The sequence below is a fragment of the Myxocyprinus asiaticus genome, chromosome 39 (assembly GCF_019703515.2).
Source record: "Myxocyprinus asiaticus isolate MX2 ecotype Aquarium Trade chromosome 39, UBuf_Myxa_2, whole genome shotgun sequence".
NCBI classification, from domain to species: domain Eukaryota; kingdom Metazoa; phylum Chordata; class Actinopteri; order Cypriniformes; family Catostomidae; genus Myxocyprinus; species Myxocyprinus asiaticus.
This window is the reverse complement of record NC_059382.1, coordinates 27,375,068-27,442,500: the sequence shown is the minus strand read 5'-3', so window position 1 is coordinate 27,442,500 and position 67,433 is coordinate 27,375,068. Positions and strand designations below refer to the sequence as shown.

Genomic DNA, 67,433 nt, shown 5'->3' with positions numbered 1-67,433 from the left:
CGAGGATTTAGAGCACATTGGGAATTGGGCATACCAAATTAGGGGAGAAAAAGGGGAGAAAAAAAATAGCACTGAATAAGCTACAAATTGGAAAAGCACCGGGACCAAATGAGTTTCCAGTTGAATTTAATAAAGTATTTTTTTGTGTGTGACCCATATTATAATATGTTACTTGAATCCTTACAAGAAGGGAAATTACCCCAAACATTAGAAATAGAAACAATACATTTATTTTTGAAACCTTTGAAAGATAGAGTAAACTGTGGCTCGTATAGACCCCTTTCACTTCTTAACATGGATTTTTTAAAAATCTTTTCAAAATTAATTACAATGAGACTGGAAACCGCAGTGCCAACTTTAGTCTGTGAAGACCAGACAGGAATTATACTTTCAAGACAAGGTTCGGACAATATTAGAAAGCTTTTACATGTTATTTATTCACCCAAGAATGTAGAAACATCAAATTATATTATATCTATGGATGCTGAAAAAGCCATTGAAATGATTGAGTGGGACATCTTATTAGAAACATTACATCAGATTAATTTTAGACAAGTTTTTTAAAATATATTACAATTTTGTATAAATCACCTAAAGCTCAAATACATACAAATACAAATCTTTCAAAGATATTTACACTAGGGAGTGGAACGAGACAGGGATGTCCTCTCTCAGCCCTGTTATTTGCACTGGCTATTGAACCACTGGCAGTAGCTGTAAGAGTTAACCCAAACATTAAGGGCATACAATTGAATAAAACAGATTGTAAAATATCCTTATATGCAGATGATCTGTTGATATACACACTGTATACAAGTAAACAAATAAATCAGCACTAGCACTTTTTGAAATACTGGGACAGTTTAGTGCTGTCACAGGGTACAAGATTATCTTTGATAAAAGTGAGATAATGCCTTTGAGTAAGAATAGCTGGTAACACTTTACAATAAGGTTCCATTTGTTAACATTAGCTTATGCATTAGGTATTATGAATAAACAATTAACAATACATTTTTTTACATCATTTATTCATCTTTGTTAATGTTAGTTAATAAAAATACAATTGTACATTGTTATTTAATGTTAGTTAATTGTGCATTAACTAATGTTAACTAATACAACTTTGGATTTTAAAAATGTATTACTATATGTTGAACTTAACATTAACTAAGATTAATAAATGGTTAATAAGTATTGTTTATTGTTAATTAATGTTAACTAATGTTGTTAACTAATGTTAACAAATGGAAACTTATTGTAAAGTGTTACCGAATAGTTTTTATGATCATGAAATATTATCAAAATTTAAATGAAATTTGGAAGGGTTCAAGTACCTGGGTTTTAACATAAGTAGTAAATTAGAACATTTTTATAATCTTAATAACAATCCATTAATGGAAAAAACAGAGGCAGATTTATCGCGATGGATACATCTTCCTATATTTATAATAGGCAGAGTTAATATTGTCAAAATGACAGTATTACCTAAATTGATGTATTTATTCCAATCGCTTCCAATGAACTGTGATAGAAAAAGAGATGGATACCAGAAGTACTGTTAAAGGATTTACTTCCCAGATGTATAAAGTTTTGAATGCTGAACTAGGGAATGATTATCTACACAGAAAAACAATTTGGGAAAATATGATGCAATGTGAATATTCAGTGAAAGAATGGGGGAAAATATTAATGAATCCTCAGAAATTACTAGTTAGTACAAAGCATAAGCTATTATAATTTAACTTAATACACTGCTCATATTACACTTCCTACAAAATGTCATTGTTTACATCAAATATATCTTTGGAATGTCCATGATGCAGTCTCCTGAATGCAGAGATAATGCATATGTTTTGGGAGTGTAAAAAACTAAAAATATTCTGGAATGGTATATTTTCATTAATGTCAACAACTTTAAATTTTTCAGTAGTAATGGATCCACGACTTGCTTTATTGGGTGATTTAAGTGTATTAGGTGCAGCTGATGTGGAAATTAAGAAAACTGTTTTGAAGTTTACTACTGCTGCTAAGATGTGTATATTACGAAATTGGAAATCAGTAAAGGCACCAACAATAACACAATGGTGGAATTAACTATTATCATATAATCACCCATAAAAAATTAAAATAATAATAATAATAATATTTCTTTTAAATATATATATATATATATATATATATATATATATATATATATATATATATATATATATATATATATATATAATGTAAAGAGACAATCAGATAAATTTGATAAAATATGGAATAAAATTTTAAGTATTTGGAATCTAATTGTGTAAATCTGAAAATGGATATGGATGGTTTAACTGAGTACTGAGTAACAACTTCAACAAGTTGAAATTATTGGTAAAGTATTTTACTATTATTTATAAACCTTTTTTTTTTTCTTCTTTTTGTCACTCATGTTTACTCTGTATAATGTATCTGTAATGGTAATGGAAGGGGTTTGTATTGTTTTATTATAGTGTTGTAATAAAATAAAACAAGTTTACTGTGGAAAAAGTTCAGTGAAGTGTATGAATGAAATAAGAAATTGGCCAATAGAGACATGAATAAACAAACAACGACAAAAAAAAAAAAAAAAAAAAAGTTTACATACAGTATTGCTATCCGTCAAATGCTCCATATGAGTTTTCTCTAGTGTGTATGTGCCCTTATGTCAGTAAAATAGAATGTGCTTATTACTTTTGGGTGAATTGAAATTCTGATTACATAATCTACACACCTCCACGAATGCATAGGCTTATTATTTGAATGAGCTACCACTTAATTGTACAGCGTTTTTTTATTGTGGTATCATTTATTTCCTATTTACCCATTTCTAAGTCATGTGAAAACAAAGTGAACTTTGGTTGGTGGGTTTACATGTCAGTCGTGTCAGTTCTTAGGCAGTTCTTGGCCAGACAAAAAGCTGTAAAGTGGACCAGACGTTATGCCAATAAAAAGTCTGGCTCTGTGAGACAAAGCATTTTGAAACAGGCTATCCCATGGATTATTTGATTATTTGTGTCTCATCTCCCAAGCATTCCAACAATTGGATTGAGCACTAGATCAGGCTGTAGTGCAGCTGGTAAAATGAAAACTGAGTACATGGGGAAGTGGTCCAGGGCCTTATGGTTTGAGTTTTATAGACTATGGGACTTTGCTAGTCAATAGTCTTGGTCATTGAAGGCAAATATGGGACCTCTGGTTTAATTGTACTTGTCCACCTGTTCAACATCCTCTGTCAAAATGTTAAGGCCCTTAAATAGATTGTCTAAACAAAGTGTCCAGCAAAGTAATTGCATGTTGGTAGTTGAAAATATGATCACAATGGAAATCATCATTTTACTTCAGAAAGTTAATGTACCCAAATTACTGACAAGATCCATCCCCATCAGACATTTTTATATCAGTTCTGCTGTAAATACATTTAGCTGTTGTGCTGCTGATAGCGCATTGCATGAAGAGTTGCCAACACTCGGTTCTGGTCTCTTGGAAACCAGGAAGTAATTGTGTTCATATAAACGATGGTGGGAGCAGTTTTGAAGGTTGTATTTTTACTCTAAAATTACATTTTTACACCACTGACGGTGGAGGTTGAGATCTGGGATGGGGGTAGAGTTAATAACATATTAACAAATTCCTGCTGACTGCATTTCATGCTTTACAACTAAAAATACACCTCACTTTTGGCACCAATCTGTGGATATTTCACTTGGAAACTGGAGCTCATGTGCCCATATATTTAACAACACATCCATCTTCGCTCAATGGGGGCAGTGATTCAGATTTCAGGAAGCACAGACCCATTTCACCAGACTTACAGTTTGATTAGTCTGTAATTGATGCATAACATATTCATGAACTTTTTTAAATAAACCAAGATTTTAGAGTAAAATTTATACAATTTGTTTGTTTTTTTTCAGATGAAAAAAAAAATAGTTTAATGTTTCAGTCAGTTACAGTAAGACACATACACCCCCCCCCCCCCCCCATTAGAAAAAAAAAAACTGCTTGTTTCATCATTTACTTTCAAACTTCATGCATAATAATTATAAAAGAATGAGCCAAATATTATTTAAATAGTTTGAGCATGCAAACAGGGTACAGATGGAGGATATTTTGAGAACAAATTGTTATGCAAATGCATCAGAATAATGTCCTTGTAGCCGTTTTTTTTTATCTGGAGAAGAGAAATCAGCAGATAGGATCTAGTTGAGACAATCTTCTTTGTAACTATTGACTGTGATGGAGTGGGTCTTTAAGTTGCCAATGAACAGAGACCAAAGAGAGACAGCAGTTGCTTGACAGACATATGATCTAAACAGAGACATTTACACACACGCTCACACACAGCTCTGAGTGACAAAATGTCTCCTGTGTGGGCCATTGTGATTTATAGGATAGCACTCGATATCAACCCCCTATGATCACACACACACACATGTACACACATGTATACACACACACACACACACACACACACAAACTCAGGACAATATGACCTTGGGATACCAAATCACAGCATATGGTGTGTGTGTGTGTGTGTGTGTGTGTGTGTGTGAGGGTGGGGTGTGGAAGAGAGCATTTCCCATATTGCAATCTATATAGAAACATGAGGGGGAGAGAGAGAGAGAGAGAGAGAGAGAGAGAGAGAGAGAGAGAGAGAGAGAGAAAGAGAGAGATGGGTCAACCGAGACCCACACACAGTGGGACAATAGGGAAAGAAGAGGGAAGTGTAACAAGACAGAGATTGGTGAGACAGTGTTGTGGAAGAAACACAATTGATGGCTTTTATGGAGTCAATTTGACGACTGTCAAGCAAAAGAACCAGAACAAAAGGACAAGAGAAGACCAGTGCAGCCTAAGGAACATTGTGCTTTCAGAGAGAGGTCTAATTTCATGGTTGTGCCCTTGATATGATCAGATTTCACCTGGTATTCATATTTGGGGCACCAGACAGTGAATTGTCCTTTTGCTGAACAAATGTCTCAGAGGATGTTTGGTGCTGGAATGGTCATCTCACAGCTGTGACAATGAAAAACACAGTGATGGCAAGGATGCTCGACTCCCCTGGACTGCGCCAGCGAGGGGAGCATGATGTTGCAAAACTTAGCCAGAGGGAAAAGGGTACCGTGAGAGGTAAGGGAGGGGTGGAGGGGAATAGATGGAGGAGGAGATGTGTGTAGGACAGAAGAAGGAGGGAGACACAGTGAGCTAGAGAGAGTGAGAAGCTTAACAGTGACCTGAGAATCTCTCTCTTGCTCTCAAAGTACAATGCTGCAGGTCTTAAGACCTTTAGCATCCCGGGAACAACTACTAGGGTGCATTAGAGAAGGATGCAGCCCTTCCTGCCTCTTGAAATTTCTCTCTTTCGCTCTCCCTCTCCATATCTTTTTCATCAACTTTCTGGTACGTGAACAGCACACAGTGACTCTGAGGCCTGAGAGAGGAAGAAAGAACTTGTGGGAAGGACAGGGTCATCGGTCTCCACAAAATTCCTCTAAAAACGTTCAGTGTTATTCCATTTCAGCAGTTCATTTGAATTTAAGAGTAAAGACTTTTTGTGAGCTGGTTGAGATGGGGGTAAGTAAACCAAGCATCTTATTTTACCTTACTGTCTTTGAATATATGCATTTGTTTTTTTTAACTTAACACACTGGTACATGTTTGTGAACTGTTATTACAGTTGCAATTTAATTTATTATTTATTTTTGCTTTTTAAAATGTTAAAATGTGCAGTTTTTACTTTAAGGAGCTATTTCTACTTATCTGCTTAGCTATTTCTAATAAAAATAAAAATAAATTGTTGGTGTGAACTAATGTAGTCAGGTTGATTCTCTCAAATTAAGCCAGTTGAATTTGATGTTGCATATATACAGTATGAAGCATATTTGTTTAGGGTATGTGACTTTTTCCCCCAGTGGTTATTGTTGTCATTCTTGAAAGGTTACACACTTAAGGGGGAATGTGGTAGTTTCTTTATAATTGCAAAGAGTTTCAAATGTATTATTAGCCTCAGAACTTTTAACTCTTACAGAATGCCAACTTTAAACGTATTCCTTTACTAAAGAATATACTCTGATTTGATGAGAGTATTAATAACATAAATATGCCCTTGGACATTGAAATGTAACATTGTCAAAGACTGTTTGCCAGCAAGATCGATGTAAAAATATATCATTATAAAAGAAAGAAACTTTTCCTGGAGATTCTATTATCTTGAAGGTTAAGTTACAGTATGATGTGACAATGGAGCTGGTCGTGCAAGATATCAATGTCCAATGGTACTTTTACTGTTATCAATACGCTCATCAAATATGCGTAAATTCTTTAGTTTCAAGGGATGCGTTTGGAGTTCTGAGGTTCATACATTTCTAAGATAAATTTTCTGTCTACATATGGTATATACAGTAATACCATCTGTAGGATTATATATTTTATTCTTTGAAAGTCTTTGACTTGTTAGGTCAAAATGTAATAGGATTCAAAGCTTTTTAAAATTTTGATTGTTATTTTAAATGATTAACTGACTATACTTTTGATAGACTGTGAAGAGCAGCTTGTAAAAACTCTCCTTTTGCAAGTGTTTGCACAATGATTCTTTTAAATTAGTTTCATAATGTTATTTGGTATTATAATTTGTTGTAATTTGTTTGAATATCAAAAGCATATGTGACCAGCTCCATCATTTTGAGTCACTTTGACCCAGAAGCACATTTTAAGTTTTATGCACTATAATAGAATTCTAATGATATAATTATTTTGTTTCTACTCCAAACCATTGTCAAGATATTATAATGTAAACTTTGGCTGAAATGTAAGGGATAATGTACAGTCAGCCGGTTGTTATCGCAAAATAAAATCCGACAGGGTGATCGGGACCCTGACACGAAGTAGACGGGTCTTGTATCACCCTGAAGGGGTTAATTTTGCAATAACAACCATCTGACTAAACATTATCCCACTTATTACATGGCTACTGACCTAATTAATAAATGCATGGACATACAATATTGATTTGCTTTGAAATTATGTGATTGTGTAAAATGAAATACAGTAAACCGCTGAACAGATTAAATCAACCTCCGTTTGCATCGCCGTTCAGTTGGTGTTTATTCTGTGAAAGTGACAGTCTGAGTCTTCATTATCCAGCCTATTACAAGACTACTTGCCATATTAATTAATAAATGGACATGGAACATTGATTTGCATTGAAATTATGTAATTATGTGAGAAGAAAGAAAACACAAGCTAAATTCCACCTCCGGTTTGCGTCAGAGTTCTATTGGTGATTATTGTGTAAATAATGACCATCTGACCACTCATTTCTAAGTAATTACAAGACTACTAACCAATAAATAATAAATGCACATGAAATATTGATTTGAGTTGAAATTATTCTACGAGCTTACTTGTTGAGATTGCACAGTTGTCCGAGAAATAGGAAAGATTACTTGCAAATTCGCAAATCCCGGATGAGCGGTCTGACATATGGATGTGCAGTTGTTACTCGGAGATATCAGAACTCTATAGATGGTGTGAATGACCAGTCAGAATCAAGTATTCCAGAGAGCTGTGTGATAAAATCATTTAAATGCTTTCCTTGTTACTTTAGTGCATTAAACTCAAAATTCAAAACGTGTCTCTGGGATCAAGTGACTCAAAATGATGGAGCAGGTGATATAAAAATGATCTATGCAAAGAAATAATAAGAAACGGCTTAAACCAGACAATGTGTTCCAATGTGTGTTTTATTTTTTTATTTTTTTTTTTTTTAAATATTCAGCTGTTCTATAACAGTCAAGTTTATTTCTGCATATAAAAAGCACAGTATAAAAAATTGCATAAATGTAACTTAATTTCTTAGAATAGTCAGAAAGAAAACAAACATTTTAAGGACACTGCACAGATCCAAGCACTGTTAATCCACTCTACTAAGTCCACTTTGCTTTAACTACTGTAGATATGTTAACAAGAAGAAGGAAGCTAGAAAAAAAAAAAAACTCCTGAAACACCACTGAAAAACATCTTATCCTAAAAAAAAGTGCTATATTAACTGGTTTTATTTTATGTCAAAAATGTTATTAATGTGTAAATTAATCGGACTACATTAGGATACACAAACAAAACTAATTTTAAGATTTAAAACAAATAGAAATGGCTCCTTAAGGTAACAATTGTAGGTCATCTCCTTTTAGAGTGTAGAAACAGTAGATTTGGGTGATTGGGGAGAAAAGATGTTGAAAAACACAAATTATAAGACATAAATATTCTATTTTCAAAACTTCGACACTCAAAATGCCTACCCTTTTCCATACATACATATCTGAATCAGAATAGGTTTTTATACATCAAGTAGGATTTCTCTTACAAGAACTTCGACTTACTAAAAATGTGGGTATTAAGATTCAGGTTTGAAAATTGCCTTTTGACATCCGTGTCACTGAGTATTGGAATTGAGTTTATCGAATTTAGGATTTGACACAAACAAAGGTGTACAAAACCTGTCATAATTACTAGGAAGATGTTGCTCAAATATCTAATGCAATATCTTGTGATAATATATGCAATATGAGAGATTTCTAAAAAATGTAAAAAAAAAAAAAAATAATAAAAAAATTAAAAAAAAATCTTTATAAACAATCTCAGTGGGCCGGTCATTTTCGACCAGGAACAAGATGTATTAGCACAAAACTAAAACAACACAAGAGTTAAAGGATGACTCCACTTTAAGGGTAAGTTATATCAACATGATTTTTTTGTCAAGTTAACTCAAAATTTGAAGTCAGCAGGGTAACATTTTTTTTTTTTTTTTTTTTTAAGTTGACTCAGCAAAGTGTTTTTTTACAGTGCTGGGATGTACATTAGTGTATATATCTGACTAAATTGGACTTTGCACTAAGCATTTTCTGTTCTACAGTCATCTAACATAGTAGCATTTTTCAACTGCACCTTTTTTTTTTTTTTTTTTTTTTTACAGCAGATGTTTAAAGTAGCATCTATCTTGCTGACTCACTGTGGTGGCGACACACTATCACCCCCCCCCCGAATTAACAGATGCACAACATGACTAAAAGTTATAATTTGATAGCAGCTTAAACTGGTTTGTTTGCATTATTTCAAGAATTGATCATTGAGTCATCAGGATGCTGTGATATGGCTAGGTTTGCCACTTTGATTAATTTCTGTGCTGTATATTTGCATGCATGAGTCACCTTCACTTTTGCCTGTGCAGCGATTTTCACACTGCAGAGACGCTGCCCCCTCAACCCTCGCTGTCAGTTCTTCTCTATGTAACCTATTTAAAACACCTGGCCTGACTACCTGTTCTAAATTTCAATTGTTACCGACACACTTAAACACTAACATTCACTGTTTTTGACAACATAGCAGGAAGCCCATTCTCACTTGATATGCATCGTCCCTGCCTTCCAAATTGCATGAATGATGCCTTCGGAGGGCACCTTGAAGGGAGCAGAATCATGATAGCCATGCTGTAGGGATGTTCCATACAGAATTTCCAATTCTATATTGGAAATATTTTTAAGCCCCACATTTTCAGTCATCCAAAGCTCTCACAGTGGATTTGAAGAGAATAGGGCTTAGGAATGATGACTTCGGAATGGAATACCCCATATGTGAAAATTGAAAGATTTTGGACTGATTTATAATTTTTTTAAAACTGATTAAAAAAAATCAGTATTTGCCCAATTGGCTCATTTGAACTAATTCATAATGGCAATGAATACTTGTTAAGAAATTATACATTTTAATATTTGAGAATGCTATTAATGGTAATAAGAACAGAGACAAAATTCTTTGTTTCTTTATCTTTATTGGAAAAAAAAAAACAATCAGTGATACAGCTCATAGTTATGGTGCAGTGCAAGCAAATGTGATGTTATAAAGTAGGCCAGGGTCAAACCTTCAGAGACACACTGAAACAGAGGCATGCATTATGAAGAACGGGCAAAAAATGGTCCCCAAACCATCTCATTCAGCCTTGCTGCCACTACTGAAACGTGTGTATGATCTTGATGTAACATAAATAGGCATATGTATCAAAGAAAACATCAAGTCATTACAATCAACAGTCTAATTTTCATGGTTACATCATATTTGTGTAATCAGTGACACTTTTTCAATACTATAGCTGGTGTCTAGCAGTGCAAAATTGATTTTATGACCTACAGTATGACCCAATATCATGCCTATTATTACATATGTATACATGTAGCCAAGTAACAAGGACATCATTGTCTAATTCTAATAGATGATATTCAGAGATAGAGAGCTGTGTTGCCTGGCAATGAACGCAAAATGAATCAACTTCTGAACGGCAACCATTAAAGCGCCAAACATGAAAGTCATTGTGCCACAGTCTGAATTTCACAAGCTAGCTTAATATTAACTACTACACAGCAAATCAAATTATGAGCTAAATGGGTTTGTTATATTCTTTAGGAGTGAATACACTTCATATTTTGTGAGTGCACTTTCAGTCACACTATGCCAATATCTACACAAAAATGCACAGTCCAACATGATACTAACTCTCGATGCTTACTTGTGTCACAAAGTAACTGAATGTCATTTTAAATTAAATTATACTTGGATACATAGTCATATTATTTGTCCTGATGGTTTTGCTCATACCAATGATTTGATCTGTCAGATAAAATTCATCAACTGTTAAAAGATGTTACTCAATAAGTATTATAGTCCATAAATAAACAACACATTTAAACAGTTTGAATAACAATAATAACAAATATTAATAATAATAAACAAAAAATACTTTGCATTTACAATAAATAAATAAATAAAATACTACAATGGTACCATGGTGCAGTGATGGTATCAGGTGGTAACTATGGTACTGAATGATTACTATATTCATGTACCATGGTATTTACATAGTACTCCAGGGCACTTCAAATAATGCAATGGTATTTGTACTTTCTGGTAGATGTTTGTTAGAGTTAGAACAAGCTGACAACATAAAACAACAAGATACAGTAAAATACAATATGAGAAGGAATAAAGAGTAGCCTATGTATGCCACAGGCTTGGGTCATATCCTGCATATATGTAGAGTTATAACAGATGACCGTACATGATGAAGTAAAACAAGATCTAGAAAAGTTGATAAAATTAAGGATGACACAAACTATGTCATAGCTTGCTGCCAAGACATACTGTACTGTATATATATATATATATATATATATATATACAGTATAAAAGAAATGTATTTGTATTTATAACTACATTAGTTTACATGAACTAACAATAAACAATACAAATATCATGGCTGGGTTTCCCGAAGCACTAAGTAGAACGTTAGAAGCACTTAAGTAGTACTTAATCTCTAAGGCGCGTTTCCCAAAAGCATCGTTATCTAAGTAGTTTGGAAAAATGTTTGTAAATTAATGAGAGCTTTGAACCTATCTTAAGTCCATTAAGTGCAAATTAAATGTATCTTTCTGGCATCTTTCACAGTGGGACATTTAATCAATTGTATTAATATATTTTGATCATTGGCAAGCCATTGTAAACTATTTCAGAGGATAAAAAAGTGTTGAAAAAATCACTATGATATCAATAGGCAGTCCCCGTAGTCTGTGCATGCGATGTGATAGGTCTAAATTTACAAGACGTAATACAGTATAACGTTATATTAGCCTTTTTTGATAAGCATAATTGTAATGGCAATAGAAAGACAATATGTTTTTATTAAACAGATTATTTAAGAAGACACGAGTAATGTGACCATGCAGTTTAAAACTTAAATAAATAAGCCTAATAAATAATACAAATTTGGTTAGAGGAGATTAGAGTAAAAGTGTGCAATGAGAGATTCCCTCTCTCTCTTCCTCCTTCCTCAAATGGATGTTTCAAATCGGCTCGCCTATAGTCTTTTTACAAGGCAGTAACAAATTGCACGATGCATAATGGCAGTAAGGCTACAAGTACACGGTGCCTTGAACTTTATCCAGACGTTCTATTAATATTTAGATACTGTCCTGTAGGTCTATGAGTAGTTCAACACTGATGCCCGTCATTTTAATCCTGTTCTTTTTGCATTTGTTCAGTTTCCAGCCAAAAAACTTTAGGCTACGTGAGAGTCGCTTATGATTCACATCACGTACATTCATGTTACATGCATTTATTGCGTCACTTTCATTAATCTCTATTACTGAGCATCAGTACATCTGAAACTCTGTCTTGCTAAAGCCATCATTATTTCCATAATTCAATTCTGTAATAGTTCATAAACTTTGTTATTCGGTTACAAACAACTTCCATGTTTGTCAGTATTTCCACATTATTTTCATGTTGAGAAGACAAACTCTGGACATATTTGCCAAAGTGATCAGCACCTTTAGACCAGACAGCTCTCATACAAAGCACTTAAGTTCTTCTTTATAACAAGCGATCTACGTGCTGGTTTGGGAAACAGACGTTACTCCATCATAAAATAAAGGGTGACGTTCATTAAGATGATCGTAAAATCTTAAATTGCAATGTTATCAGGAAACCCAGCCCTTGGTTAGTGTAAATTACATAAATTTACAAAAAAATAAAATAAAATAAAAAACAGTTCCTTGTTAGTTCATGTTACTTAATGCATTTACTAATGTTAATAAATAGAACCTTACTGTAAAGTGTGACCACGAGATTTAATGCCAGCGCATGAAAACTGTTATGGGACACATTTAAAATGCAACAACCCCTGACACACGAAAACTTTAGTTTGTAACAAATCTGAGTTTATAATCTTTGTTCATTCACAAACAGATTATTATCAAATTCAAAATGAAAACAGCAGATTTTTAAGATCTGGAGCAATTTCCCTCAACATTTTTAGACTGAGTATTGACGTGTTCATACAAGTTTCCATGACTTGTGCTTTCTTTTTTATTTAAAAGAAATTATCTTCTATATTTTTTATATCTTTTAATCAGCGGTTTAACATATACTTAACGTATACCTTTTTAAACATTTGCTTAATCTTTGCAATATCTGTTATTTGCACAAGCCTATTATTGAATTTTTTTTTTTTTTTTTTTTTGCCTCTTTCAGAAAGGATTATAAGATTAGCTTTTAGATTTTATTATCAAATTAAATATGAAGTGCATTTTTAAATTAAATAAAATGAAGTTCACAACTAATACGTTCAAGAAGATCAAGAAAAGTCTAAATTACTATCTCCCACATAAAATACCACAACATACATATGTAGCACAATTAATAATACTAGTAATTTATTTTCTATTTAGGTTTTTGGGTTTTTTTATCAATAAATACAAATATTCACCAGCAATTACTGTACTTGCTGCGTTGCACCTGAAATTATCACATTTTTGTGTGAAAGCAAGATTTTTTAGATGTTTGTGCAAATTGATGGATTGTTTTTCTGCACTTTATGTGTGCCATATGTGAGAAAATTAGTATGGAATAATTGCACAGGTTTTGGAGGTATGTTACGTGCTGCAAGCAAGCAAATTATAGATTTTAAACAATGATGAATATGTTCCTACCATTTTGGTAGGCACAAGGTATCACTGCTAAATCATTTTCTGTTTTACCAAGTTGATTTTAACAGCAATAGGAGCAAACTGGCACAATCAAAAGGCACACACACATACATACAAACACACTTGAGAGGAAGTTAAGGGCAGTGATTTCCAAAAATCCGTCAAAAATTATAAACAGCAGTTGGTTAAAAACACTTTGGCAGTTGTAAGGATAACTTTGTGTGCTTCTTCAATTTTAATAACACTTAAAATGTATCCCTTTAGAAAATGTTCAGCAGAAATACTGGATGGCTAATCCATTGGCAGTAGTTGGAGAAAAAATACATTTAGTGAGTAAGAAAAAAGGTGTGGACCCATTAAAAGGTCTGTATGCTACTGTAATTACCACATTGACCTGATATATTGAGTAACCCTTTATTTGTCATCAGTGACAGGACATCATGGCACTGTGGCAGGGGTCTTCCTAAAATTACATGTTTGATGGCTACACAAAATAATTGAGCCTTTAGGAATGTTGAATGAGACATTTACAGGACGAAGCGTCAAACAACTTGTACATATCTTCAGGCAGGAAATTCATACATTTCTGTAAGGTATAAGAAAGAAAGGTTATGGGAGAATGTCTACAGATCAGAGGGCAAAAAAATAAAATAAATAAACACTAGAGTAACTGCCACTAGTTTTGGGCAATATTACTTAAAGAAAGATAGAAAGTTAGTATAAAGATGCAACAACAGTCCAAATTGAATGAATCCCAGGTATTGTGCAACCAAAATCCCTATAATAACCAGAAAAAAAGAGACTTGGTGCAGAACATTTACCTGTAAATAAGCAGGGACTCTTATTTTGAAATGTCTGTGCCCTAGCTGTTCACAAAAACAGATAAGGGAAAATTGTGCACCCTTACAATCACATACAACTGTTACAAAATCAACACTATGGCCTCTATTTCCATGAGTGCGCAAAGCATAGCGACCATGCGCTATGTCTAATCCAATTTTTGTGAGAGCACTAATTCTAAGTGCAATTTTTGTGCCAGCGCAAAGTGCAAGTGGGCAGGAGTATTAGCGCTATCTGTGGGTGTATGCGCGCAAACTGTGGGTGAATTGTATGTTAAGGATGTGGCGCGAAGTACAGTTTGCTATTTTCCAGAGAAATAGGTCATTGCGCTAAGACGATTGTATTGGTATTTTTCCACCTGTTGTCATAAAGTGATTTTTCAGTCATTGCAAAAGGTGCCAGTGAAAGAAGTTGGAGAGGATAACATGTTTGGATTTGATATATGATTTGTTTTGTACCATTTAATTATTTTGATTATATTTTCATTTCGTTGTAATGTGTAATTTGAATTTAGAAATATTTTTGGTTAAATTTTTTTTGTGTTTCAATAAATTAATTTAATTGTTCAAAATCAGTGAAGTGCGTGCCGATAAAATCACTGTTAATACTAGCCATTGTTTGTGTGTCAGTAGATGGAGATCATTAATAATACTTAAATTCCCTATAATTTAAAGGAGAATCCATCCAAATCCTGATGAAAATAACATTTTCTAAGCATGTAAAAGGAGAGTGACCATATTTCTATTCTTCTAATTCATTGCATACAGTCCATTTACACTACAAACTTCTTATGAATGTGCTGTCTTTGTTTATATTGTTGGTGCTTGACAGGGAATGGACTGTATAATTGGACTCAGATGCTGCAATAACCGGAAATGAATTCTTAAATTTCAACTGACCCAACCCATTAGCGCGTTGTGCGAGCAATTACGCCAAACCCACTTGTGCCTAGACTTACACATGCTTGCACGAAAATACAAAAAATGTTATGGCGATGCCCACTGACTTTGCGCTTATGGCATAGCTCTGCGCTTAGTGCCAGCGCTCTTAAAATAGGCCCCCAGTAAACACTGTCATATAACAAATTTGAGCAGTAATTAATTGTATTTGGTTAATCGGCAAAAACAGAAAATCGGTTGACATTTAGTAGAGGCAGGATCAAAAACAAGAAGGACATTGATGAACGTGGACAGAAAGAGAGCAACTTGAAAGGGACACTGTTAACAACAGTCACATGACCACCAAGATACAACAGTCATCATTTGAGTTTTACCTGAATTTGAAAGAAGGGGCTCCACCAACCTCTAGGCCTCCAAGACTAAGCAGTCAGGTTAGGGTTGTCTGTTTCAATAGAAGCACACAAAAATAAAAAGTGGAGAGTTCACACTGAAATCTGGTATCTGATTTCTAGTTAGCTGTATCATGTTAGAATGGTTTGATTACAGAGAAGAAACACTCGAATAAAGCATAATCTACGATGGAATAAGCCAAAAAAAAAATATTTCTCCTGTGTGAACAAAAGCACCATAGGTGAACGAAGCTTGCGTTTATACCATTTGTGGTGTCATTATAAAATTAGTTTGTAGAGGATGCTGTCTTGGAAGGATGTCTACTCTTGGGTGGATGATGTTACATTGTTGTAACATTGTTTTTACAATAAACTTGGAGAGACAGGCTTCAAAGTTATCCATTTTTAGCACGGAGATAGTAACTAGCAAGCTACAATCTCTTCAGCAGGCTCACCCAATTGTAAATAAAAAATGGCATGTCCAGACCACACCCACTATTAGTTTTAACCAGTCATCATCACTCTTCGGCTAGCCAAGTTCTCAGAGGTCAAGAATTTCAAGAATGTGAGCAAACAGGAGAAATTTCACCAAACGAACAACTTAGCAGAACAAAAACATCAGTGCATTTCCAACTGTGAAATCGACATGTGCCATCTATTATCAGACATTTTTGCATCAGTTAAAATGTGTACACCTTTCCCTGTGGCACTACTGATAGTGTGTTACATAAGCAATCTCTGAGACACGGGTTCTGGCCCAATGGAAACCAAAAAGTAATTCACCTAAACAAAGGTGAGCGTGATTAAGATGTTGCATTTTTTGCTCTAAAATGACATTTTTTCTCCACTGATGGTTAGGTTTAGGCTTGGGGTTTGGGTTAGGGAGTAAGGTTGATAAAATATGCATTCCTGTTGACTATATTGCATCATTAAAAAAATAAAAATAAAAAATAAAAAGCTTGCTGAAAAACTTGCTGTGGACATTTCACCTCAACAACACTTCCAGATTCAGCCACATGGGGAAGTGGTTTGAAATTTCACTAAATAGTTCAGTTTCAGCTGCAGAACTTTCAACCTCTTGCTGCCGAATTCAGTGTGCTCGAACTGGCATTTCGTTAGAATTTTAAGGCAAACTGAAAGAAGCCTGTTTGCCAAGTAAGTCTAAATAAGCCTTAAAGGTGCACTCAGTAACTTTTTGCTCATGTCATCTTGAACTTACAGTGACACCTAGTGGTGTGGATGCAGCATCATTCAAAATCAATAGTTTTCAGTTACAGATGCCATTGTAGAAATTGACTCAGAAATTGCCATGATTAATTTAATCCAAGAGTGAAAGTATCCAATAAAAAGATGGTTACTGAGATTAAGCAAGTAGTATTCAGCTGGTCGTGTGATTCTAAAATGGCACCCCCCATGAGGGTGTCCCTGCCTCATGTAGAATAAAACAGCTTTTATAAGGTTGCTGATTTGATTCCTCATCTCATGTGAGTGGTCATGATTTTATATATAGGTTTCAAAATTACAATTAATTTATTTAGGAGTAAATCTTTTTTAATGGGGAAAAAAATTACGGAGTGCACCATTAAGAAAGAAAGACAAAAATATGTTCTTACTTTGTCGCTTCTTCTGTGCCTCCTTCTCCATCTGCTTTGCCTTCTTCCTCCATCTTCTGCTCATCTGAGATCAGCTCCTGGTTCTTGTGTCTGCGAATACACTTCACCACCACCATAGACAGAATCAGCAGAGCAAGAATGCCCCCCACAGATGCCCCAATGGCCACAGCTATGGTCGAGTCTCTTGGTGGGGGTACTGCATGAAGCAAGAGAGAAAAAGAATGAAAGATACTAACAACAGAGTTCACTGGGAAAGCACATGGCTTCAATTGCAGCAAATAAAGAGTTCATGGCAATGTCAGTGTACTTTATGTGATATATTACGTGTAAGTATTGAATCTCATAAAATATAGCTTATATAGAGCTTTTTCTTCCGAGGCAGTTTTCATTGCTTTCACAAAGAATTCTGAAACATCAGGGGCCGGATTCACTAAATATTCTTACGAATTAAATTCTTCTCAACAATAAATGTCTTCCTATTGTCTAAGTTAAGAAAAAAGTTACAAATATGTTTTATTTTTTCCTGAAAAGACCAGTCATTCTCATCTCCTAAGATTTTTTTTTATAGTACGGGGGGCCTGGGTAGCTCAGCAAGTAAAGACGCTGACTACTACACCTGGAGTCGCAAGTTCAAATCCAGGGCATGCTGAGTGACTCCAGTCAGGCTTCCAAAGCAACTAACTGGCCCGGTTGCTAAGGTGGGTAGAATCACATGGGGTTAACATCCTCGTGGTCACTATAATGTGTGGTTCTCTCTATTGGTGGGGCACGTGGTGAGTTGTGCGTGGATGCCGCGGAGAATAGCGAGAAGCCTCCACACGCGCTAGGTCTCTGCGGTAACGTGCTCAGACATGGAGGCAACTGAACTGAGATTCGACCTCCGCCACCCGGATTGAGGCGAGTCACTACATTACCACGAGCGCATTGGGAATTGGGTATTCCAAATTGGGGAGAAAAAGGGGAGAAAATCCCCCCAAAGAAATGAGGTGACTCACAATTGGTCACTTGCTCAGTCAGCCAGTCCATTCTACTCCTGATTTCACAGCATCACAGGTGAAATAGAATCCGTTACCACGCAGACAAGCAGGATTGGTATGGAACAGCACCGTTCTGCAACATGAACCTCTCTGGCGAGTGTTACCCATACAATGATGTAACTCAGTGCTTAACCACCATTGTACAATGCATCAATGCACTCTTCAAAAATATAAACACCACTTATGCATCAACATAAACACATAAAAGCATGTTCTTCCACAGAAACCGTGTGTGATAAAGTATCTAATCCCTTAAATAGCTGCATTCTTGTTTACATTACATTTCAGAACGCAGCTTTCTGCAAAACCCCAGAATAAGCGTTTTCTTAAATGCAAGTTTTGACAGAATGATATATTTAAATGGAATGAAAGTTATAGAAGCCTCAGCGAAGTCAGATGTTCACACAGCAATCTAACAAGGAACTATGCTTCTAACCTCAGGTAAAGAGCTGTAGTTCCAACCACTCAACTTTGCGATGCTGTTTGCGAATTTTCGTTGGAATTACAGTTCGTCGGAAAAACACCAAATCGTTGAATTATGTTGGTAACAATGGAACTTGCGACCATATTTAGCCAACAATGCTTTTGGGAAATGCACCCCTGCCGGATGGCGGAAATGTGCCTTAAGTAACCTACAAAACCTGCCGATTCTCTTGCAACTTTCAAGAAACATCTAAAGACACATCTCTTCTGAGCAATTGACCCAATCCTACTAATGCACTCTTCTTTCTAAAAAAAAAAAAAAAAAATCATTCAATTTATTCTTTTACCACCATCTCTCACTTTCCTCTCTGCATGTACTTCTCTGAGTAAATTTGAAACTTTGAATTGCAGCACTTCGTATATTACTGCCTCCTTTATATACACTGAACAAAATTATAAACGCAACACTTTTGTTTTTGCCCCCATTTTTCATGAGCTGAACTCAAAGATCTAAGACTTTTTCTATGAACACAAAAGGCCTATTTCTCTCAAATATTGTTCACAAATCTGTCTAAATTTGTGTTAGTGAGCACTTCTCCTTTGCCGAGATACTCCATCCACCTCACAGGTGTGGCATATCAAGATGCTGATTAGACAGCATGATTATTGCACAGGTGTGCCTTAGGCTGGCCACAATAAAAGGCCACTCTAATGTGCAGTTTTACTGTATTGGGGGGGTCCGGGGGGGTCCGAAAACCAGTCAGTATCTGGTGTGACCACCATTTGCCTCACGCAGTGCAACACATCTCCTTCGCATAGAGTTGATCAGGTTGTTGATTGTGGCCTGTGGAATGTTGGTCCACTCCTCTTCAATGGCTGTGCGAAGTTGCTGGATATTGGCAGGAACTGGAACACGCTGTCGTATACGCCAATCCAGAGCATCCCAAACATGCTCAATGGGTGACATGTCCGGTGAGTATGCTGGCCATGCAAGAGCTGGGATGTTTTCAGCATCCAGGAATTGTGTACAGATCCTTGCAACATGGGGCCGTGCATTATCATGCTGCAATGATGGTCGTGGATGAATGGCACAACAATGGGCCTCAGGATCTCGTCACGGTATCTCTGTGCATTCAAAATGCCATCAATAAAATGCACCTGTGTTCGTTGTCCATAACATATGCCTGCCCATACCATAACCCCACCGCCACCATGGGCCACTCGATCCACAACGTTGACATCAGCAAACTGCTCACCCACACGACGCCATACACGCTGTCTGCCATCTGCCCTGTACAGTGAAAACCAGGATTCATCCATGAAGAGAACACCTCTCCAAAGTGCCAGATGCCATCGAATGTGAGCATTTGCCCACTCAAGTCGGTTACGACGACGAACTGCAGTCAGGTCGAGACCCCGATGAGGACGACGAGCATGCAGATGAGCTTCCCTGAGACGGTTTCTGACAGTTTGTGCAGAAATTCTTTGGATATGCAAACCGATTGTTGCAGCAGCTGTCCGGGTGGCTGTTCTCAGACGATCTTGGAGGTGAAGATGCTGGATGTGGAGGTCCTGGGCTGGTGTGGTTACACGTGGTCTGCGGTTGTGAGGCCGGTTGGATGTACTGCCAAATTCTCTGAAACGCCTTTGGAGATGGCTTATGGTAGACAAATGAACATTCAATTCACAGGCAACAGCTCTGGTGGACATTCCTGCAGTCAGCATGCCAATTGCACGCTCCCTCAAAATTACGACATCTGTGGCATTGTGCTGTGTGATAAAACTGCACATTTTAGAGTGGCCTTTTATTGTGGCCAGCCTAAGGCACACCTGTGCAATAATCATGCTGTCTAATCAGCATCTTGATATGCCACACCTATGAGGTGGATGGAGTATCTCGGCAAAGGAGAAGTGCTCACTAACACAGATTTAAACAGATTTGTGAACAATACTTGAGAGAAATAGGCCTTTTGTGTAGATAGAAAAAGTCTTAGATCTTTGAGTTCAGCTCATGAAAAATGGGGGCAAAAACAAAAGTGTTGCGTTTATAATTTTGTTCAGTGTAATTCCCTTTTGCTATATTCCTCATGTGTAAGTTACTGCAAACTGAATAAATGTAAATGTTAGAAAAAAGGAATTACCTGGAAGAGATAGCTTTTAATGCTTGTCGCTTTTTTGTGTTGTGTCTGGTTACGACACGGTGTAACACTTTATGCCTTTCACCTTTCAACTTCACTTAATTTATTCCTTTGTGCTGAACTGTGAAAACTATCCTTGGAGTTGTTTCCACTGTATATGAATTTTCCTCAACATTAATTCTAATCCTGGACTTAACAACACTTGTATCAAGGAAACTCCATTCATCTTGGCCTGTCCTGAAGTAACCCTGGTTGAAAGGCACAAAAACTTTTGTTTTCCAGTTTCTCAGCTCATGCTGAGGCCTTACATTCAGTCAGGACGAACAACTGGATGGTGCCGTGTCCGTGAATGCGGTCTGGAGGGTTGCGCACATAGCAGTTGTAGATGCCCTCATCAGTCAACTGAACGTCCAAGATAGTGATAGACAGATCGTTCTTCTCCAGTTTCCCAGAAAACACAACCCGGTCTCCAAATCGGGTTGACTTCAGGGGTGTTATCCTGTTCTTATAGGTCATAAACTGGAAAAAGAAGACATTTTAGAAGGAATGTAGATTGAGAGAAGAATAGACTAAAAAAGATTTATGTAGTTATCATTTAAAGACCTCATGAAATGAGTTGATGAACACAGGTTTTATTCCTGCATTGACATATTTCCTATTGAAACAGGAAGTTCGAGTAGAACATGACGAGTGGGCTTGTTCCTTTGTTTAAATAACTGATAGCCTTTAGTTTATATCATAGCCATAATCCATGATTTGACAATTGTCCTTGCTAGTCGGAGACAGGTGCTATTAGCAGGAGGGAAGTTCTCATTCTAGAGAACATTTTATCAGACAAACATTTGGATAAGCCCCTGAGTGCAAGATGAGTCATCAACATTTTGGTCTGTTTTCCCGAAAGAGAACAACTGAAAATTTTAACTGCATATATCATTAATTTGGTCAACTTTTAGGAGTACACTAAAATATAGATTGCCTCAAAGCTAACAGATACGGACATAGACATTTAAAAGATATGGAGTCTTTAAACATTTACACTTATAATGGCATCACTTCAAATTAACTGCACCATTACTGACATTGCTTTGTGATAATCAGCTGTAAGATCACTTTTACAGGTCACAAAAGATATTTAACATGTTTAGTCTTTGTTGTTCTCTCACCATCTCCTCTGTGCTATTGCTTGTCTCCTGATAGGTCCAGTTCATGGCAAACTTGCTGGGATCTAGTTTGTAGCATGAGGTGAACACACAGGGGATTCTGACCTCAGTGCCATTGAGAGCATTGATCTGTTGTGGCACCAGCACATCCATGGAAGAGACTGGGCAGGCTACAAAATATGAAAACATACACATGTCTTATTCCTGCCATCTGATTGGTGAGACACTTCACTATAAAGTACATGCTTTGTCTTGTGTAAAGGAAAATGCCTTTATCATGACAACTGTATTATAAGAGGCCCAAAGCCCCATAGGTTAAGTTTAAGTTAACTCTTCTCAATAGTTTATTGAACACTGAAAAATGTCTGCATCACTAGCAACATGAAAGGGAATTGCAAAAAGTGACAACTGTTTTCAAAGTAGTTTCCCAAATACTCTACCTGTCTTAGTAGTCCCGACCCAAACAGTGTTTATACTTCTGGGACATTTGGCTATGAATGGCTTTCATAAATCTGTCTTTGCACATTAAAACTGGGATGAGTTCATGTATTTTAACAACGAAAATATTACACACATCACTTTAAGATGTAACTTGCCATTGCTGACAGATGAAAATGTTTTACTTCTGTTTTTGAGAAGAAAAAAAAAAATAACACATGAAAAAACTCTTAATAAAAAGAACATTCATTAACATTCATTAACAGATTAAATGTACTGTTAGTGTTAGTGTTAGGATGTTAGTAGTTAAAAATGATCATTCAGATAATAAATTATTTGAATAGGTCCACATATTTGGTTGAACTGAATGCAAATGCTGCAGTACCTTAATGTGAAAACTGTTAAAGCACCATTACATGAGCAGGAGTGTAAATTAATGAATTGCAAATACTCTCGTGACAGTAATTAAGTAGTTTTTCCCAGGAATTGTACTTTTTAAATACTTTTACTTGAGTACATTTTAAGTACTGTAACTGTACTTTTACTGTGCTGTTTTCCCCCTGCTACATCCCTGTCCTGATTTTATTTTTATCCATCAACATGATTGGCTAGGAAGAGTCTCATGGCTCCCGTCAAATCAAATCATGCTAACAAAACTTGAACAGCAGCAGTAGACCTGCTTACTAGATTCTCTATAACTCTAACATAGCCTGTAAATTAGCTATCACTTAGATTATTGGGCTGCTGTGAGAGATTTATTCAATGTTAGCAATTGGGCTAGCCGATAAAATGTTCATGATATTTATCGAAAAAACATCCTCGATATTGATGGAAAAACTTTTGAGAAATTTTCTATATTTAGCCTATGTTCAACATCTAGACCAGGGGTGCTCATTATGTTGATCGCAATAGCAAGACAACTGGCTGATCTTGAATCTACAATATGATCGTGAATCTAAAAGATTAACTTTTTATTTCCTAGCTTCTGTAGCCACGTGCTGATTGACTGACAGGTGGCTAGTGTTTGTGCACTTTACATACGTGTGTTCCGAGAGCACTTGAGCAAATGCAGATACACGCCTAAACAGTCAGATACACTTCAAAATTCTTCCAAAATGCCAGTCTTGGCAAGGTATTAATGTAAACACAGTCAGTTATGTCTAAAGTGAACATAAACAGTGGGACAAAAAAACTATCAAAAGGTCGGACTTGAAGTGTAACTGTAGCCTAATAGACCTGCCGTTGTCTAGTATGTCTTCAATAGACTACTAATCAAACAATAACAACAAGAAAATGAGAAAACCACTCACTGCTTTTGGCTCAATAATTTTAGTATCTTAAAAAAGTATAAATGTATTACAATCAAACATTTTTAATAATAATATTTTTAAATAATGTTATTTTTTTAAATAATACCGACCCCTGATGTAAATTACCAGGGAAGTAGAAATGATAAAATAATTTATAATTATGCTTAGCCTTTATCAAGTTGTTCTAATCCCTGATAGAAAAGTATCTACATTTGCAGAGCAATACTTCAGGCAGAATATTCCCACCAGTCACAAATATCTTTAGAACATTGTGCATCATGTATTAGAATGAGAACACAACTATTTCTGGGCTTAAAAGATACAAGAACTAAATCAATGTGGAACATTGTCTCTCAAAAGGAATTCAGTGTGGCCCCTTATGTACTACTTGAAGCCCGATGTGGCCCCTGTACCCAAACATTTTGGGACGTGACATGCCAAGTGACAGTCTTTTTCTGCCTTCTTAGCGTTTTTTTGCACTTTTTGCATTGTTTTGAACATACTGAATTTGTAATATTGTAGTGTAATATTGTTATATGGGTAACCAGTCTGTTCTGATAGGGCCGAGGACAGCAGGCAGAAAACAATGGTAAATTTTGCTAACAAACCCAATTTGCTTTGCAAACGAAAACTCAACTCTCAAACAAACTGAAAGCGATTTTCAAATACATAGGTCTATTTGAGAGATAATGAAGGTTGAAATGAAATTGTCGTGTACCACTGGCTTAACAAACAGGTGGCCCACCTGAAGAACATCACTGGACCCTTTCTAGATCCCCTTCAATTTGCTTATCGAGCAAACAGGTCTGTGGATGATGCAGTCAGCATGAGATTGCATCATATCCTGCAACATCTGGACAGACCAGGGGCATTTGCAAGGATCCTTTTTGTGGACTTCAGGTCTGCTTTCAACACCATCATCCCAGCTATACTCCAGAATAAATTACACCGACACTCTGTTCCCATGTCTATCTGTCAGTGGATTACCAGCTTTCAGACAGACAGGCAGCGGATTGTGAGACAAGGGAAACTCACTTCCAGCACCTGTACAATTAGCACTGGTGCTCCCCAGGGATGTGTGCTCTCCCCACTACTCTTCTCCCTCTACACCAATGACTGCATTGCCAAGGACCCATCTGTCAAGCTCCTGAAGTTTGCAGATGACACCACTGTCATCGGCCTCATCCGAGATGACGATGAGTCTGCATACAGAAGGGAGGTTAAACAGCTGGCTGTCTGGTGCAGTCAAAACAACCTTGAGCTGAACACGCTCAAAATGGTGGAGATGATTGTGGACTTTAGGAGGAACACCCCAACACTGACCCCACCTCACCATTCTAAACAGCACTGTGGCAGCAGTGGAGTCATTCAGGTTCCTGGGCACTACCATCTCACAGGACCTGAAGTGGGAGACCCACATTGACTCCATTGTGAAAAAGGCCCAGCAGAGGTTGTACTTCCTTCGCCAGCTGAGGAAATTCAACTTGCCACAGGCACTGCTGATACAGTTCTACTCAGCAGTCATTGAGTCTGTCCTCTGCACTTCAATAACTGTCTGGTCTGGTTCAGCTATGAAATCAGACATCAGAAGACTACAAAGGACAGTTCGGACTGCTGAGAGGATTATTGGTTATGGTTTAAAGTGAGGATAACGTATAAATAGATCAGTTCAATTAACTATGTTATGATGTCTATAAATGCTACTCGTGTAGGTTGTTTCATTTATGGTTACTCCATACTGAGCAGCAAGTGTACCATGGACATAAGTGAATGAAGCACATTAATTAGCTGTCAATTAATTGTCACATCCAAATCATCTACTTAAAATGACAAATGATGTTATTTTTTCAACACAATTATCTTTTTAACAATTTTACAAGACCATATGTATATTTTTTGCTAGAAAATGTTGTTACAACGTTATCAGGAAACCAGCCTCAGGCTATAAAAATATATATATTTAAAATATATTTTTTTTACTAGAATATGTTGTTATTCATGACATGGCATCTAATTTTTACTAGAAAATAAGTAATTTTTACCACATAATATGTAGTAACAACAACATAACTGGCAGCACTGCACAGTCTACTGTTTTAAAAGAGGACGTGGCTCAGCCCATTTGTAAGAACATTTGCATTGATGTATTTGTGAGAAAATCAAGACTGGATGAGAAAAATGTGCCAAAATTCATGTGACTCACAAGTGTATTTGTTCACACTGGACTTTGTATCTGTTCAACAATCCTGTAGAATTTGTAGAATAGATTGCTTTTATTTGTGAAATATGACGTAGGCTCATATGAAACACATATTTTATATTTGTAAAACACAGCGCATTTGTTTGTTAAGCCAGTGGTACAGGACAACTACACCTTGTTTTCTCTCAAATGGCCCTTGGTATTTGCAAATCGCTTTCTGTTTGTTTGAGAGTTGAGTTTTCGTTTGCAAAGCAGATTGTGTTTATTTGCAAAATGTTCTATTTGTTTGTTTAGTTTTGGCACAAATCTGGCTCCATAATTTTTCCCTCTAATGTTACATTTTCACTCCACTGATGGTTAGGTTTAGGTTTGAGATTTGGGCTGAGGGGTACAATTTATAAAACATGCATTCCTCTTCACTGTATTACAGCCTGTACTAACTTGCTTTTGGTACCCCACTGTGGACATTACACCCAGAAAATTAAGCTTACATGTGCTCATACACCCAACTACAATTCCCCCATTTGGTTTTGAATTTCAGTAAGCTAAGACCAATTTTAGCTAAAGAAAATTAAACCTACTGTTTCTGATTTCACTGTGAGAACAGTCTGCTCTTGTTATTGATGTCAAAGGCTGTGTCTAATCAAACTCGACAGTATTTTGCTACAAATTCATCTGTAACTTGGTAGAAGCTAGTCAAATTAGCCAGATGCCAACATGGATGGGTTGTGTGACAAAAGATAAAAGAACACACTACATTTAATACAGGCTTACTATCAACAAGGATAACCAAGGTAAACAAGGCCAAACAATGTGTTTTGTGCTGTGAATTATTGATAATCAAATGTCAAGAGACATTTAGAAATGCAACACTCAAACTATGAAGACAACTTGTAACTAAAAAGTATTTTTTCCTATTCAGCCTGTTCCTATTCAGATGTTTGCATATTATTGGGTCTATGCAGTTTATGGCGATATTAATACATTAAATTGTTTGATTTTAACATTTTTGTCTTGACCTGAAGCAAAACCAGTTGGTCCAGAACCAGTGGACAACCACTAGCATTACAGCGTGAATATGTATGTCCGTGAAATAAGAGTGTGTGTGCGTGTGTGTCCAACAGGAATATTTATTTCTCTGGCTCTGCACCATTTCACCCTCTGCAGTCAGTAGTTTTGTGTTTCTGGACAAGTTCCCACTGCCGCTGCAGTTATGCTTTATCGGCCGGGCTCTCTGCAGTAGTAGCAGTAACTTCGTCACACCCCTCCCATCCCATCCCATCTCTACCGCCCACCCCCCAAAGTGCTGCAGTTTAGTCTGACCCCCTCCCTCTAGAAAAATCAGGTGTCCTAATGTAGAGATCGAAAGAACTACAGCTGCTAGGTACCAAGAAGTGCTAGGGAACAGACCGACATTGCAAAACACACAAAAACCTCATGTGAACATATGTTAATACCTAAAGTAAAACTATTTTAGCCCATAAATCCAGAGTGATGGTGTAATTTTGTTGTTATTTGGATTATATATTATTTGTGTTGCACGTCCACATTATAGCTAGAATATGCATGTCATATCACATTTCATAAGAAATACGCATATATCACATGTGATGCACTACATAAGATGCAGCATTGCATTAGGTCACCGTATCCTGCTTAGTCTCTCAAAGTGGGCTGAAATTTACATACACAGTGAGAGACGCATGTTCAGCAAAAATGCATACACTCAAACACAAACACACACACAAACACACAAGCAGAGTCAGCACTCAGCTGGGTGTGTTACTCAATACAGGCACCACGTCAATGTCGTCTCCACCCAGCCTTTTGCCTTCATGTATATTTAGTTTGTTTCTCTCTGCGCTCTGTGCCGCAGCAGAGATTTCAAATGTATTTTACGTATTCCATGCACTTTCCATCTTTCAATTTATGCATGTTCCTATAAACTCTGAGTCAGCAAATGATAGGCTCATTTTTGTAGTTAGAATTCATATTTGCAAACTATCTAACATGACGGGTGGTTTAATTTGAGCATGAAAAGAAGCGGTCCAACTACAGCCCTGTGTCAGATGTACAAGGGGGTCCACTGATATATACTGTATGTACCAATAGCAATAGAGTTCTGTAGGCATAAAATACTGCAGTGTTGCTCCCTTTCTCTTCCTTCTCCCTCTCTCACAACAAACCCTGACAAACCCCATCCCTACCCTCCCTGCACTTTCTCTGTCCTTTTTTTTTTTTTTTTCTGTTCTCAAGGTTACAGCAAAATAGAGTTGTGGAGATGGTACATTGTGACCCTGCTTCAAGTATACAGTATGGACATTCAAAAAACTTAAATCACTCTTTCTTTTTTTTTTTAAATACAGAAGAGAGAACTTACTAAACAGTTTGGCCACTTTTGCACACAGTATTTACATTTTATTTACTTGGCAGATGCCTTTTGTCCAAAGCAACTAATAGTTTGTATATGTAGATTTTATTATACATTTTAATAAGTTTGTGTGTTCCCTAGGAATTGAACCCATGACCTTGGCATTACCACCGCTATGCTACCAGGTGAGCTGGAGAAACAAATTTCTGCATGAAAACCTGCGTATTATTTACTAACCACATGCAATCCAGTTTAATAAGACACAGTCTGTGCTGGTATAGCCATGCATATTTATACAAAGTAACTGTCATCCTTTCTAGTGCAAAACTGCTAACTTTTGAGTAAATAAGGCTTATAGTTTGCACCTTATTTAGAAAAGGCAGCACTATTTGCCTAAACCAAATTAAAGTTGAGCCGAAGAAAGCAGGCGGTATAAATATAATTTTATTTAATAAGATGCTTGTGTGCATTTTGTATTCATCATGGCAGCAGTAATTCATCAATTAAAGGAGAAGAGCATTATAACTGGGCATATGTCCAGACTCATGTGGTGTAGTCAAGTGCATTTTCAGCATTTTGAATAGCTGATCCAGGAGTCTGGATAACAGTGAAGTGATGCTGTACAGTCCTGCTAAATTATGCCAGACCATGACAGTCTCCTGCATTTTCCCCAAATGAGCACTCAGTTTCGGCTTGGTGAGGATTGGGGAATTGTGCTATACAAATTGCATTCAGCACTAATTTTGAGGGTGTGTTTATGCCATTACATGATCTGTATAATTACCAAATGCATGAAAATAAAACAACTCTATCAACGGGCACAATTCATTCTTGGTAAATTCCCCCAAATGTGTTACATCGGTGAAAAGGATCTAGAAGCTGGTAACACTGAATAAAATATCCTCTCTTTCTCTGTGTGTCTTCCTCTCTCTGGACAACATATCATTCCTTATTACGTTTAAACCTCAGTACTCTAACTAATACAGACCAGAAACCTTTTCTCTGTGGCATAATGCTGCATAATGGAACATAATAATGTATAACTTTATACATTTATTTTTCGAAAGTGAATACTATAAGGTTGTTAAAAGCATAGTAACAGCAACACATTTGCTTGTCAATGCATTACAAAAATTAGTGTGTATCTGTGTGCGCCTGATGACTGAGATGTTCCATATGAAATTTTGCACAGCGACTGAGTAGCATGAGTCAACACAAGCTTCTGTTTTGCAGCAAAACAGATCTTGACAAGCCTATCATCAGCAATTCTTGGCTCATAGTCTACTGTGTTCACCGTATGTCATATATAGGTTACAGGCAACTGTTATTACAGCTTCATTTCATCTTTTGATCTACAAGTTAAAATAAGGCAAGCAATCTAAAACAACCAAAAGAATGCTGCAGCAATTTCAATATTACAGAAATGTGCCTTATATATGGATTTGCTGCAGGTCTTATCCAATAGTTTCTGTCTTTGTCTTATTTATTTAGTTGTTTAATTTATTAACTTGTTTATTTATTCCACTTGTTTGTGGAATAATTTTGTAATATCCTGAAAGCTGACTGAAATTTATTAATAGCTGAAAACTCATAGATTAAGGCTTGCACAAACAATCCTGCAATCCATCTGTATTTATTCTGTATAATTTTTGCCAAAGGAACTCATCAAGGCTGGGTTCTGTAGAGGATTAAAAGTTAAAATAGTCAGCATTATGAGTTGTTTTAGAAATTATACAGTCTGGGCTTTCGTCAGGGGAGAACAAAAGTTTTAAAGAGCCACAGAGACACAGTGTCTACAGCTTTCAAGGAAATCAACCTACAAATGTTGCCCTCTAGTGCCTTTCTAGAAAAACTGCATTTTATCCAACTAGAATGTAATTTTACCAGTCTTGGCTGAGATAAGAAGATTCTCCTTCTGCAAACTTCTTCATGTTACAGTCTAACAAGTAACCAGTTCTTAAGTGAGGACTATACCAAAAGGATTATGAGAAAGTAGGGCAACTGCCTGCTGTTGAAATAAATAATCCTCATGACATGCAACAGCAACAGTCTCATGAGGACAAAGCTTAAGCAGTATTTTCAAAATAACAAGAAATCTTAGATATGCTTTATATTCAGTGATGCCTAGAGTCATTGGTTTGGCTGTAAGACATCAAAAGGATATGTGTTGAAATGCTAAAAAGAGAGAGAGAGAGAGAGAGAGAGAGAGAGAGAGAGAGAGAGAGAAAACAAATCAAAGACCCCCAAGCGGCTTAAGGTACAACTGTATGGAATACCATTTGCAAGATGTTATAAATGGACCGTTTCCCCCAAAGAGAATGTGTATGTCTGATTATAGTTAATAAGTTAACTTTTAGGAGCACACTTGCCTATAGATGCCCTCGAAGCTATATAAATAACATGGACTTAAAGGGATAGTTCACCCAAAAATTAAAATTCTCTCATCATTTACTTGCCCTCATGTCATCCCAGATGTGTATGGCTTTCTGTCTTCTGCTGAACAAAAACAAAGATTTTTAGAAGAATATCTCAGCTCTGTTGTTCCTCAACAATGCAAATGAATGGATGGCCAGAAGTCAAAAGGTCCAAAAAGGACATAAAGTGGTTAAATCCATGTCCTCAGAAGCGATATGATAAGTGTGTGTGAGAAACAGATACATATTTAAGTCCTTTTTTTCCTCTTTATGTCCACCATTGACCAGTAGGTGGCTGAATGTGAAAGTCACTTCCACACCAGAATATAGAAGTGAAAGTGCATAATTTACAGTAAATAAGGACTTAAATATTTATCTGTTTCTCACCCACACCTATCATATCACTTCTGAAGACATAGATTAAACCACTGGAGACGTATGGATTACTTTTATGCTGCCTTTATGTCCTTTTGGACCTTCAGAGTTCTGGTCACCATTCACTTGCATTGTAAGGACCTACAGAGCTGAGATATTCTTCTAAAAATGTTCTGTTTGTGTAGGGCAGTTTGAAGAAAGTCTTACACATCCAAGGTAGCATGAGGGTGAGTAAACGATGAGAGCATTTTCATTTTGGAGTAAACTATCCCTTTAATTAAAATAGACATAAAATAGACTAAAACCCATGGGGCTTTAAACTAAGCTAATTTGCTTCTTTTTTTATTTTTTTTAATGTATGCGTTTTATTATTTTGTTACTGATTATCTCTTATCTTTGGGTGCGTTTAATTATTCACTTGATTTGTTTTTAATTTTAAGTTGTATTTAATGTGAACCACTTTGTATCACATACTGATTAAAATAGTATCTACTGCAAGTGTAAATAACACTAATATATGAAAAAACAGAAATTCACAATTGAGAAAGTAGCAGAATTGCTTTTATGCTTTGCTGCTGTGCATGAGCAATCACATTACTGTATAGTGAGCTTTCATTTCTGTTTTACAGTATGACAAAATGTTTTTCTGTCATTGTTTGGAATTCTTCTGATCCACACCATTAAGTTCCATCACATTCTCTCAAATTATCTCAATTTAACTGCCATATTATTCTAATTTTTAACTGCAGTTCCTCCACAGACCTACATGCTTGTTGCCTTAGTTTCCCTGATATGTATTTAACCCACATAATGTAAATCTCAAAAGGACAACAAGGGTGAGTAGGTGATGACAAAAATTTTTTTTAAATTTTTAAAAAAAAAAATGTTTTGTGGTGAACTAACCTTTTAAGTGAATGAATGTTCACTTCCATGCCTATTGAAAATGCAGTGCTTTGCTGCACATTGTAACACAATAGATAACATCTTTAACTATTGTGTTACAATGTGCAGCAAAGCACTACATTTTCAGTGTTTAATTTCTGTACAATTTGTATCACAGAAATGGGCAACTGAAACAAAGTCACACACAGGTAGGCTAATTCTGGCCCAAATTCACTGAAATTACACACTTTACTTTAAAATAGTTTCCTAAAACTGTAATAATTTAAACTTAATTAATTTATTTAGGCTGCGTTCACACTTGTAGTTCAGTTCTCTTGGTTCTCTTGGTCCGGACCAAAAATGAACATGATACATTTAGTCCTGGTTCGCTTAGCGTTCACACTGGCATTTTTAACACCGAACCTAAAGATACAAAATAAAAGGCATAACGATAAGGTCACAACCTGATTGGACAGCTTTTATGACATATATTTTGCGACGGAACTTGCCGAACATCCAAAACAATGCTGGCTGCTGGGCTAAATGCGCTCGTTGGATTTATGTATATATATGTGGTATTTTTACCAGCTGAGAACAAATGAAGCGCTATTAAAATGTGTAAAGGAGTCAAAACAGCACCAGGAGTTCCTCTGTTGCACACACAAATGAAGATATGCTGCAAGGACGACTGATGGCGGTTCCGACGCCTGTACCGAACTGTAATGGGCAACATAGCTCCTATGATGAGAAGAACCAGATATGCTTGAGGTCAGTATTAGGCAAATTACTTCCTGTTATTGGTCCGTTTAGACATCTTTGGTCCATGCTGCATTCTTATATCAGTCGAACCGCACCAGAGTTCGTTTGGATGCGGAGTGGGTCTCGGTCCGCATGTTTGGTGTGCACCAAGGTTCGGATGGCAGCGTTCACACTTGTTCAAACGAACCGCACTAACAGAGCAATCACACCAGAGTTCGTTTTAATCGAACCAAACCTGCCAAGTGTGAACACACTCTTAGTCTGCAATCACCTTTATTTTAGATTTTAAAGCAAATCTGTTGAGTAAATGATACAGTGACCTACTCATGATACTAAAAGAGATACTGGTCACCACCTAACGGTGTAATCTATTACTATGGTGTAATAAATGCAACCTATAGAAAGGTTCACTGAACAAATCAGCGTGCAAATCAATTTATTTATTTATTTTCTTTCCAAAATATTTGCATCGCTGGGGTCAGTCACTACTTTTGTTTTGACAACCAGACTGAGATTGACTGGAAGTAATTTAAAGGTGCACTCAGAAACTTTTGTTTTTTTGTGTCATCTTGGACTTACACTGTCACCTAGTGGCTTGGATGCAGCATCATTTAAATTCAATAGTTTTCGTTTTAGATGTCATTGTGAACATTTTGTATTCACAGTCAGCCATGATTATTTTAATCAATGAGTGAAAGTGTCAAATAACAGGATGGTTACTGAGATTAAGGGAGTAGTATTCGGCTGGTCATGTGATTCTAACATGGCAGCCCCCATGTGCGGACCCTCTCCATGTAGAATAAAACAGCTTTTATAAGGTTACTGATACAGTATGACTGGAGTCTTCATTTTCATGTGAGTGGTCATGATTTCATTCAAATATATTGCAAAAATTCAATTCAGGTCTTTAGGAGTCAAACTTTCTTAATGAAGAAAAAATTACTGAGTGCACTTATAACCATCATTTATGTCCGCAGTGGCGTTCCACACTGCCGCTGAAATGAATGCGTGATGGCGCTCACACTATGGCAACACATTCAGTGCAGTGATGATGCTGATGGCCGATTACAATAACAAGATATCAAACATTAAATTCAAAGCAACTGACACAAGACCTGTAATAATAATGTCTGTTAAGGCAATCACCATCAAACGCTATGGTGTAATGACATAGATCAGCCTTTATTAGCATGCTTTCCAGTTATGCGTAACATTAACAGTCTAGGTAGGAAGGCCTGCCGAGATTACGAACACATCTGTTCGGCTTGCATTGTGAAATGGTAGCAAATGCGTCTACGCCAATTTTAATGACGCTCATACAGTCTTAAACATCTTTTTAGCTATTACGATGCGCACACTCTCTTTTACCCCTCACACACAAACACACCGCGAAAAATGATTTATCATTTTAATGATGGGCTTTAATTATTTATTTTTTTCCATAGCAGAAGCTATTTTTACTTACCCAGAAACATCGCCAATGCTACACAGGATAACTTGAAAGCTGACGTCCGCTGCATTTCCCCAGATTTTAATAAAACGGGCATTTTGGTCGCTGAAACTTAATTTATCGAAAAATAATAATAAACGAATTCCGTTTGTGATCTTTTTCTGCGCTACAATTATAAATAAAGCACCGAATATGTTTTTATTTTGATCTGTGATATGGCTGGGCAGTGTCTGTAGCAGGAGAACTGGTTGATATTATGGTTGCGGTTCGTGGATTTCTCTAAGTCAACTGTGCATGAATGGCAGAGTGTTCAAATGAACCATATTGCAATATTATGATTTTACTAGCAATAGCAACCACAAAATGCAATATTACATTTCTAAAGAGAAAATTTCGTAATGTATCTGCATTGCATTTCCTACTTAATTCAGGATAGACCGAATTTTGTTAAAGAAATTCCGTGCGGCCGTTGCAGGTAAACCATTAAAGAAAAACACCAGCTAGCAGTAGGACCACCTCTTCATCTCCTCACTGATGTACATCAAAGTACACTGGTGAGATATAAGCTGCAAGAACAAAAAAAAAAAAATAAATAAAATAAAATAAAATAAATAAAAAAACATGGAATGGGGATGGTGTTGCTCATGTGTTATTTATTATTATTATTATTATTATTATTATTATTATTATTATTTATGATGCTGCCTATTTAAAATATAATAAGCTAGCTCTGTTCCAAAAACTAGTAATCTACCTTGCTTTATGTTATCTACATATAGGCAGCTACTTCTAAAGCAGCAAATTCTGATGCCTACTGTTTGGAACAGCCTACGAATTGGGAGCACAGCTATGGTGCCTAAAAGTGTTGCCTAGGTAGGCAGCTCACTAGGACAGAATGGGCATAGTACTTGAGTCTGTTATACTGACTGAGACAGAACCACTTCTCCACTTTTAGCATAGTGGGCAGATTTATTTTGCTACCTCTTCAAACAAAGAGACAAAGGGTCAGTTAGAATAAGTAGCAATTTCATGCTGATGAGAAGTCATTGAGAAGATAAAGAGGAAAAGTCGAGTGGCTGAAGCTCAGCCAGCTAAGTGCAATAACTAAACTGCATTGACTACTGTTGACACCTGACAGATGAACGAAGAGGCACATGAGGACAAAAAGAAAACAAAATAATCATAATGATACCATGGGCAGTGGACACATAACTTCCATATACAGTATACACTGTATAATCAACAAACATTTTAGATTAAAATGTATATCAATGTACAAGGGGAAGTGTTTATTTTGAGTACTGTGACTGCTGTGGAGTTTTTTCAGAATTTGTCCACTTGTTTATAAATGGTCATGTGATGTAACAAATTGACAGAAGCATTTAAAAAAAATAAAAAAGAATATGTATGTTTCATGTAATCTCTCTTAATATAGTCATAAAAGCTGCATGCATAATAACTATGCATTATTTTATTATAATGCAATTATTTAAATCATTTTCAATGGAGTATAGCATGTCACACTGCAGAATATGTCAACTTCCCATGAATTCTGACTGTCGGAATAGTTTACAAACACAAAGTTGCAATATAATGCATTGTTATTTGTATATGCATTATAAGGGATAATGTAAATTGAGCTGGTTATCATAAAAAAAAAAAAAAAAAAAAAAAAAACAATTAGTTGATACAAAACCTGATGCGAAGCTTGTACATTATCACATGTTTTACACAGCTACTGTACTTACCAAGTAAATGAATAAATGGCTATTAAATATTGATTTGAGTTAAAATCATTTTATTTTGTGAGAAGAACAAGACCATAAGAGTGATACAGGGGACACGAAACTAGCGCAGTTACAGTATGTAGGAAATTGGTTGCCTGGGACAACGGTCAATTGATGTAGGAATTAGTTATATATATATATATATATATATATATATATATATATATATATATATATATATATATATATATATATATATCAAAAAGTTTATAAAACTGCATGCCAGTCATAATCAAATATTACAAACAGCTGTGTAATAAATAGCATTATGTGTTTTATTTGATGACAGCCTACACAACATGGGTCTGAGTATAAGACTGAAGCCGCTTAATTCACTGTGACTTCTGAATTTATCACAACAGACACATTCAATTTTAAGTTTAATACCGCCCAAAAAATAAAGTTTTTGTTTACAATGTATATCATAACCTAATGTAAAACAGCGTAATACGAACTAATGTCTCAAGCACCTTTTTTCACAATAACAAATTGCTTTCAATCTCTTCTTTTTAAATAATGAATGATTCTGTGTGTGTTTGTTATTAGTCTTGCACCAAGCGATCATGAGCTGGTCTCGAACAACATGGGCAAATGCGAGTTCAGTGGGAAGAGACAGGTTCCTCATCCTCCTGCTGCCAATCAGAAGGAAGATGTCTGTTCAGTCCAGCCTTTACAGGAGTGTTTGGTGTGAATGGGAATCCATGCTGCTTTCATCGATTGATAATACACAGACACACATACAAAAGCCAATTTACTGTACATCTTGTGCACAAATTCATTCTATACTTAGTGATTGTAATCTAGCCCACACATGCAGCGATGTTTGCTTATACTGTACACACCACACTCTAACAATGCAGAAGACACACAAAAAGTGTGTATTCACATATTTGATATCATGCATTTCCTATATTAATGATGCTTTTGCTTACCATTGTGACATAGATGTTGTCTTCATTTGGAGTGGTTGGAGGAGTGCACATGTCTCCCAGAACAGGCATAGAACTGAATCTGACCTGAGTTATGAGATACAAGCTAGCTTAAAAGGCAATTTTCAAAACCTAATGTACACAATCATCTACAGCAGTGCTTTTCTGTCTTATGTACATCCACAGCCCCATCAATAAGGTTTAAGAAGCCCTTCATTGTCAAAAAAATTTGTTCCACAGAAGAAAGAAAGTATAGGTTTGAAGCAACATGAGGGTGAGTAAATGAAGACAGTATTTTCATTTTTAGGTGAACTATCCCTTAAAGTTCCCCATGGAATACACATACACCTGATTTGGGAATAACTGACACAACAAATCTAAACATGCCAAAATTAAACCTCTATGCCAGGGGTGGGAACTCATTTGAGGTAGGTGGCCACATTGGCTAGAATATCACATTATGGCGGGCTGAGCCATTAGGCTACATCTGGGATCGCTGTAACCATGATTATAACTCTATTGCAATTGTTTGTTCCTCACAACTAACTAGATATAGAACAGTCAGCGCTGATGGAAAGCCCTAAGACAGAAGAGCCAATGTGTCCACCCACAATATACCACATTGAAAATGAACAAGTTAAAACTCAATTTAACACTGTATCACCCAAAATGGAATTTTAAGGTAGATATACATAAACTTTAACAACCTTAATAGGCACAGAATAGGCTACCACAGCTAGCACACATGGAGGATAAAATTGATACAAGAGCAGACCTGTCATTTCACCACATCACACTGAAATTTAAATTTAAAAGTACTTCATCCTCCATTTTAAGGAAAACAGAGAGACAACAGCAAATGCACAATAGAAAAACAATGAGAATATGAGATTATCAGACAAATGTTACTGAATGAGTATAAAAGGCAACTAAAGTGTAATTACTTAAAACACGTAAGTAGTACTTAATCTCTAAGGCACGTTTCCCCAAAGCATTGCTATCTAAGTAGTTCGTAAAAATGTTCGTAAATTAACAAGAGCTTTGAACCTATCTTAAGTCCATTAAGTGCAAATTAAATGTATCTTTCTGACATCTTTCACAGTATATCAAAGACAATGGGACTTTTAATAAACTGTATTAATATATTTTGATCATTGGACAGCCATTTGTAAACTATTTCAGAGGATAAAAAAAGTGTTGAAAAAATCGCTTTGAAATCAAGAGGCAGTTTCCGCAGTCTGCGCATGCGACGTGAGGTCTAAATTACAAGACGTAATACAGTATAACATTATATTAGCCTTCTTTGATAAGCATAATTGTAATGGCAATAGAAAGATGAAATGTTCTTATTAAACAGATTTTTAAGAAGACATATGTGAGTAATGTGACCATGCAGTTTAAAACTAATTAAAATATGGTTAACAAAGAAGATTAGAGTGAGAGTGTGCAATGATAGATTCTCTCTCTCTCTCTCTCTCTCTCTCTCTCTCTCTCTCTCTCTCTCTCTCTCTCTCTCTTCCTCCTCCTCCTCCTCTTCTTCCTTCCTCCAATGGCTGGTTCAAATCAGCTCGTCTATAGTCTTTTTACAAGGTAGTAAATACTGTAGCATGCTGCATAATGGCAGTAAGGCAACAAGTACACAGTGTCTTGAACTCTAACCAGATTATCTATTCATATTTAAATGACTTTGAGTAGTTCAATACTGTCATTGTCGCTGTCATTTTAATCCTGTCATGTGTGTATTTGTTCAGATTCCAGCCAAAGTAACAAAACTAGGCCACGTGAGAGCACCTTATGATTCACATCGCGTACATTCACGTTACAAGCAATTATTGTGTCACTTTCATTAATCTCTATTATTGAGCATCAATACATCTGAAACTCCATCTTACAAAAGCCATCATTATTTATTTATGGAAATTCTGTAATAGTTAAGAACTTTCAGCGCCTCAACAAGGTTACAAAAACCTTCCATGTTTGTCAGTATTTCCACATTATTTTTATTTTGAGAAGATAAACTCCTGGACATACTGGCCAAAGTGATCAGGACCAATTTGGGAGGGACAGCTCCCGTAATGAAGTACTTAAGTTTTAATTTATAACGAGCAATCTACATGCTGGTTTGGGAAACAGACGTTACTCCATCGTTAAATAACAAGTGTCGTTAGTTAAGATGATCGTAAAATCTTAAGTTGCAACATTATTGGGAAACCCAGCCACATTCAATCTGGGGAGGTCAGGTGGAATTTATGCCTATACTGTTTAAAATAGTGGTGCACTGATCAGGAAATTTGAGGACACGCTATGTAGCAGAGGATGCCGTAGACCACCATATTTGACACACCCTGCTGGGACTGTACATCATCACTGTGATCCAAACACCTGAATGATCTCTTAAACATGCAGAACATGCGCTTGACAACAGCGCGCATCTGGATATATGCCAGGTTACAATGCTCTTCTCCATCATTTGATATGATCAGTTGAAAATGTTCACAAACATCTCTTTTAAATAAAATACATTTTACTGCCTACTTTTATTTGGCAGTATTAGCGTGATCTAATTTGCGGCAGGCAATTTTTGTGAATGAAGCGCAATCTACAATGAGTAATGCCTTTGTAAAATGCCTAATTTACAAAGGAGACATGTTAGAACAGAAAGCAATAACAATGATTTTATTTAAATACTTGAGATGCAGCACATTTTCAGTGCTGATTGCACCTGCTAAAATAGATTAAGGGTGGTTAGCGAATAAAACGCAGGTTTTTGGGCTGAAATTCTACGCGCAAAAGTGGCGCTGCAAACATGGGTGCATTCGTGCTATTGGCTGATCTGCATAATTCCTTTAGTGAATGGGGCACTAGGTTTGCAGAGAAGGGCCCACTTTTTCTTTTTTTGCCTAGGGACCCCAGAGTCCCTAGAATCGCCTCTGATGATCGCTCAAACTGTTTCTATATCTATCTAAATTGCAGCTTGTCTGAATGTATAGAGTTGGCAACAACTCACACTCCAGCAGCCGCATTGTCATGCTTCAAAGGCTGAAAATAATGCTCATTTATTAGAGTAACATTGTATGTGTGTTTCAGAGAGTTCCAGTACCCTAGGATCGGCCACATTATGCCAACTCAAGATGGCCTCAAGATGCGAGGTCCGACACAATATGGTAGTGTTTTGTTTGTTTTGTTTACAGTTCTTATGTTTTTTGTCTTGGATGTTGTCTGCCTTATTGTCTACAACAGACAAACAATTTTGGACATTGGTTCAGCAATTACACACTGTCAACTGGATTTCAAATTCCTCAATGCCGACCCGCTGTTTACAAACACGCAAGCGGACCCCATTGTCTGTGCTGCACGGCCGCGGAAACACAGGAGGAAAAGGGGAAACAGAGCTGGCGTTCTCATCAGAGTAAGACGCCGCGCAAATCGACCCCCGCTACCCAGTATTCTACTGGCAAATGTTCAGTCTCTGGATAACAAGCTCTGCGAGCTGAAAGCGCGGATCTCTTTCCAACGAGAGATGAGGGACTGCTGCATTATCTGCCTTACGGAAACTTGGATGTCTGCGGAGATTCCAGACTCAGTCATTGAACCCGTGGGGTTAGTTCACTCTCCATCTCTGTAGCGGATGTAATCCGATCCTTCCGACGGGTGAATATCCGCAAAGCCGCGGGCCCAGACGGCATTCCGGGCTGCGTCATCAGAGCGTGCGTGAACCAGCTGGCTGGTGTTTTTACGGACATTTTCAACCTTTCCCTCTCTTTGTCTGTAGTCCCCACATGCTTTAGAACATCCACCACTGTGCCTGTTCCAAAGCAATCAAAAATCACTTGCTTAAATGACTGGCGTCCTGTTGCTCTGACCCCCATCGTTAGCAAATGCTTTGAGAGACTAATCAGAGATTACATCTGCTCTGTGCTGCCTCTCTCTCTAGACCCATTGCAGTTTGCTTACCGCAACAACCACTCCACTGATGATGCCATTGCATCTACAATACACACTACTCTCTCCCACCTGGAAAAAAAGAACACTTATGTGAGAATGTTGTTTGTAGACTACAGCTCAGCATTCAACACCATAGTGCCCTCCAAGCTAGATGAGAAACTCCGGGATCTGGGCTTAAACAGCTCGCTGTGCAGCTGGATCCTGGACTTCCTGTCAAGCAGACGCCAGGTGGTTAGAATAGGCAGCAACATCTCCTCATCACTGACCCTCAACACTGGAGCCCCACAGGGCTGTGTTCTCAGCCCACTCTTGTATTCCTTGTACACACATGACTGTGTGGCAACACATAGCTCCAATGCCATCATTAAGTTTGCTGATGACACGACGGTGGTAGGTCTGATCACTGATAATGATGAAACAGAGAGGAGGTGCACACTCTGACACATTGGTGTCAGGAGCACAACCTTTCCCTCAACGTCAGTAAGACAAAGGAGCTTGTGGTGGACTTCAGAAGAAAAGACAGAGAACACAGTCCCATCACCAACAATAGAGCACCAGTGGAGAGAGTCAGCAGCTTCAAGTTCGTGGGTGTCAACATCACTGAGGAACTCACATGGTCCATCCATACTGAAGTCGTTGTGAAGAAGGCTCATCAGCGCCTCTTCTTCATGAGACGGCTGAGGAAGTTTGGAATGAACCGCCACATCCTCACACGGTTCTACACCTGCACTGTAGAGAGCATCCTGACTGGCTGCATCTCCGCCTGGTACGGCAATAGCACAGCCCACAACCGCAAAGCACTGCAAAGGGTGGTGCGAACTGCCAGACACATCATCGGAGGTGAGCTTCCCTTCCTCCAGGACATATATACCAGGCGGTGTGTGAAAAAAGCTTGGAGGATCATCAGAGACTCCAGCCACCCGAGCCATGGGCTGTTCTCACTGCTACCATCAGGTAGGCGGTATCGCAGCATCAGGACCTGCACCAGCCGACTCCATGATAGCTTCTTCCCCCAAGCAATCAGACTTTTGAACTCTTGATCTCCCACGATCAAAATACATCAGCACTGCACTTTATTACTCTTACTCTTATATCTCACACCGGACTGTCATAAATTATTATTATATTATATTCTCTCTTAACAACTTACTATCAACCGACAGCCTGAATGTCAATACAGTACAATACAACCTACTGTACATTCTATATATACTATATATACATTTTTTGAATAATGTGTATCTATATTGTGTGTATTGTACTGTACAGTGTATGTTATTATTTGTATATTGTGTTGTGTGAAATTATGTGTATATATGACTTTAAATTGTGTTGTGTTCATTTGATGTTATTGTAAATTGGTATATGTCTCATCACTGTCACGACTGCTATGTTGATCGGAACTGCACCCAAGAATTTCACACACCATTGCACTTCTGTATATGGCTGTGTGACAATAAAAGTGATTTGATTTGATTTTGATTTGAACTCACTGACAAGCAGCATCTCCTAGCTGACACTTTTACATCGGCTCTAGTGTGTTTATTTTCACTTGTGGAAGACCTGGATTTAGATCCTGTGTTGAAACCAGGAAGTGTTTTGAATTTCAGTAAGCACAGAAGGATTTCAGCTAGAGAAAAGTCAACCTACTGTTTCCAATTCCACTGTGAGATCAGTCTGATCTACAAATGGAATTGATTGATGTACAGTGCAGTTCTGTGTTAAAAAAGACAAATTTGCCAATGTTGACTTCCACACATTTTATCAGTATCTTCTTTCACAATATCCCATACTAGCAGCCTTTGCCTCCATGATTCTGTGCATGTTTGGAAGTGCCTATATCTGCAGATAGGCTTTTTTGTAATGAAATTAAATGAATCCAAACTGTGCTTTCGCCTTACACACACAATCAAATAAATTAGATTATGAAAGTGGAGACTCCTCAAAGACTCACTCCTTATATTCATAAGTTGATTAAAGGGGTCATGTCATGAGGAATCAAATTTTCCTTGATATTTTGACATATAAGAGGTCTTTCTACTATAAAAACCTACTGTAAATTTCAGAACTGAAAACTTAATCCCCAATGCAATAAAAGCATTTATTGAAATCAAGCTTCCAAAATGCCTCAGTCTCTACTCTGTAATAGTGTGATGTCACAAAGGGTACTCATTAATTCATGACCGCCTATACAGCAACAACGTAAATGCTTACTTTCTATCATCGCACCCTTGGCCCTTCCCACTGGCCCTGGGGCTCAGTTCGTAAACACAGAGAGAGAACAGGGCAAACAGTGTGGCCTAGTGTGGTTTAAATATTCCTAAACACCAAATGGGACCCATATGGACTATTTTGAATTATTTTTGTATATAAACATAGACTACACATACATCTTAGACTGTTGTCATGTCTCTGGCGGTGCTTTTAAAAAACACGGTGTCAAATTACAACTCAGTTTTAAGCCATTTGGTTACATTCAGCTGCTGCCACTTGTTGGGCCTCATGTATTCAGATAGAAGACAAAGGCAGGTCTAACACAGTCGTAAAACCTGACTGAGGCCCACACACTCCGTCATAAATCTTACTGATAAAAACCATGCCAAAATCAAAGTCCAAAACTCCAAAGTCCAAGGGAGTCCAAAACAGACTACAAATCCCATGAAGCCTAGCTCCCTAAAGGATCGAACTCTCAACTCCTATTGGATGAGCCACACAACAGAATGGCCCTCAACCATGACGTCATCGGGAGTAGAAATAACTCTGGGACCCTTCCGGGCATTGCTTCCAGCAACTTTGCTCGCCGTGTGTAGACACAGCTCATCGCTGCTCTCAGGTGTAGCCTCATGGCACAAGGAAGTAACATCTGACTTGAAACTGTAGCCATACAATCTCCATCTCGCTGGACGAGTTGAGATTACTCTGTGTTCCACCGAACACTCTAATGGATCTGAAGGAGACCACCGAGCAATCCGCATCTTCATCCATTTGCCTGCAGAAGTGAAGAGAAAAAGATTTCTCTTATTTCACAATTTAGGTGTTTTGTACTCAGGCTGTAGTTGCTGAGATATGCAGCTTTACAAACCGTCAGGAGTGGGAGCTCATCCTAAACTGTCCGTCATATTCCAGCTACCAAGGAGCTTTGATGGAGGTGACCCACAATGAATTTTACAAATTTCTTGGGTTGCTCATTTACATGGGGTTTTCAGTTCTCCCTGATTCCCATCATCATTGGGGAACCAAGTCACTTCAGGGCTCGTGGGCGAGGGGATTTATGTCGCGTGACCGCTATAAGGCTCTTTTAGCAGCTCTACATGTTGTAGACCCTACCACAGAGGATAATCAGGATCGCCTTAGGAAGTTGCGTTATCTTATGGACCACCTCAAACAAAAATGCCAGCAGCTCTTTCAGCCTAACCAAAGTCTCGCAATAGATGAACGTATGGTCAAGCCTAAAGCTCGGTCAGGATTTAAGCAATACATGAAGGGCAAGCCTACTCGGTGAGGTTTTAAATTATGGGTAATTGCAACATCAGACTCAGGGTATACTCTTGACTTTAATGTTTACACAGGTAGTCATGATGGGTGTGTCACTGACTTCGCCACCAAAGTAGTTGAATCGTTACTGTAGCCATTCAAAGACTAGGGCCACAATGTTTGGTTTGACAGCTTTTACACGTCCCCAGCTCTTACGGTTAAGTTGTTAGAAATAGGAACTAATGCCTGTGGGACATGCAGGGTGAATCGTAAACTGTTTCCTGCAGAATTTAAAGACATCAAAAGATGGGAATGCAAGACAGCTCGTTGGGATATGAGGTGGTGTAGGATTGAGGGGAATATACTCGTAATTCAGTGGAAGGACATGCATGCAGTTACATGCCTCTCCAATTTCCACAATGTGAATGGCTCAACTGAAATTACTAGGTTTGTAAAAAATGATGGCGACTGGACAAAAAAAGTAGCCCTCCAGCCCACTGTCATCAGCGATTATAACAAAAACATGGGTGGTGTTTATAGGTCAGACCAAATGATAAAATCTTACGACGTCCTAGAAAAAACTCTGAAGTGGTGGAAGGCTCTTTTTTTCCACTTCATAGACATTGCCGTCGTCAATAGTTTCATATTGTTTAAGGAATGGCAACACATTCATGCGGCACCAGGGGATGAGCGTAGACTGGTGAACTTAACCCAGATAGATTTCAGAGAAAACCTGGCTCGTCAGCTGGGAGGTATCGATATTCACGCAAGTTTCCCTTTGCATACACTAAAGCCTGTAGTCCCTCCTTCATCATCACTCCACACAGCCCATGTCCCTAAATTTGAAGAGTCCTCTAAGAGATTTTGGCTATACTATCGGAAAAGTAGGACTGAAAATTAAACTAAAGTAGCTTGTTGTGCGCCGGAATATAATGGCAAAAGACTTTGCTTGGTTCACGATAGGAACTGTTTTCAGTATTGGTACTCAGCTGAGTGTGACCACTTTCGCGAAGAGGCCTAGGTTGGGCTGTGTTTACTGGTGTTGTTGTCCTCCCCCTCCCCTCTTTTCTCCCTCTCTTCTCTCCACAGGTATTGCAGTTGTTGAGTATTTATGAATTTATATATATTCTGTTCCTGCACTCTTTATTAAAAATGTATTTACTGTAGATAGTTCGAAATTTTGATTTTGTATGTTTTGCTGTGTAATTCGTGTGCAATTCTAATGTTCAAATTAAATAAAGTGTGTGTTTTACTGAACACATAAAATGTATATTTCAGTGTTTGTGTCCTTCAATTTCAGATGCAATCTCAATTTATTATTACAGGTGCTCAAAAGGAATATTTGAGGAGTGGTCATGTGAAATGTATCTTAACATTCTAAATGTTTGTTTTATTCCGTTTTCCCACTAATCACTGGAATGGTCATGACTTTTAAACAATAGATTATATTTCTAATCTGTCTACTATTCTACATTGCCCACAAAATTATGTGTATTTCATACACTCTAAGTTTCCCTCTAGCTTGTAATTAAAATGGTTGAAAATGCAGTTGTCTGATGAAGTGTGGTGGCTGGATAAGATTTTTGTAAAAATTGCTGTGTGAAATCTTATTGATAAAGGATGATTAGCCTTAAATAATCATACATATATTTATATAATCTGAAAGCCCTAGTTCTTCTCTTCAATATCTTATATACAGTTCAGGTGTGTGATGTTATATGAATATGAATGTAATATGAATATGATATGAATATCATATTCTGGCACAGAATGGAATTTTCGGAATTTTGGGCTCAGGCTTTAAAGGGTTAATTAATCCACTGGATTACTTTTATGATGGCTATATATGCTTTTTGGAGCTTCAAAAGTTGGTACCCATTCACTTGCATTGTATGGACCTACAGAGCTGAAATATTCTTTTAAAAATCTTAATTTGTGTTCTGAAGAAGAAAGAAAGTCAAACACAACTGGAATGGCATGAGGACTGAATGGAATGAGAACATTTTCCACACACTATTTTGCCCTCTAATGTGCCATTTATCTTCAGATATATTAGAATGAAGAACTACAATTCATCATTTGTACATCTGTGAAGGTATTTATTTCTCAAGAGGAAAGGGCCAGTATTATCACAGCCTGGCCTGACTGTGCCTCCTCTGACTGACAGTTTGTCTTGTCTGAGTGTTTTCCTGTGTTGGTTTTGTCTCTTTCTCCCTCTTGTGTTTTGCAGGTGCCATGTGGAGAATGCCAGCTCCATTACCTGGACAACAGCTCGTTCTCCAATTAACTCATCATTGGTGGTACCTGTTCCCTATCAACCCGTTCCTTCTTAAGCTCCCCATGTGTTGAGTCCTTTGTCGAATCGTTTGTTAATGTTTGTCTCCAGTTGTTTGGTTCCTGTCTGCTTCATGTGTTATTGGCTGGTTTTCTTGTTTGTTTGAGTTTTTCAAGTTTATCTTTCTGTTTTCTGTTTTTCCCGCTTGCAGGTGTTTTTGTTTGTATTTTTGTTAAATAAAGGCCACATAATTGCCTTCCTGCATTTGGATCCTGCCTTACTCACTAATTTTGTAACTGAACGATTTGACTACAAAGTGGACCCAGCAGAGGCAATGGGCATTTTTTTAGATCCAGCTCCAGCCCGAATGGAATCGGTCTCTAAAAGCACCACCCAGCACAACAACGCTCTGGTCAGCTCCCAGAACGGACAGGGTTTTGGTGTCTGCGCTATGGAGCTGGCCAGTGAGCCCCATAGGTGGTGCTTTGATGAGACCCAGTGAATATATCTCTTCCTTTCGGGCTTGGACAATCCGCTTAGTACAGAGGTGCTGGGCAAGATTTTTGGTTCTGGTGGACCATGTCTGCCGTCTTGCAGAAGTGGAGATCCTGCTGCAGAAACTGAACTTCAGACCCAAGAACTCCTCTCAGCTCATGCCCTGTTCTCCTCCAGGGCACTTCTCGGGCTTCACATCACAGGAGGAGGAGGAGGAAGCACACAGCTGACAGCCAGGAGGCGGAGGAGCCCACTGCAGTCTGTCAGGAGATGAAAGAGACTGCTGATGACCGCTAGGTGGTGGAGGAGCCTGCTGGTGACCGCCTGGTGGTGGAGAAGCCCACTGGTGACTGCCAGGAGGCTGAAGAGCCCACTGGTGACTGCCTGGAGGCAGAGGAGCCCACTGGTGACTGCCAAGAGGCGGTGGCCATTCCCCAGTCGCTGCCAGCGCTCACAGCCACAGAGGCCGTTCCCCTGACTGCTGCTAGCACTCACAGCCATGGAGGCCATTCCCCAGTCACTGCCAGCGCTAATGGCCTCGGTGGACGTTCCCTAGTTGCTGCCAGTGCTCACGGCCATGGAGGCCATTCCCCAGTCGCTGCTAGTGCTCACAGCCACGGAGGCCATTCCCCAGTCACTGCCAGTGCTAATGGCCTTGGTGCACGTTCCCCAGTCACTGCCAGTGCTCATGGCCATGGAGGCCATTCCCCAGTCACTGCCAGCGCTCATGGCCAAGGAGGCCATTCCCCAGTCACTGCCAGCACTCACAACCACAGAGGCCGTTCCCCAGTCGCTGCCAGCGCTTACGGCCACGGAGGCCGTTTCCCAGTCGCTACGCCTTTTCAGTCCCCAGTGGCTGTCGATGAGTCTGTCCAGTCACCAGTGGCCACCATCCAGTTGGCCCAGCTTCCTGTGGCCACCAAACACCAGCTTGCTCTGCCCACTGTGGAAGCCACTGACCTCATTCCTGCCCTCTGGCTGCCAGACCCTGTCCCATTCCTGAGGCCTCCACCCTGGCCGTCTAAGCCTGTCTCCTTCCTCAAGCTTCCTCTCAGGCTGCCGGACCCCACCCCTGACCTGTGCCTGACCCTGCCCCTGACCTGGACCCTCCTTCCAGGCCACTGAACCCTGCCCTTGGCTTGTGCCTGACCCCGCCCCTGACCTGGACCCTCCTTCCAGGCCACCGGAACCCACCCCTGACCTGAACTCTCCTTTTAGGCTGCCGGACCCCTCCACCTACCTGAAGCCTCCTGCCAGGCTACCGGACCCCGCCCCCCTCCTCGAATGCAGCATTCGAATGCAACCTTCTTTCATGGGAATTCAGAAGATGCATGAGGTGTATCCTTCATGGGCACTCACAACCCACAATTCTTTACTTCAACGGAAATGTCTAAAAAAAATAATGCCAATTTGCCCATAAATATGATGGTCAAACTCAAGGAATGTTAATTCCCAAGTTGGAGTACCTCAGTAGATGAGTGCAGAGTATATAATATGTATAATTATATTAATATATAATTAAAATAAAGTATTAGACTAAAAGAACACCTGTAAAATCTAATTTATTTTCTGTCTACATCATTATAACTCTCCTAAATTTTACCTCATATATTCCCTTCCAAAGGGACTTTGTTACCTTCTCACTCAAAGTGCTCATGCTTGTTAAAGAGTGGCGTGCTGTCATTGCAACCATGTTACGTTACGTTTCCATTTGTCCTATGAAGGCCATCTCGTTTAAATGAGACTTGTTTAAAGCAGGATGCTCGGTATACTGTAGCCTTCAAAGGACGTGTCCTACCTAGCACGCAGCCTTCGAAACGAGACACAGCCAGTGATTGGAGAGAAAGAGAGTCAACCTCACGCTGAAAAAGTAGTATCAGATAAAATACTCGTACCCGTACTTTAGCATCACACAAATCAAGAGAAATGGACCTGAAACACACACAACTTTCTCCTGAGTTGTGTTAGATATTGGCTGTTTTAACACGGATGGCTTCGCACTGAACCTTTTTTTGCATCCGTCCACGCTGTTTCAATGTAAAGCAGCGTCTCGTGCAGGAGCGCCTATATAAATGGGTAATTCATACAATTCGGTGACATTAAGTCACCAGTACAAGTGTGTGTGGTATTTATATTGTTTAATTTCACCCGATTACAATTTTGATAGGCTTGTTAAAAAGAATAAAGTCTTTTTATAATGTTACACACTTCTTTTGGCTTAAAAGTTAAATCTTAAATAATTTAAATACTTTCCTATTGCACTGTGTCATTTCGTCATGTCTCCAAATCTGCACATCAAATATCTTTGACAAAAATATGTGCTAAATCATTGAATTTCTATTTTTTTCCACATGCAATTAAGAGTTTAGTATTACATTCTCTCACTAACATGAATTAATTTGTGGTAAATGTGCAATTTTAACACTGATAGTGGAGGGTTTTTTTTGCATGTCCCTTAATTTATTGTCCACCTTGTTATATCATACTATGACATTTCATTGAAGATGTATGTTATAAAATGACATCACACACACTGGAGGTGGACATTAGCCATTCTGCAAAATTCTTGTGAGTTATTTGAAGTTTGTAACTCTTTTGTTTTATTTATGTTTTCCTTTATTTTGAGGTGTTAGTCATGTGTGCATATGTCAAGCATAACATGTCCACCCTGTTATGGGAAGATATATGGGAAATTCGTATAATTTTAGAATTTCAATATACAGTATTTATGTTACAGAAATAAAATCAAAAATCTTAGTTTATAAATGTTTGCTAGATATCAATCACTGACCATGTAGTGGCTATCCACTGAATGTCCACCCTGTTATCGTCCAACCTGACACTGCCCATTTAACTGGATGGCCATCTGAATTTTTTAGTAATTTAGCTTGACCAGTATGACTAACGCAATCTTTAACATGTCCCTGTAATGATGATACATGAAGATACTTGTAAAAAGTATATTTTATTTTTCAAAAGTTTCAAAGCCGGAATGTTACCAAATTGTAGGAATGACCTATTTACGATATGTAGAGTTGCAGATTCGCCGCTTTTTATACACAGGCTGCGTATTAAATTTTTTTAAAGCTGAAATTTCATTCTTAAGGTTTTGATGTTAAATAACCTTATGACACTTATTTGCTATGCATATCTGTGACCTTAAGCATTAAAAATCCAATTAGTTAAACTATTTTAGCTGCATAATAATAGACAGCAGGAGCTGGGACAATTCTGTGCTGTCCACTTCAAACACATTCAGACATTGAGCTCGTTGTGCCACAGCAGCGGAGCGCTGCATAATAAAACAAGAGTTTACAATTTGCCAGTTACATGAGGTTTTAAAAGGGAAATAACCACACAAGCGGGAAATGTAAAAAGCGAATGCATGAACATGCACAAAAACTTCACAAAATTATTCAGTGTGCCTGATATCAACATGAGAGACAAATATAGAATCTCAGTTACAGATACTGCTCTAAAAGAAATCACATTTGCTTATAATTAAGATTAAATGTGCGCCGTTTTTTTGTGCTTTCTCTTCGTTTACTTTTTTAGCTTTATTATCATTCAGTAATACACAGATGTAATGATTTATGTATGTCCTCATAAAACCAGAGACTAGTCTCCCCTTGTGTATGCTTAGCTTAAAGCGTCATACTTCTCAACAACATACACCACTAAGCTCTGCTGTATCCACAGTTTTCCTTAGCAACCACTGGGCGGCGCCATGATGATTCTAGTTGCCTGTTTTCTGTTTCTAGTCTCGAGACGCACTTTAAAAACTATCAAAATGAGCGATCCAGTTGGAGAGCAACAACCATTTAAGTTTTCTTGGAGCAAAACTAATTTGTGCTGTTGTTGGTTGTCATTACAACTCAAAGTAGTTAATGATATCAACATAACTAACCTTGAACCATCACTTCATGACATCTATACACTCGGGTGAGGCACTGTCATTAAAAAACAGTCAACAGTCATTTTTTTTTTTTTTTTTTTTTACCAATTTTACAAATGTAATACCTTAAACATTACATTACTACTAAGAATATATTTCGATGCGAGTGATAACACTGGAGACCGGAAATTGAAAACAATCAAATCGTGGAACACTTCAGTGTTCAGGAAAAAGGTGGACAAACCAATTAAATCAGATGTGGGCGGAGCTACACGTGTGGCCCCGCCACAATGTTTCACCACATCTGATAAATCAAGCAGTGCAGCTGGTTGTTCATTTGACAATGTATAATTAAAGTTACACGTGTTTTGTTGTAATAAGTGGAATTTTATAAAATAATAAATGAATTAATGAAATATGCCATCACATTTCTTGTTGGTTTAGATTTGTTATTTAAAATATATTAAGGATCTATTATTGGATTGTAATTATGTCTCCAAAAAGTCTGCAAACACATTTTATAAAAATTGTATTACATTTATTTCTGATTTAGTATATCTGCTCTCTAGAAATCTGAGATGATCTTATTATTTGGTAACAGACAGCAGAGGGTAGTAAATACAATAATAATTGCATTTCTCATTTCCAAATTATTATTTTTAAAAAAAGGTACTAAAAGAATTACTGGAATCATTACTGGAATGGTTAAGGAACTGGAATCATTCAGAGGAATCGGAACTGGAACTGGAATTTTTTTATTTCTTTCGATTCCCAGCCCTAATAATGTAACATTTGTCAGAAATTTCATCAGCTTAGTAAAAATAATTATTCAGGAATAAAACATGGCCATTATGTTGCACTACAGACTTGTCAAAAATGAGGAGAAAAAAACAACAACTTTGTTTTCAAGTTGTAAAATGGTGCTTATACACAGGCAATCTAAATCTGTATGGTTTAATCATTGAATTATTCATCAGATCATTGAGTCTATTCATGAGTAAGATAATATGTAATCAATATTTGTTAATGAACACATGTAATGCCAGATGTTTGAACTAAACTTGCTGGCTCTAATATGCATTCTTTAATCAGTGTGATTATATGATTCATCCTAAGATGCAACAATTGCAGTAATCATTAGATGTACTGCAGTTGGGAAATGTGAGCCAGCTGCAGCATCTAGTGGCTCTATAATACATGCAAATTGGAAAGGCTTACAGCCCTGCAACAATTGTGATTTACAGTATATGCTTTGAGACACTTCTTGAAGGCTACCTGAAAGTCACACCAAACAAAATGAGTTTCCAGTGATGAGGCTGTCTGAAAATAAGATTTTTGACAACATGCACACTACATGCACAGGCAGCTAACTCTCAATTATATGGCTCCTGCATAGTTTCTAAGCCATTAAACACTATAAATGATGAAAAAAAAGGCCATGCATAAACAGGCTACAAAATTATTTTGTAAAACCTCACTCAAGACTTTATGATGCATACAGTAGTTATAATCGCTGTACTTCAGTTGAAGCAATTTCCTTTCATCAGAATTTAACTGAATGTGAAAAATCCTAGATCACCTATACAAAGGGCATAAGCAAGCTGTCCCAAAGTCCAGCATGATCTAATGGGAAATTGTGGTGTCCACCCAGACACGGGGTGTCAAATTCTGGAACACAATGTCACAATTCAGCTGCACTGAGCTAGTTTGGAAATTCAGAAAGCAGAGACCGACTTTTAGCAGAAAACAAAAAATCAAAAGACATTCAAAGTTTTAGCAAATTTCTTGCAAGATTGATTTGAGATTTACCTTATAGCATTTCTATTTAAAGGTTTCCACTAACTTTGACCATGTTTTTTTTTTTTTTTTTGTTTTTTTTTGCAACACAATCAGTCATTAATTTTACATGACTAACTGTGAATAGTGCATTTTTACATCTGTATCTGAGAACTTCTGTTTAGCATGATGCTCCTCTTTTTTTCTCTTTGACCACGTTTCTGAACACAGAATAGCCATTGTTGATGTGTGAATGTGGGCAGTCATGTGTCTGCACTATTATTCGTATGATGTCAGAATTATTTTTTTTCATGATATGACCCCTTTAAGAATATAAATACATTTCTGTTTCTAGACTTCTAATGAACCGGCAGGCAGTAATTGAGATTCAGAGTATGGCCTCAGTGTACAGTGACAGTCTATGCGTTGCTTACCCTGACAGCTTTAGTATTATGGGGCCAATTGACCTAAAAGACCTCAAAGAAAAGCATTGGTCTAATCAATCCTGCACATACAATACTGCTCAAAGAATCATTAAAGTATATAAAATTGGTAAGGCTTAGTATACTATGTCACATTCCGAAACTCCGCATAATAGCAGACATTTAACAGCTAATTAAGAAACCAATTCTTTGTGATTTGTTTAATTATCAATCTATTTCACATGTTTTTTGTTTTGTCTTTTTTTTGTTTTGTTTTTATCTCCAAGGTATTGGAGAAGGCTGTTGCTCAGCAACTGGGCTTAGTCTTGCACAGGAACAACAATTGTGAGATGTTCTACTCAGGGTTTATTTAATAGCTAGTCATAGCATAGATAAGACTTCTTTGCTTTCCACTAGTTCAAGTAGTCTGTATTTCTACAGGCCTACTAGATGTCAGTGTGCCTTTGACACAACTGTCCAACAGTTTTCTGGTATAGATCTTAATTATTATCATTTTATTTAGAACACGAGTCTCTGAGTTCTGTTTTAAAATTAATGGTTGTATTAGTTTTCACTGCTCTTTTCTTTTTTAAATGCCAGAAGCATCATGCCTGTTCAAACAGATGAGGCTCAAATGATGGTGCTTAAAAAAAGTGTCTTTGATAATTAAGTTGCATGATAATAGTAGGTAGAATGTGATTGTCTGTGGCAGCAAAAAAAAAAAAAACCCTCTGACCTATGTCCCTTCTTGTCTGTTGTTTGGCATGAGCGCATGTTGCCTTTGCCTCTGACGATATGCGCTCGTGTCATATGGGTTTTGTGTTTGTGAGAGCGTGTGGCTTTGTTTTAGTCTGTGTATTGCCACGTGTCTCTCAGTCTTGTGTTACTACCTGCCTCCTTGTGTGCTCATTATTACTTTATTGGTTTCACCTGTCCCTCGTTTATCTGTTTGATTTCTCTGCCTTTATTAGCTCCTCGTTTTTGCCGTCATGTGCTGATTGGATCATTCGTTGGTTGGTTTTCTTCCCTGTCTTTTCAGTACATGGAGGCCGTTCTCCTGCCGCTTTCAGCACTCACAGCCATGGAGGCCATTCCCCTGCCGCTGCCTGCACTCACAGCCACGGAGGCCATTCCCCCGCCATTGACAATGTCCACGGCCACTGAGGTCATTCACCTGTCATCATTCACAGTCCCTGTCAGCTTTCATGGTCACAGAGGCAGTTACCCAATCGCTGCCAGCATTCTCGGCCACAGAGGACGTTCCTCCAGTTGATGCCAGCGTTCCTGGACACGAAGGCCGTTCGCTGCAGGGGAATATATGTATATGATTATAGATAATTCTATAATCATCTACCCACCCTCATGTCACTTAAAACTTGTGTGACATTTTCTCATGGAAACAAAAGGAGTTTTCATAAAACAAAATGATATGGCATATTCATATAACTCAAATTCCGAAAAAGTTGGGAGAGTATGAACAAAAACAAAAAGTAGTGACTTGTAAATTATATTCACCCTTTGCTACACTGAAAGCACTACAAATACACATTATATTATGTTTTTCCTTGTGAATTTCTTTTGAAAATGTACAGTAATTTTAAATCAGATGACTGCAACATGCTCCAAAAAAAGTAGGGACAGTCGAGTGTTTACCACTGTGAAACATCACCATTTCTTCTAATAACACTTATTAAGCATTTGTGCACTGAAGACACAAGTTTGTTACATTTAGAAAGTGGAATTTGCCCCCATTCATCCATTATGTAGGTCTTTAGCGGCACAATTGTATGAGGTCGTTGTTACCGGATGGTGTGCTTATTAATGCGCCACACATTCTCAATTGGAGACAGGTCAGGACTGCAGGCAGGCCAATCTAGCACCCACACTCTCTGCTTACACAGCCATGCACTTGTAATCTGGGCAGTATGTGGTTTGAAGTTGTCCTGCTGGGAAATGCAGGGACGTCCTTTGAAAAGATGGTGCTGGATGGCAGTATATGTTGCTCCAATATTTTTACATATCTGTCTGCATTCATGGTGTTCTCACAGATGTGCGAGTTACTCATGCCATGGGCACTGACACACCCCTGGACCATACAGACACTGGCTTTTGGACCTGACGCTAATAACAGCTTGGATGGTCCTTTTCCTCTTTGGCCCAGAAAACATGCTGTGTTTTTCAAAAACGTTTTGAAATATGGACTCTTCGGACCAAAAAAAAACACAGTTCAACTGTTCTACTTTCCATCTAAGATGAGACCGAGCCCAAAGAAGTCAGCAGCGCTTCTGGACAGTGTTGATGTTGGACTTCTGCTTTGCATCTGTGGATGCAGTAGTGAGTGGTGTTGACTAACAAAGGTTTACTTAAGTTATCCCAAGCTCATGTTCATGATATCCATTACAGATGAATGATGTTTTTTAAGACAGTGACGTCTGAGGGATCAGAGATCACATGCCTTCAGAAGTGGTTTTCCTCTTGCCCTTTATGCACTGAGATTTGACCAGATTCCTTGAATCTTTTAACTATGTTGTGCACTGTAGAGGATGAAATGCCCAAATTCCTTCCAATTTGTCTTTGGGGAACTTTTTTTTTGTTTGTTTGTTTGTTTTTTGCTGAAGCATCTGATGGTAAATTGACATGTCTTGAACGATCCTTGCTCTTGAAGGACTAGGCTGTTTTTGGAGGCTCCTTATACAGTATACAGTACTATGACGAAATTGCCTCACCTGTTTAACATCTCCTGTATCACATCACCTTGTTATTTCAACTCATTAAATTGTTATTAGTCTTAAATTTCCCCTGTCTCAACTTTTTTGGAGCATGTTGCAATCATCTGATTTAAAAAAAAAAAAAAAAAAAAAAAAAAAAACTCAAGGTAAAACAACATATTATGTGTAGTTGTGGTGCTTTCAATATAGCAAAGGGTAAATATGATTTACAGATCACTCCTTTTTGTTTTTATTAGCATTTTTCATTCTGTCCCAACTTTTTTGGAATTGGGGTTTTATATATATATATATATATATATATATATATATATATATATATATATACATACACACACACTGTATATACACTACCGGTCAAAAGTTTTGAAACACTTGACTGAAATGTTTCTCATGATCTTAAAATCTTTTGATCTGAAGGCGTATGCTTAAATGTTTGAAATTAATTTTGTAGACAAAAATATAATTGTGCCACCATATTAATTTATTTCATTATAAAACTAAAATTTAATAAAAAAATAAAACAAAAGTTTTTGAAATTTATGACTTATAATAAAATAATATAATAAAGACAAGCAGCCAATAAGTGCCCAACACAGATGGGAACTACTTCAGTACTGTTTAAAAAGCATCCCAGGGTGATACCTCAAGAAGTTGGTTGAGAGTACATGTCTGCAAATTCTAGGCAAAGGGTGACTACTTTGAAGATGCTAAAATATAACACAGTTTTGATTTATTTTGGATTTTGTTTAGTCACAACATAATTCCCATAGTTCCATTTATGTTATTCCATAGTTCTAGCAAAAAAAAAACAAAAAAAAGTGTATATGTGTCAAAAAATGTTTTTGCATCATATATACATACTCTGTATGTGTGTGTGTATATATATATATATATATATATATATATATATATATATATATATATATATATATATATATATATACAGCTCTGGAAAAAAATTAAGAGACCACTGCAAAATGATCAGTTTCTCTGGATTTACTATTTATAGGTATGTGTTTTTGTTTTATTCTATAAAGTACTTACAACATTCATACCAAATTCCAAATAAAAATATTGTCATTTAGAGCATTTATTTGCAGAAAATGGCAACTGCTCAAAATAACAAAAAAGATGCAGTTTTCAGACCTTGAATAATGCAAGGAAAACAGCTTCATATTAATTTTTAAACAACACTATACTAATGTTTTAACTTAGGAAGAGTTCAGAAATCAATATTTGGTGGAATAACCCTTATTTTCAATCACAGCTATCAAGCGTCTTGGCATGCTCTCTACCAGTCTTTCAAATCAAATCAAATCACTTTATTGTCACACAGCCATATACACAAGTGCAATGGTGTGTGAAATTCTTTGGTGCAGTTCCGATCAACATAGCAGTCGTGACAGTGATGAGACATATACCAATTTACAATAACATCAAATTAACACAGCACAATTTAAACGTCTGATATACACATAATTACACACAACAATATACAAATAATAACATACACTGTACAGTATACAATACGCACTATATAGATACACATTATTCAATAAAAATACAAAAATAAAAATAAATAAAAAAGTATATATAGTAGTATATATAGAATGTAGAGTATTGTACTGTATTGACATTCAGGCTGTCGGCTGATAGTCAGTTGTTAAGAGAGAATATAATATAATAATAATATAATTTATGACAGTCCGGTGTGAGATATAAGAGTAAAGGTAATAAAGTGCAGTGCTGATGTATTTTGATCGTGGGAGATCAAGAGTTCAAAAGTCTGATTGCTTGGGGGAAGAAGCTGTCATGGAGACGGCTGGTGCGGGTCCTGATGCTGCTATACCGCCTGCCTGATGGTAGCAGTGAGAACAGCCCATGGCTCGGGTGGCTTGAGTCTCTGATGATCCTCCGAGCTTTTTTCACACACTGCCTTGTATATATTTCCTGGAGGAAGGGAAGCTCACCTCCGATGATGTGTCTGGCAGTTCGCACCACCCTTTGCAGTGCTTTGTGGTTGTGGGCGGTGCTATTGCCGTACCAGGCGGAGATGCAGCCAGTCAGGATGCTCTCTACAGTGCAGGTGTAGGACCGTGTGAGGATGTGGCGGTTCATTCCAAACTTCCTCAGCCGTCTCAGGAAGAAGAGGCGCTGATGAACCTTCTTCACAACGATTTCAGTGTGGATGGACCATGTGAGTTCCTCAGTGATGTGGACACCCAGGAACTTGAAGCTGCTGACTCTCTCCACTGGTGCTCCATTGATGGTGATGGGACTGTGTTCTCTGTCTTTTCTTCTGAAGTCCACCACAAGCTCCTTTGTCTTACTGACGTTGAGGGAGAGGTTGTGCTCCTGACACCAATGTGTCAGAGTGTGCACCTCCTCTCTGTTTCATCATTGTCAGTGATCAGACCTACCACCGTCGTGTCATCAGCAAACTTAATGATGGCATTGGAGCTATGTGTTGCCACACAGTCATGTGTGTACAAGGAATACAGTAGTGGGCTGAGAACACAGCCCTGTGGGGCTCCAGTGTTGAGGGTTAGTGATGAGGAGATGTTGCTGCCTATTCTAACCACCTGGCGTCTGCTTGACAGGAAGTCCAGGATCCAGCTGCACAGCAAGCTGTTTAAACCCAGAGCCCGGAGTTTCTCATCTAGCTTGGAGGGCACTATGGTGTTGAATGCTGAGCTGTAGTCTACAAACAGCATTCTCACATAAGTGTTCTTTTTTTCCAGGTGGGAGACAGCAGTGTGTATTGTAGATGCAATGGCATCATCAGTGGAGCGGTTGTTGCGGTAAGCAAACTGCAATGGGTCAAGAGAGAGAGGCAGCACAGAGCAGATGTAATCTCTGATTAGTCTCTCAAAGCATTTGCTGATGATGGGGGTCAGAGCAATAGGACGTCAGTCATTTAAGCAAATTATTTTTGATTGCTTTGGAACAGGCACAGTGGTGGATGTTTTAAAGCATGTGGGGACTACAGACAAAGAGAGGGAAAGGTTGAAAATGTCTATAAAAACACCAGCCAGCTGGTTCGCGCACGCTCTGATGACGTGGCCCGGAATGCCGTCTGGGCCCGCGGCTTTGCGGATATTCACCCGTCGGAAGGATCGGGTTACATCCACTACAGAGACGGAGAGTGAACTAACCTCTGTAGCTTCGGCCGCGAGAGCTCTCTCCGCGAGGGTGGTGTTATTTCCCTCAAAACGAGCATAAAAAGTATTTAGCTCATCCGGGAGAGAGGCAGCGGTGTTCATGGTGGAGTTTTTATTCCCTTTAAAGTCTTTGATGATGTTAATTCCCTGCCACATGCTTCTAGAGTTGGTGGTGTTAAACTGTCCTTCAATCTTGCTCCTGTACTGGCGTTTTGCTGTTCTGATAGTTTTTCGGAGGGCACAACTGGCTTGTTTATGCTCCTCCACGTTCCCGGAATTAAAAGCGGAGGTCCGCACATTAAGTGCCACGTGAACATTGCTATTTATCCATGGTTTCTGGTTCGGATAGATCCGTATTGTTCTGGTCGGAACCACGTCCTCCACGCACTTTTTGATGAAACACATTACGCTATCAGTGTAAAGCTCGATGTCGTCATCAGAGGCGGACCGGAACATCTCCCAGTCCGTGTGATGAAAACAGTCTTGTATCGTAGAGTCTGATTGGTCCGACCAGCACTGGATCGTTCTGAGGGTGGGTGCTTCCTGTTTCAGTTTCTGCCTGTAAGCGGGCAGAAGCAGAATGGGAGAGTGATCCGATTTGCCAAATGGTGGGCGGGGCAGGGATTTGTAGCCATCCCGGAAGGGAGAGTAGCAATGGTCCAAAACCTGGTCCCCTCGTGTGTTGAAACTAATGTGCTGGTGGTATTTTGGTGCGACTGATTTTAAACTGGCTTTATTAAAGTCCCCGGTCACAATGAACGTGGCCTCAGGGTGCGCGGTTTCCTGCTCACTTATACTCCCATACAGATCCTTGAGTGCCCGGTCTGTGTCGGCTTGTGGGGGGATGTACACAGCTGTGATAATGACCGCTGTGAATTCCCTCGGTAGCCAGAATGGTCGACACAGAAGCATGAGAAATTCTAGATCAGGAGAGCAGAAAGACTTGATAGAATGTATGTTCCTCTGATCACACCAGGATTTGATCATAAAACATACACCACCACCTCTGCTTTTACCTGAGAGGTCTTTCGCTCTGTCCGCTCGGTGCACGGAGAACCCCGCGGGTTCAATGGCTGAGTCTGGAATCTCCGCAGACATCCAAGTTTCCGTAAGGCAGATAATGCAGCAGTCCCTCATCTCTTGTTGGAAAGAGATCTGCGCTTTCAGCTCGCAGAGCTTGTTATCCAGAGACTGAACATTTGCCAGTAGAATAGTGGGTAGCGGGGGTCGATTTGCGTGGCGTCTTACTCTGATGAGAACACTGGCTCTGTTTCCCCTTTTCCTTTTGCGTTTCCGAGTCCGGACTGGCCAGATAAAGGGCTCCGCTTGCGTGTTTGTAAACAGCGGGTCGGCATTGAGGAATTTGAAGTCCAGTTTACGGTGTGAAATTGCTGAACCAATGTCCAAAAGTATTTGTCTGTCGTAGACAATAAGGCAGACAACATCCAAGACAAAAAACATAAGAATTGTGAACAAAACAAACAAAACACTACTATGTTGTGTCGGAGCTCGCAACGCAGCAGCCATACTCAGTGCCATCTTGAGTTCTTGTACTCTCACGTTGCTGTTGGGTGACTTTATGCCACAGCTGGCGCAAAAATTCAAGCAGCTCGGCTTTGTTTGATGGCTTGTGGCCATCCATCTTCCTCTTGATAACATTCCAAAGGTTATCAAGAGGTTGGGAGGGTTACTTTTGAAATGTATTCCACTACAGATTACAGAATACATGCTGTAAAATGAAGAGCGCAGTTTACCAACAGGGAAACGAATTAGTGGAAGATATACGTCGCATGGGGTTACCTATGGGGAACCACCACATGCGGAGCACCAACCCCAGTACAGGGCTTAGTTAGCACGTGAACTGAGCTGGCAGCGAGTTTCTCCGCAAACTCATCTGCCACAGGGCTCGGAGGAAATCATCCAGGGAACACAATTTGTGAACACTACTGGGAGTAAACATCGCACGTCTTCAGCTCAGGGGAGGTGAAATTCGCTATGCGTAATCAGGACGTTCCCTATCTGTCACTCACTCAACGTTGTGTTGATGTAGTGACACTAGGGTCCCCTATACGAAATGCCGCAACTGGCTGAACTGTGTTACTTGAACTGGCGGTGTGTGACGGGCAGACCACTGTGTGCCTCATAGCCAGCACACCAGGCCGACATGTAACCTCCCCCAACATTGTTAAGAGTGTCGAACGGCCCTTTGGGGACAAGTCAACTGCCCAAAAGATAGAGACAGGCTAGCCCAGTCATGGTCTCTTATCCACTTTTTTTTCCCTCTCCCCCCAAAAAAAGGAATTAACCGACTGTGGCCACCAGGTCTAGTCAGGGGGTGTCACTCCCAAGGGGAAGACACAGCGGAGACCACACCCTGCCCAAAGAGGGCGGGGGTATTTTCAGTGGAAATACATCACATGGTCTTGCCGAGCTTTGTCGGAAGTATGTCATGTGGAGACGTCCCATGGTAGGTCCTACCCTGTGGGGAAGGAGTTTCTACAAGCATGGCGAATGGGGCAGAGGGGACTCTGCCCAAGGAAGGCGCAGTTTACCAACAGGGAAACGAATTAGTGGAAGATATACGTCGCATGGGGTTACCTATGGGGAACCACCACATGCGGCGCACCAACCCCAGTACAGGGCTTAGTTAGCATGTGAACTGAGCTGGCAGCGAGTTTCTCTGCAAACTTGTCTGCCACAGGGCTCGGAGGAAATCATCCAGGGAACACAATTTGTGAACACTACTGGGAGTAAACATCGCATGTCTTAAGCTCAGGGGAGGTGAAATGCACTATGCACAAGCGATACACCCAGCCAGCTGTCCTGGACTTACCTGCTTCTGCGTGCCACTACACGGGACAAAATCAGTTCCACCCGGAGATTATAGATCCTCGCAAAGGTGTTGGGTGTTGCCCAGCCCGCTGCTCTGCAAATGTCTGTTAGAGAGGCGCCACTGGTCAAGGCCCAGGAGGCCGCTACAACCCTGGTAGAATGGGCTCGTAGCCCTACTGGGGGCAGCACATCCTGGGCATGATATGCCATTGTTATGGCTTCAGTGAGCCAGTGGGAGATCCTCTGCTTGGAGATAGCGCTTCCTTTCCGCTGTCGACCAAAGAGAATCTAAAGATCTGCGTGCGATCCAAATAGATGCGTAAAGCGCGCACCGGACACAGCAATGTCAGGACTGGGTCTGCCTCCTCCTGGGGCAGCACTTGCAGGTCCACCACATGATCCCTAAATGGGGTCGTGGGAACCAATCGTGGGAGCCCGGTCAGGGTCTCAGGATCACGTGAGAGTAGCCCGGACTGAACTCCAGGCACATTTCGCTGACAGAGAACGCTTGCAGGTCTCCTACCCTCTTCATGGAAGTGAGCACAGTCAGGAGGGCAGTCTACAAAGAGAGTGCCTTAAGCTCAGCTGACTGCAAAGGCTCAAATGGGGCTCTCTGTAGACCCTGAAGAACTACAGAGAGGTCCCATGAGGGAACGAGGTGCGGTCTGGAGGGATTCAACCTCCTGACGCCTCTCAGGAACCTGATGATCAGGTCGTGCTTCCCTAAGGACTTACCGTCCACTGTGTCGTGGTGTGCCGCTATAGTGGCTACATACACCTTCAAGTTGGAGCACTGATCTGATTGCGCATCTCTTCGCGTCGGGAAGAACACCACTTAGCAAACAGATGCCACTTAAAGGCATACAGGCGCCTCATAGAGGGGGCCCTAGACTGAGTGATCATGTCTACAACCATGGGTGGTAGGCCGCTAAAGTCTTCCACGTCCCTTCCAGGGGCCATATATGGAGATTCCAGAGGTCTGGTTGCGGGTGCCAGATGGTGCCCCGTCCCTTAGAAAGAAGGTCCTTCCTCAGGGGAATTTGCCGGGGGGGATGGGCTGTCGCAAGGAGTGTGAGGTCCGAGAACCACATCTGGGTAGGCCAGTAGGGTGCTACCATTACGACTTGCTCCTCGTCCTCTCTGACCTTGCACAGAGTCTGTGCAAGTAGGCTCACTGGAGGAAATGCATATTTGCGAAGTCCAGGGGGCCAGCTATGTGCCAGCGTGTCTATACTGAGAGGTGCCTCGGTCAGGGCATACCAGAGCGGGCAGTGGGAGGATTCTTGGGAGGCGAACAGGTCTACCTGTGCCTGCCCGATTTGACTCCAAATCAGCTGGACCACCTGAGGGAGTCTCCACTCCCCCCTGAGGGTAACCTGCCGTGACAGCGTGTCCGCTGCAGTGTTGAGGTTGCCCGGGATGTGAGTGGCTCGCAGCGACTTGAGGTGCTTCTGACTCCAGAGTAGGAGACGGTGGGCAAGTTGTGACATACAACGGGAGCGTGTTCCACCTTGATGGTTGACATATGCTACCGTTGCCGTGTTGTCTGTCCGAACTAACACATGCTTGCCCTGGATCAATGGCTGGAACCTCCGCAGGGTGAGCAGAATTGCCAGCAACTCGAGGCAGTTGATGTGCCAAAGCAGCCGCAGGCCCGTCCATAAGCCAGCGGCTGCGTGCCCGTTGCATACAGCGCCCCAGACCGTTTTGGAGGCATCTGTCATAACCACGACATGCCTGGGGACCTGCTCTAGGGGAACGCCTGCCCGTAGAAACGTGAGGTCGGTCCAAAGGCTGAAGAGGCGGTGACAGATCGGCGTGATGGCCACGCGATGTGTCCTGCGGCGCCATGCCCGTCTCGGGACTCGCCTCTCAGGACTGCTGTCTTCTGTCTGAATGCCTTCAAACAGATCAGCACCGACTGTGCGCGCTCGTTCGTGAGGCGCGCCGTCAATGAGACTAAGTCCAAGTCCAAGCCAAGAAAAGAGATGCTCTGAAATCTGGGACGGAACTACCCTCGTGCAGTTTCTTTAGCGCCTTGGCTTGGTGGAGTTTGCTCTTTTCCCAGTTGACCCGAAGCCCTAGTTGGCTGAGGTGCGAGAGCACCAGGTCCCTGTGTGCACACAACACATCTCGAGAGTGAGCTAGGACACACTGTCACATTGGGGGCAGATTTGTGCCACAGCTGGGTGTGCAGGGGCAGGGAGACTGCCACTGAAGCGCCAAACCTGCCAAAATGGAATGGTGGACGGTGGTCGTGATGACGGCTGTGCACACCGGGTATGTGACCCAGGGAACGAGGAATCCGCTCTTTTGCTGAACTGTTGGGTACCGCAGCCACTTGGGCATGCGGCAAAATTAAATGAAAAAGCAACAAAAGATTCTCCTCCCAGCCCTCCAGTGGGGGATGGAGTGGTCTGCTTCCTGCGGTGGGCTCCACACTGGGGCCGTGCTGAAGGGGCGGGCTGCGGTGAAGCTGGTGCAGTCACCACAGGGGGACGCCCTTGGCGACGAGCAGGCGGGGTGCGGGATTTTGAGCCATGCTGGGGCAGGATGTTCCGGATAGCCTCTGTCTGCTGCTTCACCGTCGAGAACTGCTGGGCAAAGTCCTTGTCGGTGTTGCCGAATAGGCCAACCTGGGAAATGGGGGCAGCAAGGAACCGTGCCTTGTTGGCCTCTCCCATCTCAACCAGGTTGAGCCAAAGGTGGCGCTCCTGGACCACCAAGGTTGATATCGCCCGCCCGAGAGACCGCACCATGACCTTCGTCACCCGGAGAGCGAGGTCGGTCACCGAGTGCAGCTCCTGCATCAAATCTGGGGCGGAACTACCCTCGTGCAGTTCCTCTAGCACCTTGGCTTGGTGGACTTGCAGGAGAGCCATGGCGTGCAGGGCGGAGGTGGCTTGTCCAGCGGCACTGTAAGCTTTGGCCGCCAGGAACGACATAAACCCACAGGCTTTGGACGGGTGCTTTGGGCACCCGCACCAGGTGGCGGCGCTCTGTGGGCATAGGTGCACCGCGAGCGCCTTATCAACCGGGGGATTCGCAGAATAGGCCCTGGCCACCCCACCATCGAGGGTAGTGTGGGCGGGGTAGCATAAAAATCGGGACCGGGTAGTAAAAGGTGCCTCCCACGAACTTGTCAGCTCCTTGTGCACTTCCGGGAAGAAAGGAACTGGAGCAGGGCATGGCTGTGAGCGGCGCCACGAGCCCAGGAACCAATTATCGAGCCGCGAGGGTTCAGGGGAGAGTGGAGGGTTCCACTCTAGCCCGACGCTCGCGGGGAAAGCATGTCCGTCATTTCCGTGTCAGCCTGTGACTGGGTGACCGTACCCGAGGGGGGAAGCCCAGCTGAGGCTTCCGCGTCTGACTGGACGAGCCCGCTCTCCGACGCTGCGCTCGAGAACTCATCAGTGTCACGGGCTCCGAACAAGAGGTCGAATTTGCCGTGAGACGAGCTGGTAGACTCATCCGGAAGCCCGATCGGGGCAGATGAGCAAGCTGGGGTCTTACGAAAGCAAGCCGCGACCGCAACGTTGCCATGGTCATGTTCTCGCAATGAGTACGTGATCCATCCACGAATGTTGTCTCCGCGTGGGTCGCGCCCAGACACGAAAGACAGCTATCGTGACTGTCAGAATTTGAGAGATAATGACCGCAACCAGGAATAACACACAAACGGAAAGGCATCTTTAAAAAGACGCGTCTTTAAAAAGACGTTCCGTGTGTGCCGCTCTTTTAGAGAAATATACTCTTTTAGAAAAATATGCTCTCTTATTTCTGCCGAAGCGCCCAGGGGCGTTCTCTGCAGTGCACCAGTGCAGAGGCAGAAGCTGCTGAAATGCGCCGTCAGATCCAGCAGAGGTGAATGAACAGTCAGCTCAGTAAACATCGACCGTTCGGCTCCAAAGAGAAAATCTGAATGAGTGGTTGCATACCAGCTCCTTTGATACCCGTATGTCCGGGGGAGTGGTATGCAAATACCACTCGCCAATTTTCATTGGCCTTTTATCAAAGACCAGAGGTGTCTCGGGCTCCCAAGAGTGACCCCTAGTGTCACTACATCGACACAACGTCGAGTGAGTGACCGATAGTTAACTCTGAATATATGGAATGAGAGTGTGAATATATGGAATGAAGCTCTGATATATATAGAATGAAACTTGAATTTATGGAATGAAACTCTGAATATATAGAATGAAACTTGAATATATGGAATGAAACTCTGAATATATGGAATGAGTGTGAATATATAGAATGAAACTCGGAATATATAGAATAAAACTTGAATATATATAGAATGAAAGTGTGAATATATGGAAGGAAACTCTGAATATATGGAATGAAAGTGCAAATTTGACAGTGCTTAATGAATAATGTATAGCTAGTTATATCCTTGTTATCAGAGCAATAGCTTTCTGAATTCCATGACTTTAAAAATGGCAGTCCCTGAAATTGTCCACTACTTTGTTGAACTACACATTTTTTTGCAACTGCTGGTCATACTCCAAACAACACAAACAGTTTGGAGTCTACATCCCGCCACCGGATGGTCCCTGTGAGGTGGAAGGAATGTTTCTTTCTGTAATGTTTGCCTGATAAGCAGGAACTTCCTGGCCTGTGAGGTTCACCACATTCAGTCTTCCACAATGAAATAGTGAATGAATTTCTTCATCGGTAGAACGGTACTGAATACAGTTACCAGTATTTTGGCCCGTACATGCATTCACCAGGGTGTTAATTCGCTCATCATTACTTAGGATTGCTGCTACTAGATTTCGTGCAGATCCACTCATAGTTCAACATCTGTGAGTTCAACATCTGTACAGAACAATCACACATGAAAAACACAAGATGGCACTTTGACGTCAGATTTCATCACGTTTATAAGTTTCATTCTATATATTCAGACTTTCCTTTTAAATAATCTCAGATTTCATTCCATATATTCCGAATTTTATACCATATATTCAGACTTCATTCCATATACTCAAATATCATATTATAAATATAATTATTTCCTTTTACATATTTTCAAGTTTCATTCCATATATTCAGAGTTTCATTCTATATATTACAAGTTATCATTCCATATATTCTGATTTTCGTTCGGTATATTGCGAATTTCATTCTATATATTCAGTTTCATTCCATATATTCAAACTTCATATTATAAATACAATAATTTCCTGAATGGCATGCCATATTTTATGTAAAAAAATAAAAAACATTTATATATATATATATATATATATATATGTTTTTTTTTTTTTTTAATAAGTTGAGAGATATTATTACATGAATTTCAGGATCTAGCTAGATCCAAATTCCACAGATTTCTATTGAATGTCATTCTACACATCTCCCATCCTTGCATTTTTTTTTTTTTTTATATATATATATATAAATATTTGAGCTAATTTGATCATTTTAAGATACTGATAAGAGTGCAGTACTCTCAGCTCTGT

General features: G+C 39.2%; 1 protein-coding gene across 1 annotated transcript; it reads right to left on the bottom strand.

The window, feature by feature from the left end:
- Nucleotides 1–9,829: 9,829 nt before the first annotated feature.
- Nucleotides 9,830–34,498, bottom strand: LOC127429581 (sodium channel subunit beta-2-like). The gene is made up of 6 exons (XM_051678704.1): nt 34,261–34,498; nt 22,050–22,216; nt 21,195–21,405; nt 17,289–17,484; nt 15,661–15,728; nt 9,830–14,133 (listed from the first exon to the last, which is right to left on the bottom strand). The coding sequence occupies exons 1-5, from the start codon at nt 34,340–34,342 to the stop codon at nt 15,719–15,721; spliced, it is 666 nt and encodes a 221-aa protein (XP_051534664.1). The 5' UTR covers nt 34,343–34,498; the 3' UTR covers nt 9,830–14,133; nt 15,661–15,718.
- Between the last annotated feature and the right edge of the window lie 32,935 nt (nt 34,499–67,433).

Excerpts from the sequence above, each read along its gene's own strand:
- LOC127429581 (XM_051678704.1), bottom strand. The coding sequence starts at position 34,342 with ATGCCCGTTTTATTAAAATCTGGGGAAATGCAGCGGACGTCAGCTTTC. Across the intron at positions 21,406-22,049 it reads GCAATAGCACAGAGGAGATG|TTTATGACCTATAAGAACAG; the intron begins GTGAGAGAACAA and ends TTCTTTTTCCAG. Across the intron at positions 17,485-21,194 it reads GTTGTTCGTCCTGACTGAAT|TACCCCCACCAAGAGACTCG; the intron begins GTAAGGCCTCAG and ends TGCTTCATGCAG.